This window comes from Cupressus sempervirens, chromosome 11 (genome assembly GCF_028749045.1).
Source record: "Cupressus sempervirens isolate cs-2001-9-10 chromosome 11, ASM2874904v1, whole genome shotgun sequence".
Lineage (NCBI taxonomy): Eukaryota > Viridiplantae > Streptophyta > Pinopsida > Cupressales > Cupressaceae > Cupressus > Cupressus sempervirens.
In genome coordinates, this window is record NC_143128.1 from 14,312,960 (window position 1) to 14,385,048 (window position 72,089).

At 36.5% G+C, this 72,089-nt stretch overlaps 1 protein-coding gene across 5 annotated transcripts; it reads left to right on the forward strand.

Annotated features, from left to right (window-relative positions):
* Window positions 1-25,529: 25,529 nt before the first annotated feature.
* On the forward strand, window positions 25,530-59,580 carry LOC149527995 (uncharacterized). Of its 5 annotated transcripts, XM_089810894.1 has the most exons (12): window positions 25,530-26,155; window positions 26,399-26,534; window positions 26,787-26,854; window positions 57,030-57,104; window positions 57,198-57,290; window positions 57,371-57,412; window positions 57,510-57,626; window positions 57,769-57,867; window positions 58,016-58,063; window positions 58,139-58,231; window positions 58,649-58,910; window positions 59,016-59,580. In XM_089810894.1, the coding sequence occupies exons 2-12, from the start codon at window positions 26,525-26,527 to the stop codon at window positions 59,345-59,347; spliced, it is 1,239 nt and encodes a 412-aa protein (XP_089667020.1). In that variant the 5' UTR covers window positions 25,530-26,155; window positions 26,399-26,524; the 3' UTR covers window positions 59,348-59,580. The 5 variants fall into 5 exon arrangements, with proteins under 5 accessions (XP_089667020.1, XP_089667016.1, XP_089667018.1 ...); XM_089810890.1 differs by having other exon boundaries at window positions 58,649-59,580; XM_089810891.1 differs by having other exon boundaries at window positions 26,017-26,155; window positions 26,455-26,534; window positions 58,649-59,580.
* Window positions 59,581-72,089: the final 12,509 nt, after the last annotated feature.

Consider the following 72,089-nt stretch of genomic DNA (forward strand, 5'->3'; position numbering starts at 1 on the left):
CTCCAATGAAATATCCAAGACCAGTCTTATCATAGGAAGGTCTTTGATAATATAGTTGCTCATCAATTTTCTCACTACTCGAATATAACTTTTCTAATTGTTTCTTAGCCTGGGTTAACTCTCCTTTCACAATGGTATTGTACCTCTAAATTTCTCCATGCTCTATCTTGATGGATTCAAGTTTAGATGTCACTTTTATAAGATGGGATCTTAGATCTACATTTTCAAATTTTAGATCTAACTCAACCTTGCTATCATATTTCTTTAGACTTAGCTTTAGTTCAACAATCTTCAACTCATATTTCAAAATCTCATTTTCCTACTTTAATGTTGATACCTCATCACTATTTTTTATCTACTCTCTAGGTTCCTTTCTAAATTTGAGAATATCAATCTTATCCTTTAATTTCCCAATGTAGTCTTTTGCATCTTCATATCTTTCATTAAGGTTATCTCTTTCTTCAATAAGAAGATCAATCTACTCAAGGGCTTCTTCAAAACTCTTCTATAATTGTTCCATATTTATAGGGATCTTTCTCAATATGTTAAGACTCTTTAGAGTAACTATGCTTTGATACCAATTTTTAGAAATAGGGAATACTGAGAGGGGGGGTGAATCAATATTTTACAAACTTTAACCCAAAATTGAATATTGTTAATTACCTTATAACTTGCATACGAAAGTAAACTAACAATTTGAACAGTAAACATAACCATACACAAAGAGAACTCATAACACCATTTTTTGTTAACTAGAGAAAACCTGGCCAAGGGAAAACCCCAGTGGGGATGGTATCCACAAAATGATCCACTAAAAAAATGTATCATGTTAGGGATGTTGACCCTGTTAGGATCTATTACATACATATAGTGTCTTGGTCCTTGTTAGAGGAATATGCCCTATTAAATGCCTCAACCCTATTAGGAGTTGGTAGATACAATTACAAAATGTATGCAAGATGAGCCCACTTCCCAAACATGCAATTTAACAATATAGTTCCTTGATACAAAATAGATAGACACAAAAACCTCTTTACTATTGATATCTTCAATATATGATCTTTCCTTTGCTACTATTCACATACCTCTAATCATACATCAAAATTCACATCAATATAGTTCACATATCAATTTGTATATTATATACAACTTGCACATTACTTCACATAATACAATCTTTCCTTTATACCTTTACATTTTACAAAATCTGTCTAATTGGCTTCAAGCTTGTACATGCTTGGCAAAATACAAAACTAACTTTTGCCCTCTTAGGTTTTACATCTAGGATCTTGTCCCTAATTAGTCAAATAATTATTTCATAAGAAAATAATTACTTGACCCATAATTACCCAATTACTAATATGCTTTGTTAAGCTTTGTACACTGCCTTTATTGGTGTTTAATTCATAGCTCATTTTGTACTGCTCGTACGGACTTGCGCACTTACATGCATCATCCAAACATACTGTACAATCTATCCTAAACCACACAAATGCCAATTATTACTCTATCATCTATACACATCAAAACTATCTTCGTTCTTTTGGATAATAATCTGATACTTAAACAATTTTCCATTTCTAACAGTGGAATCTTCATTTGTACATAGTGCCTTCTTTATACAAGGTATATGTTGCATAAATGACACAACTGGTATTTTACCAACTTACTTAGCCATATTTCCAACATGCAATCCCTAATATGGTTGTCCCACTACATTTCTAGAAATAGTTTAGATTTTATAATGTTGTATAGTCATTCTATAGTTGCATTACCCCCAAAGAATCTAACCAAAACAAAGCTTGTTATCCATTACCTATGTTCCATGTTAATTTCTCAGTTGTTATATTTTTAGGGTCCATCACAAAGTTCCACATATGTAAATTCAAAGGAGGGGAAACCATCTTAAATATATTTGTTGAGTCATTTTTAGTAACATATCTAGGGCTTAATATTTTAACCTCATTTTAAATGAGGGTTTTTATACATTCTATGTACCAATTTGGCCCCTGAAGCTTTGTTTTCTTCCTTAATGATCTTTATCCAAACACCCCACTCATCCTTTTTTATATAAACCCTATCCCATGCTACTAACAAGATCTTTCACTTCTCTCTCAAGCCTTGCCAAAATAAAGTTCTTAATTGTTTATTTAGTTCTTCCTTCTTTACTATAGGAAGAGTTATGGAAGACAATTGATAAATTGACATTGCTAGTAGTACTAACCTTAACATAGTTTCTCTTCCTAAAAAGGAGAACCACTTTTATTTCCAAGATTCTATTTTATTCTTTATTCTATAATTTGAACTCGTAGTTTTGTGAAACTACAACCTTTATTAGGGGTAGTCTAAAATGTTTGTGTTGCAATTTTCCTTTTTGAAAGTTCTAAATACTACATATTGCATTTTCTATGTCAATTAGCATCAAAGAAAAACATTTGTAATTTTTCCTTACTAATTTCCTGAGGCCTCTATATAGGTCTCCAATATCTTTTTAGGTTATATGGCCTCTTGTTTCTCTCCTTGGCCATAAAACATGGTGTCATCAACATACTATTGATGTGTGGTAGGATCAATCTCTCTAGTGATTCTAATACCCTCAAGATTATTCATTTATCTAGTCAAGTACTTATTGTTCTTCCTAGAGATTCAACTATAATAATAAATAGGAAGGGGGATATAGGTTCCCCCTATCTTAGTCCTCTATATATAGTAAAAAAACCTTTCAGGGTACCATTTACCAAGATTGACATTCTTGGGCTAGAAATACACTCGAAGGTTAGGTTAATCCATCGTTTCAAAAAGCTAAAGACCTCAAGGAATTTTCACAAGAAACATTATTCTACCTTATCATATGCCTCCTTAATAACCAACATTATTAGCATACTCAAGTTGCTTCTCTACTGAATATCATGTATTGCTTCCTGAGAAATAGTTACACCATCATATATAGACCTACCAAGAACAAAGTTGGGTTTCTCTTTATTGATTATGGTAAGAAGAAGTTTTTGAATTCTATTGGTTATATTTTTTGTAATTATTTTATAAATAATATTGCATAATGTTATTGGCCTAAACTCCTCAAAACTTTCTACTTTTTATTTCTCGAGGATAATGGTTTAGAAAGTATTATTAATTTCCTTGATTATATTTCTTAGTTTTTAACCCCTTTGAGAGAATCTACCACCTCTTCGCCTATAAATTCCCAACAATTATAAAAAAAGAAGTTTGAGAATCCATCATCCCCTGGCACTTTGTTTGGATTTATTTGCATTATTTCTTCCTTAATTTATGCTTTAGAAAATTTAGCTATTACACTCCTATTTTGTTTAATCATTAGTCACTTTGTACCTTCAAATTAGAGCCTTAACAATTATTTAAAATGTTATCTTAATTCTTGATTGCTTCAACTACAATCTGATTAGGATCCTATATACTATTTTTGTTACTTCCTTCAATCTTAGTTATTAAGTTAATGGTGGCTCATTAATGGGCATAAGTGGGAAAATCCTTGTTATTTTGTAGAAGAGGTTGCATAGGCTTGTTGGGTTCCTCTAGATCTTTGATGTTTCAAAATCAATTTTGATAGAGCATCACAAGCGAACCCAAGCCCATTGGGAATTGAAATTGTAGTGAGGAATATAAAGGCTAATATTCTAGCCATTTGTGCAAAGTGTGTTTTAGATGAAAATAATAATTAGGATGAATGTCTTGCAATAGTTAAAGTAGCCCTGATGGTAATAAAGCTGGTGGCCCGACATATCCATCTCAAAGGTGATTCACAAATTCTAGTGAACGAGATTCTCAAAGGGAAAATAAACACATGATATTTAAACAAATACATTAAGAAAATCTATGTCCTTTTATATGATGTCGAGGCTTTTAGGATTAATCATGTTTTGAGAGAAGCCAACTCCTTGGATGACAAACTTTCCAAGGTTGGAGTTGTAGGGTCATTACATGACAATTTTAAGCTTTTTGAAGATTTTAGTTTAATCCCTCCAAAGGATTTAGATTTTGTGTAAAGGAAGAAAAATGATTTTGAATTGATCATATGATGGATATTCACAAGGTGGTGGCTATATTATTTATTATGTGGCATGTGTAAAGATCAACCCATATGATTTAGGTGAGCTTAGGTGAGCAAGGCGTAATTGGAATGATGGAACACTCATTTAAGTTCACTCTATTTTGGAGACTTCGATAATAATTTATATCGGCATTATTTTTTGTGTTTTGGAAAATAAATTTGAACCTTATGAGAAGTGTGTGAGGCCTGGTGAAGGTAGGAGATAGAAGAAAAATTTTCCTTGCACACTGTAAGTCAGATCCCATCATTCATAGGGTTGATCACAGTCAAAAGACTACAATATTTTCACAATTGATGAAGATGCTTTTTGGGAGGTTATTTTCATGATTTTTGGTGATGAATATTAATCCATTATTGGCACCCTTAGTCCAATATGGAAATTTTACCCCTATTTCTTGCATTTCAATTGATGATTGGTGACAAGAAATAGGGAATCCTTTGTATCACACAAACCTATCTTAAACCCAAATGGGTTGTGGGTTTGGAGGATGTGATGAACATAGTCAAGGTTGGTGTTGAGTTGCATATGGGTCAAGGCTCATGGTAGCTCATAGGTGGCAATGGTGGTGAACTCCAACCTCTACTAATATGGTCATCAAACAACCCAATAGAGGTGCATATGCTTGTTACAGAGAAGGGGTGGTTACTTCTCTTGGAATGTTTGCAAGCATGAGTGTGCACTCAGATGGTAGGTTTAGATGGTAATCGACGAAGGTAGGTCATTCCAATTCATTCACAAGCCCCAATTGATAAGGGTGGCCATTTGGTGGTCCGTCAACAACTTCCTCAGAAGAGAGGGTCATGATAAGTATGGTAAGGGTCCTCAGTCTAGTGGCAGGGGTGGTGTGGAAGAAGGGATTGTTGTTTCTTTATTTGATGGTCATGGGGGTGGTGCTAATTTAAGAGAAAGTCTCCAGTTCCATAGGTGGCTTCTTTGCATGGCAAGGAGGGGATCCCTAATTTTACCTAAGAATAGATCACGAGTTGGTTATGTTGATGATTGGGTTTTTTGGGTCATGGGCTCATTTTTGTTTAGGGCTTGTGTGCCATATTTTTTATCAATCCAATGTATATCAAAGTTTGTAATTTTTGGTTTGTGTGGGGATACAAGTTTATGGGGAGTCTATTTTGGATACCAAGTGACCCTCTCATCTATTTGTAACTTTTTTGAAGGTTAATCTAAAACTGATAAAAAAATAATTCTATTAATAGTACTTATTTTCTTGGTGTTATTATAGAAGAAATTTGTATAGTTATCCCCCACATTTAGCTAAGTTTCTGAAGCCAATAAATTCTTTATTGGCTAAGACATCCTCATATTCTGCTAATAGATTCTTTTCTCTAAGATAGATCTCCTCATCCATTTCCCTCTCAATTACTAAAACATTGATCTCTTCCATTTTACCTTCTATTCTTTCCTTTGCCTCAAAGGCATTGCCAATTTTTGAAGCCAATAAATTCTTTATTGGCTAAGACATCCTCATATTCTACTAATAGATTCTTTTCTCTAAGATAGATCTCCTCATCCATTTCCCTCTCAATTACTAAAACATTGATCTCTTCCATTTTACCTTCTATTCTTTCCTTTGCCTCAAAGGCATTGCCAATTTTATTTTTGTACCATTTCAAGAGTTTTTTTAATATTGTTTTTAATTTATTAACAACACAATATAACTTTAATCCCATTATATTTGTCCCCCTCCATGATTGCTCTATTGACTCAATCAACCTATCATCCCTTAGTTACATTTGTTCAAACATAAACAAACATCTTTTGGGGCCAAAGTCCTCTATGATCTAATCAAGACTGAGGGTAGAATTTTGTAGAAAAAGTATGAGTATAAGGAAAATCTATCAAGCTTCCTCCAAGAAAAAATATATCTAATATTTTTTCTATGTGGTTGTATCCACAGAATCTATTATTCCATGTAAGTGTCCCTTTAACAGTTTTGGTTACCAACAAATTATTTATATTGACCCACTCTCTAAAGTAAATTATAATTTGAGATTCTTACATCCCCTTTAGCCCCCCACCCATCCCCCACCCAAATTATAGCATTGAAGTTACCTCTTATAATACATATCTAGTTTGAGATTTCTTAAAAATACTACTCTAATTCACTCCATACTAGTTTTTTACCATGTTTTGTGTTGGGCCACAAGTTCTTATAAGTAAGAATTGCAAACTACTCTTCTAGCGATTTTGACCCATCCACTTAACTAGTTTACATGGCATCTATCTTTTGTAAATGAAATAGATCTAGGATCCCATATTATTGCTAGATCTCCCAAGGTTCTATTTGGAGGGGAGCATTAAATTTCCATAATGCATAATTTCTTCCTTATTATGGCTAAATATTCCACATTGATTTTAGTCTCTTATATCATTGCAAAATCCACTTTTGTTTTTGCAATGCAATATTTGATGATACTACCATTCTAAGTATTGATCCTCATGGCTCCTTCGGAAGGACCTTCTCCTTCCCAACATTAAGCACAATTTTGAGTTTGGTGTAATCCTCACCTAATCCACCACTTTTCTTAGTTCAAACAAGTATTTTCTTCCTCTCTTCTTATTATACTTGACACAATTAGGAATTTGATTTCCTGATTCAAATGTGTTATTCTAAGGGAAACTATTGCAAACTATGTTTCATTATTATTTAACCCAATCATCATCTTTGCTCCGTCTACCTTTTCCTTTTCTTCTTCCACCAATTCTAATTTTTTTCCTATTAGTAATAGTTCTTGTAGATCTACTTCTTCTTCACTATTTATCTCTTTAACAAACCATTCCATTAGGTCATTCAAGACTTCATTACATATATAGTTAATCACTAGATCCATATTATTATTCTCTGCATTACCACCAATCATATCTTTATCTTTAGTATCCCCCTCTTTAACTATTTCCCAATTAGCTACATATTTTTTCTCATTAGGGGGAATAACTATTTCCATCATAGCATTTTCTCCACCATTTTTCTTCCCATCCTCAATCTCATCAAGACTATGTTGCTTTCCCATTATTTTTGCTCCTCTAACACTAAACTATTTTCCTATGAAATGGTTGATATTGTGTTTATATTTCCTGTAGCATGGGATATATCCAAGTCATTCTTAATAGCATCATCCTTATGCAAGATCTCATCTGTGTCATTTACTTTATTTTCTTATGTGGATATCTTTACTAATAAAGGGTTGGTCTCCTTCCCATCTCCACAATCTCTCCTTCCTCCACTTTATTTTTTCTAGAGATATGGGGATTAGCTTCATTTTTCTCATTCCTAGGTTGATAATCTACTATAAAACCTCCTTTATCCTTTTTTGAGCCTAATATTAATTTCATTATCCAATTTGAAAGTAGATGTTGTGGATTTGTGATGCAGAAGCATCCCAGGGTAGTTGGCTATCCTGATGATTAAGGGATTTAGTAGGATTGAGTGGACCTATTTGGATCTTAGGTAATTAATTTTGATGTATTTAATAAGTATTGTAAGCCTTTAAAAGTATTTGGCATTTAATTTATGTTGGAGGCCGAGTTGTGGCTCTTCAAGTATTTAATGTTAGGTTTATTTAGTTTTTAGCATTATGGGCTGACTTGTGGCTTACATTGGTATAAGTAGGGGTTGTGGTGAAGTCTTTGTTATAATTCTTTAAAATAACTAAGAGGGGGGGTGAATCAGTTATCCAAGGTCCAATGCCACTTTTTCTCCAAATCCTTAATAGCACATAACTGAAACTATCATGCATTTAATTTGAACATTTAAACAACTATAAAAAGTAAACATGCATCACACCATAAAACTAAGAATTTGATAAGCCAGAAACCCTCTAGGAATAAGAAGGTAAAACTGGAGTGGGGATGATACCCACAAAATAACTGCGCAATTGAGTTCAACCACTTATGACGATCTACCCTGTTAAAAACTTGCCCTGTCAAAGGCTACAACACATTATTAAATGTGACCTTGTTAGAGGATTTCACCATAGTGTTAGGAATGGGCCTGGTTAAAGGACTTTGGAACATTCACTTGGAATGTCACCTAGTTAAAGGATTTACAACATGGCTATTAAACCAACCTAAGCCCATAGGATTTATCTTAACTGTTAACAATGGCTTTTGATCTGATACAACTTACAACATATCTTGCAGATTACAGATCACACTTTGGTTCAATCCTTTGCTTGGCTTTAATCACTGCAGCTCTGAAAGTTTGTCATCTCAAGCTTTGTCACCTTGATTCTTCTTACTCATCATACCAATGCAATCATATCTATGGTCACCTATCGAATCAGAGTATCTGTGCTCTCTTTCACCTTAGCACCTTCTTCAACACTTCATGCTTTCATGCTTGGCCTCCTCATTTTGCTTCATGACCTTATGACTCCTTAAATAGAAATCTGGAATGCCTTTCCTGCTTGATTCTCCCTTTCCAACTTTAGGGTTTCAAATAGGTTAGGTAAGATACAATGTGTCTATCCCTTATCTTGCTCTTATCTAGAAACTTCATCTAGAATCCAATTGTATTTGCCAAAAATGTTTTACATAGTGTTCTGTGCCACCATCTCATCATTCTTATCTTCTATCTGATTCACAAAATTCTAGATAACAACCATGTCGGCTCAGATCTGGCGAATCTTCGATTTTCAAAATAATGTAGCAACTCGGCATTATTGATTTACTGATGCTTGGCACCAGAAAAAATTCTATGAAACTCGGCTCTTGAAATTCACTTGGCACTTCAATGTCACTCGACACTTATATCTTGCTCGGTACTTGAAAACTTACTCGGCACCCATTTCTTTTCTACTACTTGGCACCTGATCTTCACTCGATACCTGAAGACTCCTCAGCACCTAAAGATCACTCAGCACACACTAAGTTGAACTTTGCTCGACTTCAACTGAGAATCTGTTCGGTACTAACTAGCTTGCTCAGTTCTTTCTAATGAACTTAGTTAGGCTTTACAAATGACTTAGCTAAACCTTACATCTTTGATATGTCTTGGTGTGTCCATCCTCTGTGTCTTAGAGTATGACATCAATACACTATTTTATCAATGGTTTAGCTAATCCTTATACTTCATTACAACATCATAACTTCAACCTTTGTCTAGGTACTCTAGTTACATCTTATTGATTGCAACCTCCTTGTCAATCAACCAACTTATAGTATTTGGATCACTAAAGCAATTGTCATTCCTACAAGTAGCAAGTTTGATATCAATGACAAAAAAATGATTGAAAACATTCTTTACCAGTTCCATTACTCTTCATTCATGAGCTTTTCAATCATTTCCAACAATCTCCCTCTTTGGCATTGATGGAAAACCAAACTGATCACTTGATCAACTTAGTTACCACCAAAATTATATACATTTTCTGCTACATTCTGCTTCCTTCTTGACTGCTGCATCCTTTATTACTGATCTCATATATCTCCATATCTTTACCTTTCAATCTCCCTCTTTCATATATATCTCCCTCTTACTTTGTAGTTGATCATTTCCAAAAATCTCCCTCTTTGACATAAATGCCAAAGATGTAACATTTTTAACATGCAAAATCCCTCTGTCACCACGCTTGCGACTGATTTGAAGTTTCTACTTCTGCTGTCATCCTCTGCATCATTCTTCTAATATGTCATTGATTTGGTCCTGTTGATGCAAGGTAGCTTCTTTGTTGCTTTTAAATTGCTTGAGTTAGGGGCATTACCCCCAACTTGTCTCTAAGACATTCATAAGCATCCTTGGGCAATGGTTTGGTGAATATATCCGCAGTTTGTTCCTTTGTGTGAATGTACTCCATCTTCACTTATTTGTCTTCTACCAATTCTCTGACATAGTGATACTTGATTGCAATATGCTTGGTTTTTGCATGCATTACTGGATTTTTGGATATGTTTAAAGCACTTGTATTATCACAATACAATATCATAGGTTTGGTTACCTCTTCTTTCATTCCTTTCAATAAATGTGTAAGCCACACAATATTTGTGCAATTGACTGCTGCTGCCACATATTCTAATTCTGCAGTGGACTAAAATGTGCATGTTTGCTTCTTGCTAGTCCAAGTACCTAGTCTTTTACCTAAAAATAGTGCTCCTCCACTTGTGCTCATTCTGTCATCAATGTTGCCTCCCCAATCTGCATTTGTGTATGCATTGAGCTCAAAATTTTCATTATTTTTATAATATAGGCCAAAGTCATCAGTTCCTTTGAGATACCTCATTATTCTTTTTACTGCTATGAGATGGTTCTCTTTAGGATTAGCAGAGAATCTAGCCACTATTTCAACTGTTAATGCTAGGTCTAGTCTGCTATGTACAACATATTGTAGTTTTTCAATCATGGATCTGTACATTTTTTGATTAACTTCAACTGATACATCATTTTTGGATAGCTTATGTCCTGTTGCCATTGGTGTGCTGACTAGTTTGGAGTCTTCTAATCCAAACGTTTTAAGTATCTCTTTGATGTACTTTGTTTGTGTCATAAATATACCCTATTTTAGTTGATGTACTTGCAAGCCAACAAAAAAATTGATTTCTCCAAACATAGACATCTCAAACTCATGTTTCATTTTGTCAGCAAAACCTTTGCAAAGCACTTCCTTTCCTCCAAACACTATGTCATCCACAAAGATTTTAGATACAATAATATCCTTACCTTCTTCTGATTTGATGTACATGTTGTTGTTATCATCAGTTCTTTTAAATCCTATTTGCACTAGATACTTGTGAAGTCTCTCATACCATGCTCTAGGTGCTTGTTTCTGACCATAGAGTGCTTTATGTAGTTTACAAACCATATCCCTATTGTTCTCATCAACAAATCCCTCCAGTTGTTCAATATAGATTTCCTCTTCCAATATACCATTCAGAAAAGCAAACTTTACATCCATCTGATAGACTTAAAAACCTTTATATGCAGCATATGCAAGTAAAGTTCTTACTCCTTCCATTCTTGCAATAGGGGCAAATGTTTCCCCATAGTCTAATCCTTCTTCTTGAGCATAACCCTTACATACTAGTCTGGCCTTGTTTCTAGTAATCTCACCATTCTCATCTAACTTGCTTCTGAATACCCACTTGGTGCGAATCACATTCTTGTCAACTAGTCTGGGAACCAAACTCCAGGTTTTGTTCTTCTTTATTTGATCAATCTCTTCTTCCATAGCTTTATACCAGTCACCATCTTGTAATGCATCATACACTATTTTAGGTTCAAATTTACTTAACAGACATGATTCATTTCTTAGTCTATTCCTTGTCATTGGTCTTGCATCTTTGTTACCAATTATCTGTTCAGCAGGGTGATGCTTCTTCACATATTTGGACAATCTTGGTTCTATCCTTGTTTCCATGTTTGATCTTTCAGATTCAGGATCACTATGCACTTCATTGTCAGGTAGTTCTACATTTCTATCATGTGTACTTATTTCAGAGTCAGAATGAGTATTTCCTTCATTCTGCAACTTGACTTCTGAATGCCGCTCGACATTCACTAGTTGTGACTTGGCTGAGACTGAAACTTGCTGTTGAATTCCAATTTGATTGATAGTATCCTCATCAATAGGCATTCCTTCATAAGAATACACAAAGGTTTTGTAGTCATCCATTCTCTTTGATTTTTCAACTTGGACATCTACATGCTCATCAAAGTTTACATTTGCACTTTTCACAATTTTGTCAGTGTTAGTATTTAAACACTTGTACGCTTTACTTCTAGTGGAGTAACCAAGGAATATGCCTTCATCACTTTTTGCATCAAATTTTCTATTTCTAGCATCTTTAAGGATAAAGCATTTGCAACCAAATACTTTGAAATGCTTTACATTGGGTGAGTGACCATACCATAATTCAAAAGGTGTTGCATTAGTAGCTTTCTTGACTTGTACTCGGTTCAGTGTATGAACAACCACACTTACTGCTTGTCTCCAATATTTTAGAGCAATAGTCTTTTCCATCATTAATGTTCTGGCACAGTCAATCACAGATCTATTTCTTCTCTCAGCAATTCCGTTTTGTGGGGGAGTTCTAGGAGTTGATGTTTGTCTCTTGATTCCTTTGTCTTTGCAAAATATCTCAAATTCGTTTGATATGAATTCACTACCTCTGTCTGATCTCGGGCATTTCAAACTCTTTCCTGTTTCTTTTTCAACTCTAGCCACATACCACTTAAACATTTGAAAAGCATCAAATTTTTGCTTTAAGAACATAACAGTCATCATCTTGGAATAATCATCAACAAACAACATTATATATTTATCTCCTTTGTAGCTTTGTATTTCTATTGGTCCACATAAGTCAGTATGAACTAACTCAAGTACTTCTTTAGATGTATAGTTTTTACTCTTGAAACTTAACTTGGTCATCTTTCCTAGCTGACATTTTTTGCACATGATATTGTCAAGCTTTTTCAGTTTAGGTAAACCTCTGACTTTCTTCATTTTGCTGATATTGACCAGATTATCAAAGTTGACATGACATAGCCTTCTATGCCATAACCGCACATCATCAAATTTTGCAAGAAGACAAGAAGTATTTTTCAGATCAAGATAAAACAGATTACTTCTTGTTTGATCTCCTTTTCCTATCAATCTACCATCAATATCATAGATTTTTGCAGTTTTATTTCCAAATTCTACTTTGCACCCTACATTGCCTAATTGTGAGACACTTAGCAAATTTTAGTTTAGTCCTTCAACATAATATGCATTATCACATGAAATTTTCTCTGTAAGCTTAATGGAACCTTTTCCTTTGATTTGACATGGAGCATCATTACCAAATCTAACACTATTTCCATCATACTGAGTAAAGTTAACAAACTTACTTTTGTCTCATGTCATGTGATGTGAGAATCCGCTATCTATGATCCATCTGTCATTCTTGTTCATACATGTTACCAGTGTTGTAGGCTCTTCTTCATTAGATTGGTCCTTCATGGCCACATAAACAACTTCATCATCATTATCATCAGAATCTTCTTCAACAATATAGCACTTCTTGCTTTTGTCTTTGTGATCTCTCTTATCATCTTCTCTTCTATTTTTGTATTGGTTGCCTTCCTTGTATTCCTTTTTCTATGTACACCTTGCAGCAATATGTCCTACTTCATTGCAATTGAAACAAATGATAGACATCTTACCTTTGAATTTTCCTTTGCCTCTGTGAAATCTTCTAGCTAGTAATGCTTCTAATTGTTCCACGTCTTCCTCATCAGTACTACTGTCACTGGATACATATTTCATCTTTCTTCCCTTCTTTGATTTCACCTGATCAACATCTTTTAATGATAGCTTGGCTATGAAAGCAGATTCAACATTCTCAGGTCTGTAGTTGTTAAAGTTAGATAATTCAAATGTAGTGAGTCTACCCACTATACCTTCAAAACTTAGATTGTTTCCTGGCACACATCTTAGCTCTTGTATAGCTGATACTCTAATAGCATAGATAGGGAGCAAGGTTCTTAAAAACTTACTATTAACAGTATCATCATCTAATTGACCATTCAAACATCTTACTGCTCTTACCACTTCCTTTATTCTAGAGGCATACTGAACAACATTCTCACTTTCTTCCATTTTCATATCATCAAACTTTCCTCTAAGGCTTTCTCTTTTTGCTCTTTGGACATTCTGATCTCCTCCATAAATGTCTGATAGGGCTTTCCACATCTTGAATGCAGTGTCACATCCTTTGATATCATCGAATTCAACATAGTTGAGCGCAAAAGCAATTTCCAGCATTATCTGATTGTGTTCTTATTTGTTTTTCAAATCTTCTGCGGTAAGAGTACCAGTTGGATCAACATGTTCAGTAACAATTGAATTTTGGGCATAATCTCCTATGGATCCAAGATGTAGCTTCATCAAGCTTTTCCATGCAACAAAGTTGTCTTTGTTGAGCTTGGGAACTTCTCTCTTGGGCATTTTGATCTTTTCTGCTTCTAGTCCCTTTAAACTAAGTTAGCAACAAGGCTCTGATACCAATTGTTATAATTATTTAGAATAACTGACAGGGGGGGTGAATCAGTTATCCAAGGTCCAATGCCACTTTTTCTCCAAAATTCTTAATAGCACATAACTAAAACTATCATGCATTGAACATTTAAACAACTATGAAAAGTAAACATGCATCACACCATAACACTAAGAATTTGATAACCCAGAAACCCTCCAAGAATAAGAAGGTAAAACTGGAGTGGGGATGATACCCACAAAATAACTGCGCAATTGATTTCAACCACTTCTGATGGTCTGCCCTGTTAAGAGCCTGCCCTTAGATGTCTTAAAATTTAATTACTGTTGTCACTTGGTAGCCACAAAAATATGTTGTAACTCGGTAGATTAACTTGTTACTGATCTTTAAGCATTCACAATTATTAACATGCATGTAAAAGAAAATAACATGAACACAAGAGATACTAGATTTAACGTGGAAATCCAAAATGGGAAAAACCACCAAGTAACTAGCTACCAATTTTCACTCTTCTGAAGTGAGCCCTGTTAGGAGCCAACCTTGTTAAAGGTTACAAAACACACTGTTAGGTGTGTTGGTTAGAGGATTTAATCACCATGTTAGGAGTGGCTTTCTTAGAGATCTTTAGAACAATTTAGTTGAATTGTCCACCTTGTTAGCGGATTTACAAATTGGTTGTTAGACCAAGTCTGTTAAGAGATTTAGGAATTACTGCTACAATGGTGAGAAAGTAACAATAAATGACCTGAATGAGATGCAATTGAACTTTGTTGATATAGATCTCTTTTGTGCTTCAATAGATCCTCACTAATCAAATACAACTCTGCTGCTCCTCAAGGATATCTGATCCTTTTTCAAAATTTGCTCACACTTATTCTTCACAATCAACATATTTACATACTTGCTTATTCGTACATCCATTCATGCATTTGAAAACACAAATTGACCTTTTATTTATATATTACAGATTTTCAAGTCGGCTCATTTACAAGTTACATTTACCAATTAACCATACATCAGTCGGCTACAAACATTACATTAAACAAATAAACTTTATTCCCAAAATAATGAAATCTTTCATTGGCCGACCCAGCTCGATAAACACTGCTCCAAAAATGATTTCTAGTGTTAACTAAGTGAAGCTCAATAAACACCGCAAACTCTACAAAATCCTTTGGAGACTGAGTGAACTTGGTAAGAACTGATTTCCCTTTGTTGACCTTGTGAGCTCGGTAGAAATTGATTTTTTCCACAGAAGCCTTCAGCACCCGAGTGAGCTCGGTAGAGACTAGCTTCATAGTGTAACCTCCAGAAACACTCTAGACTCTATAATTCTCTTTGCTAACCTTCTGAGCTCTGTAGACTCTGACTAATAACTAATATGACATTTGTGTAACATCAAAGACAACACACAATTGAATAATTGTATCCAACAATCTCCCTCTTTGGCATTGATGGCAACACAATATGTCATAGTAGAATAAAATTTGAAAAAAAGTTTTTTCTGATAGAATGTTTCTCCCTCTTACATTTCATTCCTTAAACTCCTCAAATACAGTAATCTCCCTCTATGAAGAAATTACATAGCTTCTTTACAAAACATCAAATTTCAGAAAGATATGATAGTATACTCTCCCTCTTTGACAACACTTGCCAAAGACAACACAAACTAAATGAATAGTAGTTCACCTTATGTACTAATTCATATGTAATATTTCCATGATTATTCTGCATCAACTGAAAGATCTTCAACTCGATACATGTTGATGCATCGCTAAAACTTCATTTTAGTGAGCTTCAGATAGGGGAATGACCCCTAACTTACCTCTTAGATACAAAAATGCATCCTTAGGTAAAGGCTTTGTGAATATGTTAGCAATTTATCCCTTTGTATGGACAAATTTCAATCTGATCTCCTTATCCTACACCAATTCTCTGACAAATTGATACTTTATTGCAATGTGTTTTGTTTTTGAATGCATCACTGGATCTTTGGATGTGTTAATTGCACTTGTATTATCACAAAACATAACAACATGTTCTTTGATTTCTTCCTTCATACCTTCCAATAACTGTTTGAACTAAACAATATTAGAATAGTTTACTGCTACTGCAACATACTCTGCTTCTACTATGGATTGGGATGTACAATTTTGCTTTTCACTTGTCCAAGAAAACAACCCCTTTCCAAGAAAGAAAGCTCCTCCACTTGTACTTTTTATGTCATCAACATTTCCTACCCAATCTACATTAGTAAACACTTTTAAATCCAGATTACCTCCAAATTTGTACCATAATCCATAATTTTCGGTTCCTTTCAGATATCTCATGATCCTTTTGTTTGCCATCATGTGATTTTCTCTTGATTTTGTTGAAAATCTTGCTACAATACCAACTGCAAGGGCAATATCTGGCCTTGTATGCACTACATATTGCAACTTTCCAATCATAGATCTATATAATGTCTGATCCACTTCCTTTGATTCATCATCCTTGTTAAGTTTTAATCTAGTACACATAAGAGTCCCAACTAGTTTATAGTCTTCCATACCAAAAATTTTCAATATCTCCTTGATGTATTTAGATTGAGTGATATAGATGCCATTCTTACTTTTTTGAATTTGAAGACCAACAAAGAATTTGATTTCACCAAACATTGACATTTCAAATTCCTTGTTCGTTTGCTCTAAAAATTCTTTGCAAAGATAATCATTTCTTGTGACCAAAGTATCATCCATAAATATTTTTGCCAAAACAATCTTATTGTCTGGTCCTTCCTTGATATACAAGCTACTAGTGTCATTAGTTCTCTAAAAACTAATATGAATAAGATAGTTATTCAGTCTTTCATACCATGCTCTAGGGGCTTGTTTCAGACCATACAATGCTTTGTGTAATTTGCAGACCATGTCCTTCTTGTCTGGATCAACAAAACCTTCAGGTTGCTCAATGTACACCTCCTCATCTAGTATACCATTAAGAAATCCTGACTTGACATCCATCTGATAAAATTTAAATCCTTTGTATGCAGCATATGCATGTAAGGTCCTTACACCTTCCAATCTTGCAATAAGAGCAAAAGTCTCTCCATAGTCTATTCCTTCTTCTTGAGAGTATCCTTTGCATACCAGTATAGCTTTGTTCCTTGACACCTTACCATCTTCATTCGACTTATTTTTGAATACCCACTTAGTTCCAATCACATTTTTGTCTTTAGGCTTGGGTATAAGAGTCCATGTTTTTTTTTTCTCTATCTGCTCTATCTCTTCATTCATAGCCTCAATCCAACTTTCATTTTCTAATACATCTTTGACACTTCTAGGTTCAAAATCAGCAAGTAAACAAGTACCTTTCAACTTACTTCTTGTCATAGTACTTTCATATTTGTCTCCAATGATCTGATCTGGTGCATGATGTTTCCTGACATACTTAGCTAATACAGGTTCCTTGCCTTTTGAACGCTTTGCATTCTTATCCTCTTGTATTTTAGCTTTAGGTTTTGGCTATTCTATCTGTTGCTTGGGTCCTTTAGACTCGATAGGCATTGGATCGGTAGCATCAGAATGTGACTCGGGTTCCTGTAACTCAGTTTGAACTTCCTGTAACTCAGTTACTAAAGACTCCAGAATAGAAGATTTCTGACTGATAGGTGTATCTGGAATCGTATCAGGTTCAATGAAAACAAATCTCCTGTAGTCTTCTAGTTCCCTTTTGATTTCTTCTTCAGTTCTTTCTACAAACTCATCAACTTTCACATTTGCACTTTCTATGACTTTGTGAGTAGACAAGTTCAAACATCTATATGCTTTACTTTTGCAAGAATATCCCAAAAATATTCCTTCATCACCTTTCACATCAAATTTACCTTTCTAGATTCTTTTAGAATGTAGCATTTTCTTCCAAGTACTTTTAGGTAACTTACATTGGGTTTATAGCCATACCATAATTCATAGGGGGTTTTGAATGAATCCTTCTTTAGATGTACTCAGTTCAAGTTATGAACTATAGTGTTGATAGCAATAAAACATGAACAGTCACCAAGTTCAAGATAGAACAAATTACCTTTTGTTTGAGTGCCTGATCCAATCAGCTTTCCTTTGTCATCCAACAGTCTTGCTTTTCCATGCATGAATTCCACTTTGAATCCATTATTGAGTAGTTGTGCCACACTCAACAGATTGTGTTTTAGTCCTTCTACCCAATATGCATTATCACATACAAGCTCTTGGTTAGTGAGATTCTTTCTCTTCCTTTTATGCAACAAGGTTCATTATTACCAAACCTCATACTACCACCATCATAGTCTTCAAAATGTTCAAACTTAGTTTTATCACCAGTCATATGATGAGAACAACCACTATCTATAATCCATGTATCATTTTTGCTCAAATGAGAAATAAGTGCCATTTCCTCATCATTGTCAAATTCATCTTTCATAGCAATGTAAACAATTTCATCTTCTTCATCATCAGAATCATTAGAATCCTTAGCCATGAAACATGTTTTCTTACCTTTGTCCTTGAATGATTTAAAGTCTTTCTTGCCATTGCACTTGTGACCTTTCTTATCATCCTTGTTTTGCTTATTTGGGCACCTAGCAGCAATATGTCCAATTTTCTCACATGAAAAACAGATTAGAGAAACCTTACCTTTGTATTTTCCTTTGCCTCTTGAGTATTTCCTTGCTAGTAGAGCTTCAACCACCTCAAGATCACTGTCAAAACTTTGTTCGGATTCTTATTCACTTTCTAATTGAGAATCCTTTATCTTCTTGCCTTTCTCCTTGAGTGAAAGCTTGGCTTCAAATGTTGATTCAATGTTTTTGGTAGTTGGAACATAGTTATCATAGTTGTCTAGCTCAAATGCAGTCAATCTTCCAACTATGGCCTCTAAATTTATCTTATGATTTGCTTCACATCTTCTTTCTTGAATTGCAAAAACTCTAATTGCATAAATGGGAAGCAATGTTCTAAGAACTTTACTTATAACTGTTTCCTCCTTGATATCTCCTCCAGAAGCTTTGATTGTACTAACACTTGCTTTGACTATTTCAACATATTTTGCTATGTTTTCATCCTCTCTCATCCTCATCTGATCAAATTTTCCTCTTAAATTTTTTGCTTTGGCTCTTCTCACATTATCATCTCCTCCATAGATTTCTTTTAGCTTGTTCCACATTTCAAAGGTAGTTTTGTAGTCCTTGACATCATCAAATTCTTCATAGCTTAGGGCATATGCAAAGTCTATCATCATGATGTTACGAGTCTTCTTCTCAGCAATGTCATTTGTAGAAAATGTACCAGAAGGAGTTACATATGCTTCATCCAGATATTTCAATCCTATGTCTCCAATAGAAGTTAGATGGAGTCTCATGAGACCTTGCCATACTGAAAAGTTATCCCTGTTAAGCCTTGGAATTTCCCTCTTGTAAGACATCCTGATCTTTAGCTTAGATCCTTGAAATCCTTCCTGCAAGCACCAAAAGCTCTGATACCAATTGTTAGAATTATAAATGGAGTAACTGAGAAGGGGGGTGAATTAGTTACCACAAAAAAAAAAAAATTCACAGATCCCTTAGATGTCTTAAAACTTAATTACTATTGTCACCTGGTAGCCACAAAAATATGTTGTAACTTGGTAGATTAACTTGTTATTGATCTTTAAGCATTCACAATTATTAACATGCATGTAAAAGAAAATAACATGAACACAAGAGACACTAGATTTAACATGGAAACCCAATATGAAAAAAATCACCAAATAACTAGCTACCAATTTTCACTCTTTTGAAGTGAGCCCTGTTAGGAGCCAACCCTGTTAAAGGTTACAAAACACATGGTTAGGTGTGACCTAGTTAGAGGATTTAATCACCCTATTAGGAGTGGCCTTGCTAGAGGTCTTTAGAACAATTCAGTTGAACTGTCCACCTTGTTAGAGGATTTACAAAATGGTTGTTAGACCAACTCTGTTAAGAGATTTAGGAATTACTCCTACAATGGTGAGAAAGTAACAATAAGTGACCTGAATGAGATGCAACTAAACTTTGTTGATACAGATCTCTGCTATGCTTCAATAGATCCTCACTGATCAAATACAACTCTGCTACTCAAGGATATTTAATCTTTTTTCAAAATTTTCTCACACTTATTCTTCACAATCAACTCATTTACATGCTCGCTCATTCGTACATCCATTCATGCATTGAAAACACAACTTGACCTTTTATTTATACATTACAGATTGTCAAGTCGACTCATTTACAAGTTACATTTACCAATAAACCACACATCAGTCGATTACAAACATTACATTAAACAAATAAACTTTATTCCCCAAAATAATGAAATCCTTCATTGGCTGATCTAGCTCAGTATACATTGCTCCAAAAATGATTTCCAATGTTAACCAAGTGAAGCTTGGTAAACACTGTGAACTCTACAAAATCCTTTGGGGACTGAGTGAACTCTATAAGAACTGATTTCCCTTTGCTGACCTTGTGAGCTCGGTAGAAACTGATTTCCACCACAGAAGCCTTCAGCACTCGAGTGAGCTTGGTAGAGACTGACTTCACATTGTAACCTCCAAAAATGCTTGGTAGACTCTATAATTCTCTTTGCTAACTTTCTGAGCTCGGTAGACTCTGACTGATAACTGATATGACATTTTTGTAACATCAAAGACAACAAACAATTGAATAATTGAATCCAACAACTCTTTGGTGGAAAGAATTGCAAAGAGATAGAGAAGAGGAAGGTGAAATGAAGATCACTAGATGGAGATTGATGGTGACTAAGTTGAAGGTAAGTTCATTCCTGCTGATTATGAACTTGAGTTATTTAAGAGGTTACAAAATTTGAAGCAGTAGGATATGACTGTGAAAGATTACACTAAGGAGTTCTAGAAGTTGACTATGCGATCTAGGCATAGAGAATTGTCAAAAGAAAAGGTAGCTCGGTACATTAATGGTTTGAGATTCAATATTCAGGATGAGGTTGGTATGTTGAATATTTCTTCGATCGAGGATGGTTATCAATATGCTTTGAGATTAGAGGAGAAGCTAAAGAGGAAGAATTAGGGTAGTTCCCTAGGGAAGGAGAAGCATGACTACTTAGCAAAGGCTAAACCGAGTGTAGAAGATGAACGAAAACTTGTTGAGTAGAAGAGAAGGATAGGTAGAGGTGAGTTTAAGGGAAATTGTTTTAGATGTCATGAAGAAGGACATAGATCTTATGAGTGTCCCCAAAAGGCTGGTGACAGGAAAGATATTGTTGTAAATGAGGTTGAAGACCATGAACCTAAGGAAGGAGAAAGTTTATTGGCTTGGAAAGTATTGGTTGGTCAGAGGACATTGGATTCTTGTTAGAGGACTAGTTTGTTTATGATTCATTGTAAGTCTGGTCGTAAATTTTTCAATGTGATTGTGGATGGTGGTAATACTGATAACCTTGTTGCTGAAGATATGGTTTAGAAACTTGGTTTGAAGAGAGTAAGACATCCGTATCCTTATAAGATTGGCTAGTTGTGAGGTGAGCATGCTTTGGAAGTGAGTGATCAATGCCTTGTTGATTTCTAGATTGGGCAGTATAAGAATCAAGTTTTGTGTGATATTGTGGACATGAACAATTTTCATGTGTTGCTTGGTAGACCTTGGTAGTATGATTGCAAGGTTGTGCATGATCATGTCAAGAATGTGTTTACTATTGAGAAAGGTGGTAGAAAGAATTCTTTGATTCCTTTGTAGAATAAAGCAGTCGGTAGAAGAAACCTAAGTATTGGTAGCCGAGTTGTGTCGACAAATTTTGAAAGGGTTAGTGATCAGTGTGGACAAACACCCTATGGAACACCAAGGATGGAGCTGAATAAGTAGAAGAAGAGAAAGGGAAATAGTGTACAATTTGAAGCCTTCGAGGATATGTATGTGAAGAACCAGTTTGGGATTTATGTGTTGAATCTCGAAAGATGTTCTTCTAGCTATTGAGAACATCTTTTCACACTTGGGGAGTTTGATGCAGGAGCATCCCAAGGGAGTTGGCTATCCTGCATGATTAAGGGATTTAGTAGGATTGAGTGGACCTATTTGGGTCTTGGATAATTATTTTTGATGTATTTAATGAGTATTGTAAGCCTTTAAAGGCATTTGACATTTGATTTCTGTTGGAGGCCAACTTGTGGCTCTTCAAGTATTTAATGTTAGGTTTATTTAGTTTTTAGCATTATGGGCCGACTTGTGGCTTAGATTGGTATAAGTATGGGCTGTCATTATTCATCCATCTTGGAGAAGAGGAGGTGGTAGAGGAGCAAATTTTGAAGAGAGCTAGTAGTTGAGGCTTGGGAAATAAGGATATTGCGTGTTGGGCTTGTGAGTACCAGTTAGATCTTCCTTGGAGGTTTCTACACGAGTGTGGATCTGGACTAACTAGGGTTTGGATTGGATCTTGAGGGACCTTGCATAACTATTGCTTGCTTTTTATTTGGCAGTAATTAGGAAGGTTGTAGGCCTTACAACCTAACACGTTGCATGCAATTAGTTATATCTATGAATAAATTATTGTGACTTGGCTTCAAATCTTGCATTTTTGTTTATCTTCCGTTGCGTGGTTATTTGCTAGGGGCTAGGACATCTCCTTTGGGGATTCTCCTACCTTGCACTGCATCAATTTGTTCCTATTGGGAGATAAATTTCTTAGTCTAAATGCAACATTGTTTAAGACATGACCTAGATAAAACTCTATTTTGATGCGGTATGTATCATTTTAAATAATTAATTCTATGAATTTAATTGATTTAGGTTAATGTCCAAGTCAATTAACATTTTGAGATCTAATGAGAAACTCTATTTTCCTTTCAACTATAAAAATCCTCCCAATTGATCCCCTATTATAAATAAAATTTGGGAATGCATCAATTCAATAGGTAGGTTCTAAATTTAATCTGTTTTGCAATATTTGCGAACATGTGATGATTAGGGTTAAAATTAGGGTGCCAATCAATTAATTTGAAGTTATTACTTGAATATAAAACATTCTCACCAACTAACAAATTAGATTTTAGGGTTTCTTGTCTACATTCAATATATAGAAAATCATTAAGAAGAATGATGGCACTTACTTAGCTTGAATAAGCTTGTTCCCACAAGCAAGCAATTTTTTCAATGTGTTGTTATCTCCTTCACCATTTGGCAAAAAGTCCACATTTCCTACAATGATCTCTCAAACCCTTGGTATACTTATTTTCCATGATTACCACACTAGAATCCTTTCCATAGTATGTGATTTTAGGGTTTTCTTCCCCCGTCCTACTCTAATAACTGCATGCCCTAAGCATAGACTTCCCAATGCTTTTCTTTGATTGATCATTAAAAGCATACCAAGAATTATGGCTTTTTGTATTCCCATGAGATTTGGAAATTGCCTTGCCATTGACTTGAATCTTCTCTACAAAGGGAAATTTTATAGAACCCTTAACATATAATTGGAGTGGTAGAGATCTATTTTGAGCAGTTGGGCAAGGGAATCATGTCAAATATTATCCAAGGGGAAATTCCTTCTCCTTACTGCCACCCAATTGGCTCTTGAGGTGAAATCCAAGGTTTCAGAGGCAATTGGTATCACCCACATCCACACAACTCTTGTTGCCAAATTGATTATCATCCATTTTGCCCTCAAATTGATGTAGAGAACACGTCAAAAGTGTGCTTTATGGGCCTTCCACAAACTTTCAAAGTTATAGATCCAAATCTACTCCAACACTCCTTAATCCTTACTATGTTAAAAAACCTAATAGGCCTAATTAGGCTTGGATTACAAAGGAAGTACCAAGGTATGGGTGCATAAAATCAATCCAAAACTTCACATTATTATTCCACTCAATTATTAGGTAGGAATTCACATTTATAATCTTTTCCAACCATTCAAATGAATGCAAGAATATTGCAACTTTCAAGAACAATTTCTCAACAAGGGAAGAATTTAGAACTCATAATTAGTCATTCATAACTTTCACAAATGAAACAATTAAACCAATTCCTTTTGTGACATTCAAGAATAGTGAATTACCAACATTTTCACCAAGTTGTAGCCAAATCCAAGCAAGGAAATAAAAGTTATTGCAATTTCCTCAAAATAATTCATATTATGATAGAATTTGGCCAGTCTTCACCAAAATGCCCATAACTTCTTCTAAATGTAATGAAAATCATCCAAACCAAAACCAAATCAAAGCTAACTCATATACATTTCTAAAAATATAAGTCTCAGGTTTGTGTCATTCAAAATGAGTTTGCATTGATCAACTAAAACATTAGAGAAATTGTAGGAATAAATAAGTAGAAAATTGAAATATACAACATCAAAATAAGTTTTCTTCCATTCCAAATCCTTCCTCCAACTTCTCCAACTTACAATTTCGTGTTTTGGAGACCAAATATATATTATTTTGAATCACATTAAACTCTCCAACTAACCTACAACTACCCATTAACATCTTTAAACTAACTTTTAAAAAACTGTAACCAAGTTGTAAAAGTTGTCATTACAATTTTGACAACTTTTGAACAACTTTTACAATTATTGTCCAAATGATATCAAACTTTCCCTAAATCCTTGATATATGATTAAAATGACTTTAAGATTTAAATTATATCAGTTCCACTCTATTTTTATACATTTGAGTAGTTTTACCACGCTTGACATTTTTCAGGACCTTGTAAGTCACTATGCTTTTAATGACTTTTATAGCCTTACAAAATAATTTGAATGAACTCCAAATGGTATTTAGGTCCTTACATAATATTGAAACTATATTAAAGACAATGTAAAATATGAATTTATCCATGAGAAATCCAATGAATAGGTGCTCCTGCACCACAAATACGCCATGATTTCTTCATCCTCTTGGTTTTTTTATTTTTTACAATCTGCCATCCATAATCATGTGAAGGGAGAGCCCTTGCACCTCGAGAAAATCCTTTGTTTTAGTTCATTGTCACATTCACAATAGTAAGTAGAAGAAGTAGTGTATAATATTTTCGTTTACAGATAAATATTTTATCATATGAAAAATATCATAATAGTCTTACATATATGATAACATATTCAATATATATTTATAATATTTCTATTATTTAATTATTATTATATATGTTATGTATTTTTATTTAGATGCATATCATACATCTATCCTTTATTTATTAAATATTTAAATAACATGAATAATAAAATGTTATATTTCAAATATATTTAGAATTATTAAAATAGTGAAATTAAATTAAATTATTTTTCACCATGAATTGAGTAGGTAAAACGCTAATAATAATTAGGAGATAATTTCCACATCAAGTCAAATTGTGATATATCAGGGTTAGGATTTAATGTGTGATTTTGAGTCAAACTAATTGATCTATATTTCATAAATAGTGATTCAACATAAATTCATCTCTCATAAAGTAAAACATTCAAATTCGAACATCGCTACGATCTCAGCTTTCGTGAGAAAAGATGTGGCGGCGATTTTTGATCGAGTGCAACGCGAGCAGAAAAAATGTCGAGTGAGAAATACGAAAAAAACATTTGAAATATCTGAATCTGCCTACGTCGTGTCACACTTATTTGAAAGCTGGCCCTCGATAGAAGTAACAATAAATTGCGTATGAAGACTTTTTATACACCAATGAAGATTATTATGAAGTTGCAGGTGTCGGAACTCAAAATTCTTGTGAAGTTGCAGGTGTCGGAACTCAAAATTCTTGTTTATGATCTCTGTCTGTGCTCAAAGGATAAATTCCTGTTTATGATCTCGGTATATCCTAAGGATAAATTTTAGACAATATACATTACATAAAGGATAAATTCCTGTTTATTATCTCCGTGTAGCCAGAGGAAATTTTTTAAACCATTAAGGATAAATTTTCTGGAAGAAGTAAAAATTGTGCTTTATGAAGTAAATATGCATTGTAGTCTCTAGTTCTTGCAGCAGCATCAGGTGGCACCTTCATTATATCTTAAGCAAGGCCATGGATAACTAGGGTTTCTCAATCCCAGTAACATCAGCAAATGGAAATGCCACCATCATCATCATATACGGTACTCTTAATTTCATATGCTGCAATTGTTTTGTCATTTGTTCATAAGCTTGTTTTCATTGTAAAAAAATTCTGTTTTCTTTTGTCATTTGCTTATAAGCTTGCTTTTCATTGTAAAAAAAAGTCTATTTTAAGTATTTGGGCATAAATAATTGGTTTATGTCTGATATGCTACTGATTCTTCATTTTCCTTCCCCTTTTTCAATATTAGGGTATCTAATTAGGGTCTTGTTGTTACTGTCAGCTTACCACATCAACTGATGTTTTCATGCAATAAACATTTATTTCGAATTTCTTCAGGGAGCTCCTACACAACCATTAAATTCTAATTCACAAAGTTCTTCACAGAAGCAAGGACAGACCGCTAGGGATGGAAGGAGGTATTAAGTTGATACATGGCGGCTGCATTATAAGATTTATTTGTTTTAAAAAACAACATTTCCGATACAAGTTGGGTTTGATATGGTTTTGTAGAATGTTTTTTGATAACTGAAATGTTTTATTTGTTGCTATCCCTTCTTTGACATGGTTTATGTGCAGTTAGGATCAAGCTGAGTTGTGTTACAATGCAAAGACATTTTAAAGAAATATGTGGACCATAACACTGAACTTAGATTTCTGTTTATATGTAGATACATTTACTATAAAAGAACAAGGAAGTCTATTTGGGAGAAATCTGAAGAGTCAAAGACCATTTGAGGTGAGATATCCAAGATTCATTGATTTATGCTTTTGTCAAGTGCATATGTATACTGCTACTATAGTATGGTTCATTTATTTATATATTGTTGAATGTCCTTGGAAATCTATATACCATTACCTTTATGACAGATTTGCTCTTTTGTTCGAAATGACAAATATTGAATATTGTCATGACTTCTGAACCCTCTTCATACCGAAACAATGTAGTACATAGAATTTTAAATTTACAATAAAGGAGGAATTGCTACTCAGGTCTTGAAATAGATAGTTGTCGATGTGCAATGCCACTCCTGCACACTATCTCTAGAAAAACAATTTAGGAAAAAAAGAACTTTAGGCAATTATGAAATAAGCCGAGGAAGGAAAGAATGCTGTGAAGGACTACCAAGAAAGTACTAAATTTTCTTTTCCTTTTAGAGACATTAAGTCATTAGTCTGAAGAACAAGAGATACAGGGAAGAATTGGAAGGGGATAGTGACATCATATTTTTGGAAAGAGTGAGAAGAACCTTATTGAATTGATATGATTTTATTCTAGATCTGTGGGCAAATTCTTCCTTCCTATGTCGATGATAGGGACACTATAGCTTGAATAACAAATAGATTTGATGTTTATTATTGTTGTTAGTATGCTGTTAAAAGAAGTTGCCAAATCCAAGTGATGGTTGGCAGGAACGTGAATATCGTAACTTGTATACATCTTGAAGTTGAATGTTTCATATAATTTTTTATGACACCATTACTTTCATGTGCCAAATGTTGGTAGATGTCGTGATAGGTGAAGAAATGTGCATACAGACAAGGAAGCCTGATCTTTGATTAGACTTTGTTGGTATTAGTAGATGTCATTTCATTACTAATCTTCTGAGTGTGAGCTGTAGAAATAAATATCAAGGGCTTTGAAAGTCATGTGTGGCTGTTCTGATCTGATAACTACCAGATGGTCGTCTTACGAAGAAAAGTTGAACAGATAATAACTAATTGGAAACATCAATTCAAATCCATAAGATAGAGGATGTTAATAACAGATATGTTTTTTATCTGCCTAGTTTCTCAATCACTTCCCTTTGTGTATGTTGACATGTTAAGCTGTGGGATCATTTCTTGTTGCAGTTTTGTTCAACCTATTGATGTTGTAGCATGAAAGTTTCATTTTTTGGACATTCAAGTAAGTTAATATGAATGTAGTCCCTTTCATACTAGCCATGAAATGAACCTGAATTATACTAGCAACTGATAAATTTGAAATTAGATTGCAGTGGAACGTGGACCTTATTTACTTTTTCTAATAATGAAAACAGTACAATTGTTTTGAGATAAATTGAAACTATTTGCTCATTTGAAGACCTGACATTAGCAAATTGGTCTTTAAATAATACACAACACATAAGTAACATCAAAGTGCTCTCTTCAAATTCTGCCAGCAGCTGTGTTAACTTGTGACTCATCAGTGTATGCTGGAAGAGGGAAGAGTGTGTGGCTTTACTAGCTCAACATGCTGGCCAGTGCACAAACTGAAAGATTTATAACAGGCCTTCAAAAACTTGTGTGCCGTCAGTTGATCTCTCTTTATCTGAACTCCATTTTTTGTTTTCCTCCAAGAATCTTGCTTTACTAAAAAGAGTACCACCCCTTCATGTTCTGTAATGTCCCTTACCCAATATGTCCTAGAAGTTTCCCTTAATCATAATCACAACAGATTAGGGTTAGGGTTTACAAAACAAATGCTTTCTTTAATTACGTGAATGTCCCCATATTATTAGTGTGCAAATTTGGCCTAGGTTACATCTCCTATCTAAAGAAAGTAGGTTTAGAGATACCTTTCAACCCGATTGAAGCCTTGTAGCACAAAATTATGGTTTATTTATAATCATAGCTCATAGTTAGATTACTTTAATTTGAAATACCATATAGATCAAATCGATAGATTGCAACAATTAATTTTTAAGGTGACCTAATCATAGAAGTGATAAGGGTAGGTAACTTGATGAGGAGCCTCAAGAAACCTCTTACCCTATGACCAAGAATGGATAGATCACCTCCCACGGCCTCAAGTGGCCCATGCCATACATATGAGGTGATGTGTCTAGTTTGGGGTCCTATCACTCTTCTCCTTCATCTTGCCATGAAGGACCTAGTGTGGGGTCCTATTATCGTTCTCCTTAATCATATAAGTGATAAGGGTAGGTAACTTGATGAGATGCCCCAAGAAACCTCCTACCCTAGGTCCAAGAGTGGAAATATCATCTCCCTTGGCCTCATGTGGCCCTTTCCATACATATGAGGTGGCATACCTAGTGTAGGGTCATAAACACCTGTTTACCATGGTAGGGATGTGAGGATCATTCACTACAGGGTGCCTTGACAATCTATCCTTCCTAAGCCTAAAGGCAGTCCACTTGTTCCCCATTTGGCCCCATGGGGACTCCTTGTTCACAACCATGAGGTGACGTTCTTGGAAAGTTGACCTCATCACCATTCTTCCAATAGTAATTACCTCGCTATTCTTATTATGGTCGATTTCAAATGTCTAGAACATAGCATCCTTTATTCACATATATTTCTTTTATATTAAGCCCTTATACCATCAATGTATCTATCACTACTAAATTAGATAATTACAAAATGCATATTAGATAATGATATACAAGTGCATGTAAGTCTGTAGGGAACTCAATGTATAATATCAATCAGCACAGTTGTATTTCTATAGTATACACAAAGGCCAAGCAAGACTAATCATGAAGAACATTGAATAATCTATGTATCTATCTAAATATTAAATAATACCCAAACTCAAACTAATAGTCTAAAGATATTGGGTCTTCTTTCTTATTGCTGATGTTTTTGAAATATTCAGTCTTCCTTATCATCTCCGTTGTTAATGCTTTTCCTTGAATGAACTTCCAGCTATTTATATCTTAATGCATCTTTATGAAAGGGTGTATCTCTTTTGAAAAGTGTGGTTCATTTGAAAGGACACGTCCTTTTGTTAATTCACTTCTTTATGTTTAATCAATGCTATTATTTTACTTTGATTAACTATTCTTCCCAACTATCTAATAAAAAACTATTCTTCCCAACTATTGTATTAAGTGTCTTACTTGCTACTTTTTGTTATTTAACCTTTGTTTTCATATGTTATCTTAGTTGATATTACCTCCCATGTTAGCTGCCTAACTCTAAATGAATTGTCTCTTACAATGCAATAGTAATCATTCAAGCAACTATGAATAAATATAGATCATAAATGACATAACATGAATAGCCAGAGATATCATAGAACAACATAGTACAACAGATGAAGAATGATATATCTTTCATAGCATAGTATTCTCGTGCAATTGATGACAATCGTTAACTTGTTCCAGTCTGAATATAAATAGACTTCACACTTGGTTAAGTCTGCCAACCGTCAACAACTGACACCCCTTTGGAAGGAGGTTTTATTATACTTCCAATTTAAACTGATAAAAGGATATCTAATTGCTATTGGCATTATTGCCGTCTACATCACCCCACTGTCAAAATTTGTTGTCTTCTAGATTACACAAACCAAAAAGGGTAATGATTGTAAAAGAAATTACTAAGAGGAATGAGGAGACGTCCCTGGAACTAGAGAAACCGCTGAGGTTGACTCTTGTTGTAGGCGACAAAGACGTTGATTGGCTGCCATCTCCAACTGCCTTGCTGCACAAACCATATTAGCCGCTTTCATCAGTGATTTTTTGACCTTTTCTACCTCCGTTTCTTTCTCCATCATTCCTTTCTTGAGGCTTTCCATCTCCATTGATTTTCCTGCGAGCTGTGAATCCTTCTGTCCTAGTTGCTCACAAACTTGGGCTATCACTTCGCGTAAGGCAACTACCTTGGAGTGTTCTTGTGCCAATTGTACACAACTTTTCTTTGCTAGTTCTGAATAGGCCTTCCTGTGTTGTTCCATTTGCTGTGTGGCCTTCCCTTTTGTCATGTTTGCTTCCTCCATTGCTATTGTGACTTGATTATGGTGAAGCACTAATTCCTAGAAGCAAATTTGTATGCCATGGAGTGCATGAGGAACTCAGTCATGGCAATTGCTGACTTGCAGCCATGGAGGTCGTTAGGCGGTTGACATCTCATTTGTCTACACTTGTGGCCATCCTTTAACTATGGAACATTAGGCAAACTCCTTTTAGCATTCACCTTGCATATAAGGAATTTCCTTGTTGCATTGACAACTAATGGGTGGTAGTTCAGTTTGTGCAGTTGTAGTACCGTATCCTAGTCCCCAAATGATCACCTTTTGGTTTTTGAAAGGAGCCCAAGAGACTCAACTGACGGTTATGGGGCCCTTGGTGGAATTCACAACACTCACGAGTTAATGTTGGCATGGATCTCACCCTTGACATCCTCAATTCACACTGTCTCAGCCACAACACCCTCGACTCGCAATTGCTCACTCTTAGCACACTTGGGTGGCAATGACTCGTCCTTCGTTATTTGCCCCATGTCCAACTCTCTCACTTGGTTTCCCATATTCTTGTAGTTGTTTCCATGGCCTCCAGTTCTACTAAGAATCACTGTGTTGAGTCTTCAAATCTTGGGATGGAACACCTGCTCCGCCACCTTCCATGGCTCCAACCTTTGGTTCTTCCATATGTTGGCTTCCTCCTTCCTCCATGACTTCTAGTTGAGCCTGGGTGACTGATGGCACCCCTCTACTTTCTTCCTCTACATGGGGTCCCATCATCATGGGTGAGGGTGGTGGTATGTCATGCACTTCCATTTAGAATTTCGCTAATGGGTTATCTGCTACTACATCCATGTTTGTGGTAGTTGACACTCCCAACTCCACAGCTGTTACTGCCACTTCCATTGTTGACATTGACATTGTGACTATAGTGGTTGACATTGGTGTATGACTGTATCGAGTGTGGTTCTCATACGATGTATGCGTGCAATATCTCTTGAATCCACACTGCATACAGTTAAAACTTCTCTGAATGTTGTATATGAGTGGTGACAACAACAGTGGCAGTCTATGTTCGTACAACAATGACGACCTAATCTGTATGAATGACTATCCTAATTTTTGTGCGTACAATAATGACAATCTGATCTATACGGAGTCAATGACAATCTACATCTATAAAACAATGACAGTCTAATCCGTACAGGTGGCAATGGAAATCTATGTGCGTACGATGATGATAGTTTGATCCGTATTGATAGTAATGACAATTTGATCTATACAGATGGTAATGATAGTCAGCTCCATATTGATGGCAACCTTCTGTGATACCCATACGGGGAACAAACAACAAGCCTCTTCGATGCTATTCCAACCTTTCCATATGACATATGACGACTTCGTGCAGTGTCTGCCTATCTCATACGCCTCCCATACAAATTGTGTAATGCTGCCTTCCTTCTTGTGTTTCATTTTCTTGTTTTTACTGCCCTTTCTTGCTCCCAATCACCTGTGTTTTGTTTACACCCTTGACTCTTCGCAACTACTTTATAGACTTTGCCTCTAAACCACTCCAACATCTTGATAGTATATACATAAAATATAGCTTAAAGTATAATTCATGACTAAAAGTTATATTTTATCTTCTGCCTTGCTTCTTGGCCCTCTCATTTTTTACCAAATCTCAGTTAGTTACATGAAAGCACACAAATGATCTGCAAGGTGACTTTGTCTTTGTTAATATACCAATTACATGTCGAAGATCATTTGGACATGAATTTGAGGTTTTGAAACCCGAATTAGAACTCAATCTAGACTTAGTCACTTTTGATCATCCCTTTTCATTTTTCGTGTTGTCTTTACATGCTTCTTGACATGGATTTGTTTGAAATCTTGGAATCTTCTGAAACTATTGTTGCAGCTCCATTCTTGATGCTATCTTCCACATTTTGGGAGCAATAGACTTTGTAGTACGAGTTACCAAGTGAAGATATGGAGACACCATTGGTGAAAAGTGTTCACAACAAAGTCGTATATCTAGACATTTAGTATATTTTCAGTCATGCATTATGTAATTTTGTTTTGATACATTGTGAAATGAAAAACGTAATCACATGTGATCACATTACAAGTCAAAATAGATTAGGATTGTAATGTGGAATAGGTCAAAGTTAGTTGTATCTTCCCTCCTTTTCCTCATAGTGTCCCCTATATAAATATGAGAGGGCTCATAATGCAACAAAACGTTTCCAGTTTGGGAAACACGCTAGAACTTTGATTTCAGATGTAAATTAAATTGTTATCAATAAAAGAGTCAAAGTTGTTTTCAATCTTTGTGTTGGAACAAGTTGTAATGTGATGACATTATCTAAAGTTGATTGTGAGTAGTAGTGTTACCTAAAAATGAATTCAAACCTGATCTTGTAGCCTTTGAGCTGCTTATTGAGTTTTGAACTAGTGTTATATTTCAAACTAAGAGATAATTTGGGTTTTTTGAGCTGCTTTCATCTTCTACTTTTTTGTGTTTAAGGTGTAGTGTATGTTGGAGCCTTTGAGTTGCATGTGTTACAAGCTAGGGTTGTCGTTGCACCAACAAATCAACCTATCAATGCTTGATACAACCACTAGACTTATAGAACGCAAGAGGCGGTTAAGCCATGTCACGAATTCCGAAAGGGAACATTGGTGGTTAGTCCAACAATCCCCCCTTAGCATTACCATGTTGCCAAGTTTTAGTTTTACCCTTAATGCTTGAAGTCTTTTAGTATGAAAGTGAGTATGATGTCTAAGTGTCCATAGGTAACTTACTTCTCATCTTTCTCGAAGTACTCTACTTTATTTGTTTTCTGGGTCTCCCTTTGCATTACCTTTATCTAATCTTTCTAAGTGGGTTTCCTGTTTTTTTGGTGCGCAGGGGGTCTAGGTGATCTAGGCATGGTTGGGATGTGTTTTGGCGTCCTCCCGATGAGAAGTAAGTTTTTCCGCACCTCATTATCTGTTATCTTGCCCTAACATTCCATGTCCCATGGATTCTGAGCTTTTGAGCTGATTTTCCCCTTGAGCGAACTACATCAAGTGCGAATCCCAAGGATGAAGCCGTGACAATGATTAATAGGCTGTGAATATGATTATGTCATGCCCATAGGCCTACGAAGCTATGGATAGAAGCTAGAGTGAATCCCATTCAAATTCATGGAGGTAAAATCAAGTGCTACGAGGGAACATGAGTCTATGGGTTTTCTGTTGCATACTCATGGAAGCGAAGTTGTTTTGTTTTGCTTACGATGCTGTATAAATTTGGGCCAAATCTCAGTCCCAATGATCAAGTAGTGTGGGCACGATGGTGAATGAGGCTCATGACCAGTAAGGCATGCTCGATATCTAGCTTCAAGGTCATCAGATTGAGATGAAAGAATAAAGTGCTGTTTGTTGTGCTCCAGTCCAGGAAATTTTGTTGAGAAAGGAGTTTTCAGTCCCAAGACAATGAAGAAGGCCACTTCTCCGAAGGACTTGAAAATAGAAAGTCAAGTTACTCTAAAATGCAAATATCCTTCGGAGATGCTCAGAAGATACTTTCGGAGAAGATAGTGATGGAAATGCAACCCCGATATAATGGAAATGCAATGTTAAAAGCCTTAGGCTGAAAGTGGAAGAATGAAGTGTGCAAGCCAGCAAAAGGATTGCTCCTTGTGTTGCGATTCCGAATAGAAGGAAAATGGGTTTGCGGAAAAGCTAAGTGTCTTTCTCTCTCCCACATGTGTTAATATTATTAAGTATATTTGCATTCCGGATTTTGAAGCAAAGTAAGGCACTTCCCATAAAGCTAAAGCATTTGTGTCGTTAAGTGATTCTTACTCATATCACTTTACTTTAAGTAAAGTAAGAGAGCTTTCGGGAACTTAGTATTTTCTATGCAAATGAACGAAAACTTTAAATAACCATTACTCATGGAATTAAATGCAAATCCTGCTGTTATAATCGTTGGTCGAACTTAATTTTGTTAGTGTGGCGCCAACATTCAAACTCCTAAAGCTATTTCATTGGAATTGCATGCAATTGGTTTCTTCAAGTATATTTAAACAACTATTTATCGAGAACTGCATACTGTGCAATCATAGCTAATGGCAATCGGAGCTGCTGGTTACGGCAAGTTAATTGGCTTGGAGAGGGAGTTAAAAAAGCTTACAAACACATCCTTAAAATTCTACGATTTTGGTGATCTTCATAGAAGATTTAATTCTCAACCTGTTCACCCAATCACTCAGAAACTTAAAGAGAGCGGATTGGGTGAAGCAACTGATTTTCCTATGGTAGTGCATGCACCTGAGCTTGTAAGGGAATGCATCGAAAGATATAACCCGAAAACAAAGCAAATTTTGTTTCGTGACCAGTCTATTCTCATATCAATCAACAAGGCATTGATGTAGTCTGCATTTGGCATTCCCGTGAAGGAGAAGTATTGTGATGTTGATTTCGGGTCTTCTGTGTCCATGTTCAACGAGAAGAAGACTCTTAGACGAGAAGACATGCAGAGGACATGGTTCCAGATTGCTCGCTCAAAGAAGAGCAAAATGCCAAAGACCCTTTTTGGCACAAATCTGAAAAGAGAAATTGTGGATATCCTCGCACTCCTCAGATTGAAAGGAAAAGAGGAGATTTTAGAGTCCATCGAGCACCATTTCTTCCTAGTACAAGCAATATGTGCTGAGGATATGCAGATCGACTGGGCATAGATAATCTGTGATGAGCTTGCCTCGTGGTTGAATTTGGTTGCAGGATTCAAGCAATTCTACATGTCCTCTTCTTTGATCTATGCATTGGCAACTCACCACTTGTGGCCCGACCTCCCTAGCATCTTAAATTATGATGAGCGCACCAAAGTTTATGAATTTTACCCACATCTGCAACTGTAAAGAAGCTATGAGGAGTACGTAGCTGTCAATGATGCCTTCACAATGAGGCTATGTCGAGAATTGCAAGGATGCCCTGAAAGGAGATTTTCGCTAGAGGCAATTTCAGACATAAACCAATTTGGATGGTCATTCATCAAGTTTTCGAGTTTCTCCTGTTTGCAAATAGGAGCTTATGACAGATTTCCTAAGAGGTTGCCAAGATATCCGAAGGACAAGGTGGTTCTAGTTGAACTGTGTCGAAAAATCCTTGAAGTGAACACCCTGTGTTCTAATGTGAAGAAGATTGCCGGAATTCCCTTCCCTATAGTGGTTCGCCCATATTCATGTGCCTCCAGATTAGCTGCTCAAAATTTGGTAAAGAGCTTTTAGAGAAAAATGAAGTTGTTAGACTATGAGGTGCTCAGGCCTCAATATGATCCAATTAACTTTGTAAGGGATCATTTGAAGTTGGGATATGCCTATAGGCATGTTCCCGATATTGAAGATTTTTGGTCAGGGTGTCTCAACAAGTACCAACCACAAGAGAGATTTTGGTCACGGCTAACCATTGATGAGATTAAATTTAACGATTCTGTTGACATTTCTGACCTTGCAGATGATGGAGCCTACATGCACCCCACATCTTACGAGAAGATCAAAGGCACACCAATTTTGTCTACCCCACTTGTAGATCCATTCATTGACACAATGGAGGTTCTTATGCAGGGGATGATCAAGAGAATAGACAAATGGGTGGAGTGGACTCGAGCAAGAAAGAAAAGGACTGGAAGTACTAGTTCTACGGGTGGAGTATCAGTTGGAGCCACCCGATCAACCGTAGCAACAACTAGTACGACCACTACATCAATATCTGTAGGGCCATCACAGTCCATTAGCCAAGGTGGAGACCAACTTCTAGAAAAGAATGTGCCACTTACTCCTACATGTGGAGATGGCTCTCTTCCGAACATCGGAAAAGTTGGGGAGGAGGAGGATGACAAGGATAAGGGGAAGGAACAAGAAAAATCAGTGGCCAAGCCATCTTCCCTTGTTCAAGTCATCAATTTGGATGGCGATACTAACCCCATGGATGGCCAGGAACAGGATGCATCTCAGCAAGGGGATACATTAGCCCTTTCGGTAACTAAGGTCACTGCCTTCCCTGTTGCTTCTTAGAGCAAGCCAACTCCATTAACCCCGAGGAAGCTGTTTGATCCCATTGCATTGCAATCAGCTATCAATGTGCTCTCTACAGAGTCATGGCTCGAAGAGACCATTGATAGGAAGAAAAGGAGATATGAGGATGTAGCCCCATCAAAGGACTTGATCACACAAGTCACCTCCTCTCAGCCGTCCAAGAAGACAAAGAAGTAGAAGACGATTGCTGCACTGTCTACAGATTCAACAACTAGCCATATGCTACTTGAGATTGCTGAGCCATAGAAAGAAGGTAGATTTCATGAGCTCTCAAAGGATGATTTCCAGATCAGAATAGTGGACCTTGGCATCCCAGTTCACGACTCCATGGTGAACATGTGGAAGTCTACTAATGAGAAAATCGAGGACAAACTGGAAGAGCTTAGAGCAAAGAAGGAGATATTGAAGGCCTCGAACAAAGAGTTGGTGGAATACATAAGGTCTGCACTCAAGAGCACTATGAGTCAATTTGACCCAAATGCAAAGAAGGACAAGAACTGACTCCTAAAGCTGCAACAATAAAGGCAGTTCGGGCTGGTAGGCCAAGCATGGGTAGATCAGATGAAGGCTCAAGGGCCCCCATTGGTTGAAAATTTGGGAAGCCTAGTATCGGATGCTCACAGGCTCAGGGAAGCAGCTTCAAATCACTAGACAACCATACAAAAGGCAACATACAAGCTGATAGAGCAAATTGCCCTTCTACAGGAAGTAATAGACGTGAAGACAAATGTGGCCATTGCTCATAGGATTTTGAAGACTGGCAAGGAGTCACTATTTCAGTGGAAAAAATCCTTGGAGTTTGTTATAGAAAGCTCCATGAGATCTACAAATGAGCTCAAGGATGTGCACGACCTAGTGCAAAAAGGTCATTGAAAAGTTGTTTCAATATTTGAAGACCTTGCACACAGAGTCCTTTGTGTCCACTAATGGAAAGCTCGTGGACATTAAGAGAATGAAATCAAAGTTCTTGGCATTTGTTGATGAAGCTGTTGACCCACTCAACTTCCAAGTGGCCAAGATCTAGGAACTCTCAGCAGTAAATGCAATCATAAGGAGAGAAATGAAGACATTCTAGTCAAGAGTGGCCAGAATAGATGAACTAACAGAGATGCATGATTATTGGATGGTCCGAGCCAACAATATCATCATTCCAAATGTCGAAGAGCTAGACAAAGTAACTAAAGCCATGAAAGCTTATAGAGCCAAATCAGTTACTTCTAAAAAGGCATGATGATTTTGATGCGTTTCTAGATCTTTGCCATTCTCCTTCTCTTTCCTAATTTTAGCCATTCTTGGCATTTTGTCAGTCTTTGTAATGGATAATGATTCAAGCTTGCCCTATTTATAGTCTTTCTGTTTAGAGATGTTCTGCGAAGTAATCATCCATGTAACCAGTCATTTTGAGAAGGCCTATAAATGTAACCTTTCATGAAGTTAACAAGATCGACAAAATTTACTTTGGGCAAACCCTTGTAGCTAGGACTACTGTGTGCGACTCTAAGTTCATTTTAAGTTTTGTTGTTCAATTAGTTTAAAGTAGAGTATATGAAATGAATGTGCTAATGTTGAGAATTGAATGAATGTGAATGAACTAGGTTTTGTTTCCTTCGTTCAGAAGATTGTGTGTCTTACTTTCCTTAGCATAAGCATGTCTTCTGTTCTCTCTGCCGTATGCTGTGGTCTGTGTGTTTAGTATATTTTGTTGCATAAGGAAGCCGGAAACTAGTGTGTGCAGTAGTTGAGGGATAGATAATACGGTATTGTTGAAATATCAGCTAATTGTGTAATCCGGGAGTTACCTATTACGCCATCTCTTCCTTTCTTCCTACTGTCTTAGTTATGCATGTTTCCATTCCTTGCATCTAGGTTGTAATAGATTGCATGTAGTGAGTTAATCCCCCTTTCGATTGCCTAGGTTGTTTAATGTGTTGAACAACTTGGTTTTTGCCTCTTCTGCTCTCTGGTTAAGAGCATACCCCCAAAACGCAAAAAACAAAATTCATTGCATATCTTACATTCAAAAGGGAGTTGTACCTTTCAATTCAAGGGTCTTTGATAGATTACCACACTGACCAATTCTATTGTTAACTTCTTTGTTTTCCACAAGCCATTGGGCAGTTTAAGAGTCAAGGTATAAACCAAAATATCAAGAAAGACAAACTGTTAACCAACATACTCGAGGAGATTCGAACCTGTGATCAAGCTCTGATACAACTTGTTATAGGCTAGGGTTGTCGTTACACCAACAGACTGACCTATCAATGCTCAATACAACCACTAGACCTATGTAACATAGGAGACAGTTAAGCCATGTCCAAAATCCCGAAGGGGAACATTGGCAGTTAGTCCAATAGTACGTATTTCATCTTTGTTTCTAGCAGTTATAAGAAGTCGTGGAAAGTCTTTGAGCTTTGGTGAGCTTCTTGGTTACTAGTTTTTGTAGATTGTATTTGAGAGATTGTTGTAGAAAGGATCTTTTATTCTTCAGAAAGAGAATATAATGAAGAAAAGAACACCTTTTCTAAAAGAAGATTATATGGTGAAGGGAACACCCTATTGCTATCATAGTGTAAATAGTATTAGTTAGGTGTTAGCTCTTTTTAGTGGCAATAAACAGGGGGAGCCAATTGATACAAAGAGGGGAGACTGTGTCTCACATGCAATGGTTGAAACTACTAGTTTGTAATCGGTTGAATCAAGTCAGTTGCAAAATATTCACCCGACACATATCATGTTGAATATTTGTTTTTCCATATTCTTCTCTTTTGATGTATCAACTTGGCTAGATTGCTTGGATTAAGATATCTTTTATAGTTGCCTTTGTAACCTTCCATACCTTTGTTGGAGATGCAAATTTATGGAGCTTTGAAGAATTGATGTTTTTCAAATAATCTTTAAATATGGTTACCATTGGTTGAATGATTTGTTAAAAATTAATGTTTTCCTTGTTTAGAATTGTTGTGAGGTTTTCACACCATTGCCCCATTGCAAATGGAGACCCCCTTCTTTTTTTCTTTTCCAGTAAGAGTTGTTGCTCTTAGTCGGTCTATAGGGTCCTAGCTAGCAACAAGTTCAAGTCTCTAGGCCTTAGTAGGAATTTGATGAAGTCAAAGAGGAGGGTGAATGATCACCCAAGCCCTTGGATTTAACCCAAGCATAAATGCAGGAAGAGGACAAGGAGGTGAATATGCTAAAACCCAACTCAACCAAGTGTAATCAATCGACTAGCACCACTTGCATGATCATTTGAATATAGGAGAATGACAAAATCTACTAAGTTTGGACAAACTTTGGTGTTGGTGAAATATAAGAAAGCATGAGAAAAATTGCTTTGAGGGTGGCGGTTTTTGCTACCCCCAAGGGATCCCTTATATCCTCTAATAGGGTGAAATTCTGCCCCTCTAAGGTATGAGAGTTTGGAAAATTGCACAAAACAAAAGGAGTGAAGCAAGGAAGTCATTAAGGGAGGTAGATATTGATAATTGGCTTAGTCAGAAGAAAGTGGAAAATGGGCATCTTTGAATAAAATTCCTCAAGGGGTGGCGAGTTCCACCCCCCAAAAGGAATTTATCCTCTCAAACATGTAAATTCCTCCCTTGGCGTGGAGAACAAACACTAAACACTCGCCAAACCTTAATCTCAGCCAAACATGAGTAAAATCCTCAACCCCTTTAAGTTTTCGCCCTAAGATAGTAATGTTGCAATTTATTTCCAAGACATCAAAGAGAATGGGTGAAGGGGGAGATAACATGCATTTGCAAGATGAAATCCTCATATATATCAGATTTACACCCAGATTGAGCATTCTCTCCTCTAAAACCATGTAACTTCAACTAGAACCTTAAATTGAATACTTGGATATTGCTAAGTTCTGCCATGCATATGGACATATTATGATTGTGTTTTGAAGGCCTTAGTGAGGAAAACTATGCCAACCTATTCAAATCAACTTTAGGCAGTGATCTGAGTAGGAGACAAATGACAAAGTAGTTGGAAGAAAGGTTTTTATTGTCAAGGGAGGTGGAATCAGCTCTCCCTTGAAGATTTTGTCCTCTTACATGTCATAATTCCACCCAAGTAAACAATCCTCAGCTCCTTCATGTCCCCATTTTCACCAATACTGCTCTAATTTGATGGAATCGAGCTATGCATTTATTAGATATAAGGTGGCGATCATGATTTGATGACACAGGGAGGGTGCATGGAGAGTCCTACAACATGTGGAATAAACTCAACTTGCAACCTTCTACCCCTTGCTCATAGTTACACATGGAAGCTACACAATTGATAAATGAACCACAAAGTACACAAGGCCAGATGCAACTTATTTTAGGTGTAGTTATTTGATTTCACATATACAATAACCACAACATACCTAACTGTGAGGCCTTCTGGGTTGTGGCTTAGCTTGCATCTTCTATCTTCGCCTATCTTTTAATCCATTCTGATCTTCTTGCTGATCTTCTTGCTGCCTCTGCCTATCTACTCTCCTACATCTAACTGGGCTTCTTTTATAGCTAGCTAAGCCACAAGTCGACTACTCAAGCATTAATTACAATTTAGGACCATACTTGGAAGAGTAAACAAAAATCCACGCAAATGGTCATATAAAGCCATGCACGCTTGAAGGTAGGTCCACACGTGTGTTAGGAGTCGGCCCCTAACTACACAAGATGTCACGTAAATAATCAAAATCGCACCAATCAAATCAACGTGTTACACAAGGTGGAAACAACAAGGAAATAGGTACACATAGTTTGGCACAAGACTTGAGAAAAAGGACCTGGGATAGGTCCTCAACATGATGACAACTGCACGTAACATAAAAACAAAAGCAACAACAGCTACTTTGCAAACATCAAACTGGAAATATTTTTTTGGTTGATGCAAGATTGCTCAAAGACCCAATATGCTCCTGCATCATTTGATCAAGCTATTGTCCTTAAGGTTGGGGCCCTCCCCCAAGAATTCTATCCTCTATATTATCAAGTTTTCGCTCCATGTATAAGAGTTGACTATCACATGAGCCCATTGGAGATTCTTGAAAAGGAAAAGGCAAGCAGTTGAAACATCCAACCTCCTGTCCAAGTCGGCTCAAAAGGGGCCTCAAAACAATTAAATGAATGAATCCTATTGGCTGAATAAAGGCCAGGTCAGTCTAGTTAGGAGGATGTGCCTCCTCCCATTTCATCACCTATATACAAGAGGCGCTTCAAATCATATGAACCCCTAATCAAACATGTTTTTTTCCCTCTGCAATAAATCTGCGAATTCCTGTTAGGCCAGCAACAAATCATTAGCAAAGCCAGCAAATTATCTATATGGTCAGCAATTTGCATCATTGGTAGGCAGCGAGCCTCATTAGCAAGATTTTAGAGGTGGTGAGAATCAAGGATATTATAATGTCGCAGCCACTTCATTTATTTCAGAATTTGATTGTTCTCTGTAATTGAAAGTAGAATCAAATAGCTAAATAGTGTGGTATGAGGAAATATCAAAACAAAGAGGATTAAGATAAACTAAGTCAAGGTTGGATGATAACAGTTAAAATGTCATTAAAATGAAATTGAGCTTAATTCATTGGGAACTTTATTGAAATTAATCGGAACCTTATTTTCTCTAATGATAATGTCTTAATTAAGTAAAAGGGAATTCAAATCTAAAGAAATTGTATTTCATGAAAATTTTAAGTTTTTAATTGTCTCTTCTCATCATTTCATAATCTTAATGCATATTCCTCCCTTTGTTTTGCAAGATTGTTTTAGTTGAAGGAGCAGGTTAGAGGACTCAGGTGGGATCAAGTACAAAGGCTTCAAGACTCTAAATGAGAAGGGAGTTTAGCTCGGATTGAAATCAAGGCGACTAAGAGGACTGAGGTTCTAGAGATAATTCAATCACATGAAGATATCATCAAGCTCAACCAAGTTCAAGTCAAGAAATGATAAAATTCAAGAAGATGAAGAAGATTTAAAAGATGAAGCAATTGGAGAACATAAGCCATCAAAATCATTCACAAGAGATTGATAGTTTCAGAAGAGTTAATCAAAGTTAGAAATGTGAATGCTTTCTAACAATCGAGCAAGAAGTATCTGCAGTTTTAACAGACATTCTACAAGCCAAGATTCAAAGATCATGTTTTTGAATAAATCTACAGGATAAGGGGGATGAGGTGCACCTAGTTGTCTTCTCCTATCAGAAAATTCCAGTTTCAAGAACATTCAATCTGATAAATTGCGGAGTTCCTATATTTGTATCTCAAAAAATCTGTTCTTTGGAGGACTCAATCTTCCTATGTGGGTAGTGCCCCGTCACCAAGGGACATTGCCTTTTCATAATAATATATATAATTATCATATAATAATTAATTATATATAATATAATATAATATAATAATTATATTTTCAATTCAATGTATACAATAATTATATTGTCACAATTTCTATGTTGGCTTGGAGGAATCAAACCATAGCTACAATAACATCAACACTCCCTCTTAGCTAGTGAGGAATCCTTCTTGATATCTTCTAGTTCATTGTCCTTTTTTATATCTTAAATGATTTACTTATGATGATGATATATAAGTATATATTTAAATAAGTCATAATAAAATTAATTAATTAATGTCTCAAATAATACTTCATATTTCTTGAGACATCATTGTGAATCAGATATGTAAGCTTTCTTGAAGCTAACTTCAACACTTCCTCTTAGCTAGGGAGGCTTCCATATTAAATCTCAATAAATTTTGGACATCTTTATATGACATCATTGGATATCACTACATGTCATACCTACCATAAAAAGTTTCAAGGTATCTACCATTATGTCCTTGGATAGCACTATATGCGCTTGTCCTCCATCATGGATCTATGATATCTCCTTGGGTAGCATTGTATGTGCTTCCCACCTTCATGGCATGTCCACGGACATCATTGTGTGTGTTGCCCACTATGAAGGATTTTAAAGTATCTACCATTATGTCCTTAGATAGCATTATATGTGCTTATCCTCCATAATGGATTTACGATATCTCCTTGGGTAGCACCGTATGGGCTTCCCACCTTTATGTCATGTTTACGGATATCACCGGATGTGTTATCCACCTAAGAGGATTTTAAGATATCTACCATTATGTCCTTGGATGACATCGTATGCGCTATCCTCCATTAATGGATTTATGATATCTACCATTATGGCGTGTTCTCAAGTACCGCCACATGCGCTACGCACCATAATGGATTTCTCTACCATCATAATGAGATCATCACCTCACAATGAAGGCAAAAATGTACAAGTGTCTTATCATTGTGAGATCATCACCTCAAAAGGATATTCATATCACGGGTACAAGAGAATCACTAGATTCTCCCATATGGTGTTGTTGATGCAGGAGCATCTTGGGTTTGCTCGGTGCCTACTTTGGAATTTGGAGTTTATGGGAGGAGGCTTGGTAGTTCCTTTGGAGGGTGTTTGGAGTTTGGACTAATACTTGGTTGAAGAAGAGGTGCTCGGTATTGGTTACTTGGTCATCTCTTGGCAGTTCATGGACTTGTCGATCCTAGAGGTGCTCGGCATAACTTAGGGCACTTGGTCGTCGAAGGTGCTTGATGATGCTTGCGGGAACTCGGCACATGCTGGGAGCTCGGTAAAGCTTGGCTGTAGTGTTACTTGAGTTGTTGGGTTAGTGAAGGGACTCGTTCTGTGAAGGAGGAACTCAGCGTATACTGGGGAGCTCGATTGGTTTGGTTTCTATGTTGATAGAGTGGCTTGGTCAATGAAGGGGCTCGATTATGCTTTGTGGATTTGTTGATGCTTGGTGGTGGTTTTTGACACTTGGTCTTGTCATGTTTTCTGTGTTTCCCAAGTTGTGGGTGAGCCAACCTTGGCATTTAATTTTGTTATTTGGTATTTAATATCTGTTGGAGGCCGACTTGTGGCTCAACATGTATTTAATGTTAAGGGTTTATTTTAATTTGTAATGGGCTAGGCCGACTTGTGGCTTAGTTGGCTATAAGTGGGGGTTTGTGGAGTCTTTAGTGATTCATTTAGTTCAGAGGGGAACTGGAGAGTAGCTACAGGGCAAGTTTTCTTGAGTGTATGGACAGAGTGCCGAATGTGAGGTAGTTTACACCTGGATTGCGCTGGAGTTGCGAGCTTGTGAAAGGCTAGTAGTTGCGGCTTGGGAAACAAGGAGATTGCTTGGTGGGCTTGCGAGCTCAAGTTGAGATCTTCCTTGGAAGTTTCTACCAGAGTGTGGATCTCGACTAGCTGGAGTTGGGATTGGATCTTGAGAGATCTTGCAAAACTATTATTGTAATTGCTATTGTATTTGGCCGTAACCGGGAAGGCCTTACAACCTGGCACATTGCATGTAAACAGTTATATTTTTATGAATAAAGAGTTGCATTTGGTATCAGGTTGTTTATCTTGTGTTGTGTTTCCACTGTGTGGTTATTTGCTGGGGGCTAGGACATCTCCTTTGGGGATTCTCTTGCCTTGCATGACGTCAGTTGTCATAGCATTACACACATGACAACCACTGTGAACAATAACTGATGTTGGAATAAGGACTTTCACTTCATAATTCTCTCTCACAGAGTTGAAATCATTAACAAGGGATTGCACCTCAAACTTCTTCATAGAGAAAAACTCATTAAGAAGGTATCATACTTTTGACCTTCTCTTCCAAGGTTGCTTCTGTTGAAAAGTCCTTTTGAATCTGATATCAACCTTCTAACTTCCTCGTACAAGGTTGCCTTTGATGAACTGTCAAATTCCCTCTGAATCTGATATCAACCTTCTAACCTAATGACAAAAATTCATGTCTTCATTCTTTACCTTGCATCAAGGTCTTTTCTTGAATGCTACTGATCCAACTAGTATCCATCTATCTAGGAATATCATGACCAAGATATCTACATAAAGGCCATCTAACCTAAACACATGGAACTTCATTATATAAATCATAGTCCTCTAGGTGCTACAGTTTCCTAGTCACTAGAGAAATCATCTTGACATGGTTCACTCCCTCTAAACTAACATGACCAAGATCCTCAACAGTTAATTGAAAATGTATCCTCAAGTTGCTCCCTCTATCACGGATGAATACCCTACTCACATATTCCCAAACATGGAAGATATTTTGCTCCAAGAGACTCTTGTCGTCTGACATGATCCACATATGACTAGAAGTGCTAGACCCAACGTAACCCAATGTAATCCTTTTGCACCATCTTCGGAGACTGAATGCATTGGTTTTTTTGCAGCTATTTGAGCTTCTGCTGACCCAGACTTGAGAAGTCCAAGCAAAGGTGGGATGCATCCTCCAAGAAATACTTGACTCACAATTTCTCCCTCTGCAAAGAGATCCTAAAACTATAGCTACTTGAATTTTCACTTCAAGAGATCCTAATTAGAGTACAAAGAATCAATAACATATATCTACAATCTCCTTACTGGAGATAAACTCAAATACTTTGTCACTTGTAATAATGAAGAAAGTGTGACCAGTATCACAAGAACCTCTAGAACTGTATTGACAACAATATTTTTGGCAAGTACTTACATCCCCAGTATGTTACTTTCTGGATCGCTGCAAATGTAATGGCACTGCCTCTTCGCTATTTGTTTTTAAGGGCAGCAAATCCTTGAATATATATATTGAGAATAAGCCAGAAGAGACATGTCCCTTGTCCCTTCATGGGACATGTCTATTCGCTATTAGGTGATTAATATAATAATAAGTTATAATTAAAGTTTATATATATATCAAAAGAAGTATTGTCTCAAGGTTTATTTGACCGAAGCTATCAAACATTAACACAGTACTCCTCGTAAATGCAGTATCAGGGTACATTGCATTTGGAACCTAGATGTGTGGAGGATCCATGCCATCCTCTTCCCCTCCACATTAAACATTTGAGTTCTTCAATCCTTCAATCTGATTAAAGACCACAATCCTCGCCCCACAACACTTCACATGAGAGCATTCATCTTCTCTAAAGGAGCCTGATTATTGAAAAGGTCCACTGCGATAATCTCATTCCTAGAATCTCCCACAGTAGCAACAGAGTCTATTTTCTCTCACAAGCATTTTATTCCAGTCATTGAATCATTGATTTCGCTCTTATGCGACTGAGCATTTGTAACTGTGAAGGAAAAATGGTATGTTTGTACTCCATTTGTTTTAAAATTGGATCCCTGAGAAAGTTCTTGCATCATTGTCTCTTTAGTCTTTGCTGATCACTATCAGAGTTGCTTTAGTTTGATTTTTTGTTTGTGCAATTGGTAATCCCTGATCTATATCGTTTGGTGGTTTGAATAATTTGGATTCTAAATTACTAATTGCTGATCGATGCTGATCGATGAGGACTGATCTTCATTCTGTATTTTCTTTAGTCTGATTATTAATTTTCTTTAGTCTGATTATTAATTGAGACAAATCGACTCACTATCTCTATTTTGATTCTTATGATTCTTTATTCAATTCTTTAAACTCTAAAGCCATTCAGACTAAACTTCCTACAGCGATAATCTTCTATTAAATCTTTCCCATGGTAGGGATTAACGACTAATTGAAATAATACCATTAGCTCCGTTTCTCCATCACATGAGACATTCAATCTCTTTTCTCATGATTCTTAAGTAGAAATTTTATTCTTCCTTTGGAGTTGATGTTTGTACTTATAATTCTTCAATTTCTTTGGATAAATCTGTATTCTTCCATCAAAATGATTCACAACATAGATGGCTCTATTTTTCTTAATCATGCCAAGTATTGACCATATTTGACTGATAATTTCTCGATAGTCAATGATTCACACACTAGTCTCTGTCATCAAATATCAAATGCAATAGATCTTTGTCTATATAAACACTGGATAGATGTGATGTCAAATCGAGGTCCAAACATATGATATGTATTGATCCATCAAATAGTCAGATGTAATGAACTCCTTGTCTATAATATAGGCTATGCAAGATTTGAGCATCAACATTGGCAAAGATGATAAAAATTTCTGTGAAGAACTCCCCACAACTTCTTAGTTCAGCGATGGTTCCCTTGTTGATGAGGAGGATGATGTCCACGTTCAGACACAGCTGTGCACTTACATGGCCCCATCATTGGTCACCAAGGCATGGTGGTCAGATTATATGTATGATTCCTCTTGCCAATGTGGAACTCGAATGCTGTCTATGCCCATATTAAAACTCTGAATGGCCTTTACCGCTATCGAATTCAATGTATTGACCACCTATGAGAAAATGGCTTGTCCTATCCTTCTTACTGATTGTTTCCTTCAGTTAGCATTCAAGGATACAGAGTATGGTTTAGATTGCCAATTATATTCTGTCTAGTTGATTTTATGCATTTGTTCTGTGATAGTCTCAACATCGGGGATTAATCGCATACTCTTAGCACTATATAATTTGCCACTCATATACACTCAACACTATCTCATAGTACGAGATTTATAATTGCTCTGTCTTCGATTATGCTTTGTCGGTCTTGAGTTCTTATGAATGATCTGACTTATGATTGCTCTTTGATTTGCAGTGATTGTCGACTTGCTTCCACATTGTTTTGGACTCCCGTAATAGGTATTACATGTGCCCATAATATCCAATAAACATGCAAATGCTTGCAGAGAAAATATCTATTATATTCATTTGTTTCGATCTCTTCAGGTTGTGTCTGATTCCTTGAGGCCATGTCTGTTCCTGAGATTGCTCCCACTCAAGCTGATGCAAGCACCACTTTGAAACCATAGTTTTATCTGCACTATGCTTTAGTATATTAAATTGTAGCTCATCTTTATAACCATTTCATCATATGCGATGTCGTGTTAGGCCATTCTAACTAAATAGGAATTGTGCTATGATTTTAGTATCTCACAGATATTAAATATTCTTCTTCCAATGCATGTCGTCTTCAATCTTTATAGGAACGTTGTTAATGAAGTTGCTTCGTGTATTATCACCAGACACAAAGCACTTGGTACTGATTAAATGATAATGTCTAAGTCAAGCCTTTCGAGAGCACCGAAGTAGATCCTGCTTTCAACACTGATTATCCTAAATATGGTAGTAACAATAGTGTAAAAATAAGGGATGACATGAAAGCAATGTTTCGATGGAGATACTCAACGCTAAACCATGGAAGCCAAATTGAACAGGTGGTGCGCTCCAAAATTTGCAATTTCCCTCATTGTTGAAATCTCACAAGCTGGTACCAATCTTCCTCCGATACCATGATAACTTTTGGAGTTTCTATATTTCTATCTCAAAAAATCATTCCTTTAGAGGACTCAATCCTCCTTAATATTTGTGGGTAGTGCCCCATCACCAAGGGATGCCACATTTTCATGATAATATATATAATTATAATTAATTATATAATTCTCTAACATAATATAAGAATAATTATATTTTTATCATTGTAATAATTATATTTTCACTTCAATACAATATATAATACAATTATTGTCAATGCAATAATTATATAATCACATCTATCTCAGTTTGAAGGAATCTGACCATAGCTACACTAACATCATATTTTTCTTATTGGCCATGAATTGGTGTCCTCATGTAATTGGTTGACAATTTGGAAACCCTAATTAGGGTTTGTAGGATTAATCTTAGCCCTTGATCTAGAATATATCTTGGCCCTTCATTATAGTTGAACAATTATAAAAGGCCAAGGCCTTCTCATTTGCAATTCATTAGAATAGGAGATCAGAGTAGGCTAGCTAAGGGAGAGACTTGATCAAATTGTTGCTATGATTCTATTAAAGTAATGGATAACTCATTGTTGGTTCTTCATGGTGGATTCGTTATTGTTGCTTTGAAGTTTTGCATGGTTTCCTCAACCTTTCACTTGGAGTAGATTTTTGTCATGTTGAAGTAGTTTAGTTGAATGGAAGTTGTTGTGGATATTCTCTTGCTTGACTCGAACAAATCTAGACCACTAGCCTCTTGCTGATGGTAGGAGTTACTTGTGTAGTAAGCTAATGAGTGAAAACAGTTAACCTCTATTGATATTAACTTTTTAATTTGTATCCATTTGATGATACTGGAGTGGAGATATTGATTTGAGAACCATTTGAGTGTTCCTTAAAAGCTTTCATTAGGTGGGTGGAGTCGTTGATTAAGTTGCATCTAGAAGAGTCCAAGTCCATCCATGATTCCTTGCATTAATAATTAGGAGTAAAAGTAGCTAAAGTTAGTTAAGTTTAAGTTCAAGTTGAATTGGAAGTTGGAAAATCAAAATTATATTTTTATTACACATTGTGAAAGCCAAACCTTTAGAAGTGCAAATAGTTGATGTCCATTGAATGAAGAGTGTAAGTTGCCTAAGTGATTGCCAACAAATCACATCATTTCACTGAGAAAATATCCAAAATTGAAGGGAACCTTGAAGTCATTTCATGATCTTTAGTTTGCAAGCCTAGCATGAGAGATGACCTTATATCAAGAGAGGATTGAATGTTTAGTGTTTCACTATGAAACATTGGGTGTTTGATTCTGTATGTTGTAGTGGAACAAAATTCACATCAACAAGAGATTTCTTCATTGATGGTGGGATAGGCTTATTTATCATTTTTCTTGTATGTCCTATTAGAAAACAAGATGTGTTAGAGGAACAAAATCATCGACTGGGAACTTGATTTGAGTTGCAATTGTAGGTTTTCAAATTGTTTATATTATTATGTCTTTTGAACTATGGTATTTAATTTTTTGTGTTCTTCATTCTTTTAGAATAATTAGTTATTCTTCGACTCTATGTAGCAGTGGGTAGTCTGCAGAGAACTCATAATTCTAGAAGGACAAGGTTGGGAATCTTTTCCCCAAATAAAATGCTTCCTATTTTTGGATGATTTTGATTGCCTTGAGATCCCCTAGAATTGTAACTGTAACTATTTGGATCTCTATTAAGTTTATTGTCTATAGATGCAGTTAGACAATTCAGTTTCTTACCACAGTGTTATTGAAGATTTGGTTAGAGGCCGCAAGTTGTGGCCAAAAACAATGTACACCATAATGTTATTCAAAATGGAATGGACATTTTAGATTTATATTTTATTATTTTTATTTTGGGCAGTTAACATTTTAAAGTAGCGCAGATGCCAATTCATAGCATGTAGGCCTATGAAGACGATTGAAGGGTGGCAAGGATAAATTTTGGCACTTGGTTTGTCTAACTTTTGTACGAAACCTTTTGTGTTACCTGTGTAAATATACAGTTTCAATTTTGTGCCTCCTTTGGTTTTGAAGTTGTGGCAAAGCTTAGGATTGAATTAGGTCCAACCAATTGGATTACACCTTCAATTATCTCATGTCAAAGCTATTCATTTAGGTGCTTAGTACAGGAAGATGACCCAATTAACTAAAGGAATCATGGGCCAAAATATGTTCCTTTAGAATTCCCAATAGTAGCTAATTGCTTCCTCTTGTGTGGTTTTCACACCATCGCCCCATTGCAAATGGGGATCCCCTCCTTTTGCTTTAGCAAATAGGAGTTGTTGTCTTAGGTGGCTTGATTTGGCAACATTTTCAATTCTCCAGTTCCGAGGGTTTTGGGGCAATTTTGGCTCACTGAGAAGTTATGTGTGTCTAGGGTTTTGGTGTCCTTTCTTGATGTTTTCTGAGCCCAAGTCCAAGTGGGAGGGTAGATTCTTGGTCTCTAAGTGAGAAAGGTTTACATACTTGGGAGATAGGAGAAGAATTGTGAGCAAAGTGAATTTGTTGGAAATCCTTAACACTATAAGGATTCCCACCAGCTATCATTTCTCCCCAAAATCTCAAGATTTCCCCTTTGGAAAAGGTGGCGTGCAAATGTTGCAATGGATTCTTATTACAATGGCAAACTAATCAATGCAATGTTAAAATGATGAAGAGAAGGAAGAACGGTAAATTTCTTAACTGTCGAAGTCATGTTTAGTGGAAATCCTTAGTGCTAAGGATTTCCACCAGTTTACTCTTCTCCTCATAAACGAAAAATTAGTGAGAGAATTAGCATAAGGGTGTGAAATTGCAAGTCTTAGGAGTCTTAAGTGGCAAAAAAGAATTTTGTGGAAATCCTTAACTTTAGGAGTCTTAAGTCCCGTGGAAGTCCTTAACTTTAAGGATTTCCACAAAATTCTTTTTTGCCACTTAAGATTCCTAAGACTTTCCATTTCACACCCTTATGCTAATTCTCTCACTAATTTTTCATTTTCTATGCCTTGGCATGATTTAGCATGAAATTGTGGAAATCCTTAGCGTTGAGGATTTCCACCACATTAATCCTCCCGTACCCAAAATCTCACCACCCTCTAAGGCATTCAAAATCTGGTTTATGTCATGAAGGTAACATCACGAGTAAAAGATAGAACAAGAAATTGCAAAGGAATGTTGAAATGGAGTAAGCTTTAAAAAAATGAATTTTGTGGAAATCCTTAAAGAATTTCCCTCGGGGGAAATCCTTAGTACTAAGGATTTCCACCACATCAATCTTCTCAAGCCAAAATTCCCCCCTTTTCACTTTGCACCAAAATCAATTCCAAGCAAGTGTTTGTGGTAAAAGGACGTGTCTTAAACCGATGGAAACAATGAAGTTTTGGAGGGAAGGAAATGAAATACCAAGTGAATTTGGCGGAAATCCTTGAAGTTTAGGATTTCCACCATATTAATCCTCACTTGGAATTTCCCCTTTTCCCTTTAACCTTATTTTCCTCATGTAAAATGAAAGACAAATCAAATGGGCAGATCCGGGAGTTGTGAGAGAGACAAATTTTAGTGCTAAGTGGGATGAATTTTGTTTTTTATTGATGTGATTTTATTTTCATTTTTTTTCCTTGCAAACTTAATGCTTTTCTCCTTTTTTTGCAAGGTAAATTAAAGGAGAAGTTAGAGGGCAAGGTGATGATCAAGGCCTCAAAACTTCAAGTAGATACTACAAGAAGATGGCTCGACCCCAAGGACTCAAGTGAGAAGGAAAGGTTCATGTCCAAGCTGTCAACCCACAAATTCAGATTGAAACCAAAAGGAAATTCGGGAAGGCACAAAGGATCCATCTACATGAGGACATGTTCAAAGAGAATCAAGAAAGATCAAGTTCATGAGTTCATGAAGATGCAAGTGATTCAAGTCAATTCCATGAGGAAATTTTGAAGGATGGAGAAAATCTCAAATGTTGGGAGATACTTTTACAATTTTAACAAACACCTTCTACAAGCCAAGACTCTAAGTACAGGATAAGGATGTTGAGGTGGTAATTGTTTTTCCCCACCAATTAGAAAATTTTAGTTAGGCACAGTTAATCAAATCATGCCAAGTGTCCTATTTTCTCATTGTCTATCAAAATCATTGTAATTTTCTTATTGGACCATGATGTGGTGCCCTCTTGTAATTGGTTGCAAGTTTGGCAACCCTAATTAGGGTTTGGAAGAAGAAATTTTGACCCTTGATCTTGAATCAATCTTGGCCCTTCGTTGTAATGGAACTACTATAAAAGGCCAAGGCCTTCTCATTTGTAATTAATTAGTTTTAAGAGGTGAGATTAGAGAGCTAAAGTAGAGTAGTATAGCTAAGGGAGATACTTGATCAAATTGTTGTTCTGATGCTTTCAAAGTAATGGATAGTTCATTGTTGCTTCTTCATCTTGAATTACTTGTTATTGCTTTGGAGTGCTGCATGGTTTCCTCAGTCTTTCACTTGGAATAGATTTATTTTCATGTTAAATTAGTTTAGTTGAATGGAAGTCATTGTGGATGTTTACTTGTTTGACTTGAACAAATCCGGGCCACTAGCCTCTTGCTGATGGTAATGGTGCCTTGTGTGGTAAGCTGATGATTGAATGCACTTAACTTCAATGGATATTCAATCTTTAGTTTGCATCCATTTGATGGGATTGGAGAGGATATATTGAATTGCGAACCATTCGAGTGCTCCTTAGAAGCTTGCACTAGGTGGGTGGAGTCGCTAGCAAGATTACATCTAGTAGAGTCCAAGTCATCCATGATTCCTTGCATTCATAGTTAGGAATAAAAGTTAGTCAGTTTAAGTGTAAGTGTAAGTGAAAAGGTTTAAAGATTAAAGCTATGTTTTCATTGCACATTGTGAAGCAAAATCTTTAGAAGTGCAAGGCTTGATATCCATTGGATGAATAGCGCAAGTCCTTTTATTATAACCAAGATATTACACCATAAAACTGAGTGAAATCCACGATTAAGAAGGAACCTTGAAGTCATTTCATGATCTTACTTTGCAAGCTTAGCATGAGAAATGACCTTATATCAAGAGAGGATTGAGTGTTTGGTGTTTCTCCTTGAAACATTAAGTATTTGGTTCTGTTTGTTGTAGTGGAATAAAACTCACATCAATAGAAATTGGCACTAGGAGGGCTGAATTGAAATTCATTCTTGGAATATCTTTGAAAATTAGAGCATTGTTGGTGCACATACCCTCCATCATCATGCCAACTAAAATTGGCGCTAGAAGGAGGGCACATGAACAAAGTTTATTTGTGGAATTTTCAACAAGTGAGCTTTCAAGTTGTATTTGAGATAGGAGATCTCTTCAAAAGTGAAAAGCCAAAAAAGTAAAAAGTTGAAAAAATTCACAAAGGTGATAATCAAAAAATCCAAAAAGAAAAGGTTTCTCAATGGAAAGGCGAGTGGATGCTCTTCCAATTTGGTTTGATTTGAATAAGAGGTTGCATTCATATGATTTGACTCAACTTGTAGCAACAAGGCAGTGTAGGATACATGGCTCCATAGAGCATGAGGAAATGCATTGTTTGATTTTTATTTTGAGGGTGGTCTTGGCATTGAGGAAGACTTTCATTTTCACAAGTGTATGAGCCTATGGTGCTTGTCAATTCAGAAGCAGAGTTCCTTGAGTTCAAAGAAGATATCAATAGGAAACCAAGAAGTTGATATGGAGGGGATACTTGCTACAATGTGTAAAGCCTTTTACATTTAGAATCTACTTTCCCAACATGTCAAGATACCATTAACTTGATCAAATTTCAAATGGGTTGGTACGAGGAAATATGTGTGGGGGGTGGCAAGGATTTATCTCAACTCCCAAGTTGGATGTCAACTAAAGGTGGTAGTCATCACTCAAGTTGGGAACTAAAGGTTAAAGAAAGAAATTAGTTGCATTAAGGAAGCATGGTTGAGTATAATGGCAATGATAATTAAGAGGAAAAAATTTCATGCTTTTCGTCACAAGGTGTTGAAAAGAAAATCAAGAACACAATTAGTTTCATCCAAGGAATAGGAGACATAGAAGACAAAGACCAACATCATGAAGAACTAAAAGATCACCAAAAATCTGAAGAAGTAGTGCTTGATGAACTTTCCCTCATGCTACAAGGAAAAATTCTTGATGATGTCTAGCAAGAAATTTCATGTACCCTTGAAAAAGAAGTTGTTCAGGTGGACAAGTTGAACGAGGAATTACAAGACATCACATGTGAATCTAAACATGAAGAACAACTTGACAGATCATTTCAAGGTGTCGTCATGACCAATTTCTTTTGGGGTGTGCGAAACAATATTATGTAGGAAGTTGATTCATTGCCAAATGCATTTCAAGATCAAGTTATTGCAAGTGGCATGGTTCACCTTCAACTTCGACCTCCAAAGGCTGGCCACTTGAGATTGAATTTTGATGAGCTCATGAGGATGTTTGGTAATGAGCTTCCTTCCAGTTTTCAAGAGGATAAGATTGATGGGGTTCTACATGGAGAATTGCAAGTTGGTCCTAAAGAGAAATCTGCATGCAATTCAATGGGGGAAGATGATGAAGAACAGTTTGGGTTGATTTGATAGTTGGATATTGCATTTGAACAACTTGGGAAGATACTTGAAGAAGACCTCATCAAGAAATCCTTGATTTTTGAGGATGCACTTAGAAATGCACAGAAGGATGCATGGTTCATGCTATACAAGGACAAGCTACTTAAAGCAATATTCCAAGGGCTTGATCTGAAGAGAAATGTTGCCTTGACCACCCATGAGTTCGATGCTGATGCTAGAGAGGGAATCCACTACCAACTGCGACTTCCTGAACTGTGAATGATCACAAGCATGTGAACATGAATTAGCACTCGAGACATGCTAGGTTGTTTCTTTCCTTGCTTCTAATTGAATAATTTAAAGTTATCATTTTGATTATGGAGGCTTAGAAAAGAAAACTTGCATTTGGATTGACCATGGACCACAAGCTACCTCAATTGTTGATGTTGCATTATAATTTTTTTGAGTTTGAAAATTGGGTAAGAAATATTTTTCAAAGTACAAGGATAAAAATACCAAATTGAGGAACCTTACCCAAGCATTGCTACTCTTGAACATCTTGAGAAACCGTGTCAGAGCAAGTGTATACATTAGTTTTGTTTGTGTCATCCCTTCAGGGTTCTTATACATAGCTAGAGTAGGTTTGTCTTGAACCACTTTGTCCAAGAGGTTTAGGGTAGGTTTTCTTTCCATTGGTTAGAATAGTTGTTTTTTTGTCGAGCTAGGAGGCTAATTTTCCTTGATTCATTTGACTTGAGATTTTTTTTCTTGATTGGCTCGGTTAGTTGTTTGGTTTAGTTTTGCTTTAGAGAGTCAATCTAGAGGTTTTCCTTGAGTCATTTGACCCGAGTAGTTTAGTTGTTGTTTCCTATAGTTGTCTAGCCTCATGTAATTTAGTTGCTTTCTTGGTTAGTTTAGTTAGAGGGATCCAAATTTGTCAGAAAGGCGAGAGTTAGACAACACACACTGGTATTTCTCCCAGTGGATTTGTTTGGTATATTTTCTGGATATTTCTTTGTTTGGTTCCTTGTATTGGAGATTGGGTTCCCAGTGGATTTATCTCTCAAAAAGGATTTGTACAAAAGAGCATGTTCTTTAGCTCCTACATATGAAGGTTGTTTCTTCTTGTTGGCATTTTGTTCCCTTGGTTTATCTATATTGAAGAACATTATTGCCTTGTTGAAAGCTCTCTAATCTACAATATTAAAGAGATTGAAACACAGTATGATATTTTGTTGATTACTCTTAGGGTTTTCTCATGATATGGCCCCTCTATGAAGAGATTTTGATTTTAATGTATATATGGTCCCAATTATTATTGAAAATAACATTACACGAGGAATTCAGGAATGGAAGGCACAAGAGCTAAAAAGAAATATTGCTGAGTATAGAGCCTTTTTGGAGTCTTGTGATTTCATAAAGGTGCATACCTTAAACTTTGTCTCAATATGTTTATAGTTCTGTTAAATTATAAAATTTATTAAAATGATCGATGGTTTGATGTCTAATTTTTAGGCGAACACTCAGTGGAGGAAAGTTCAAGATAGGCTGGAGGATGATGAGAGATGCTTAAGATTAGATAAAAGAGATACGTTGGAGATTTTCCAGGTGATATTGAACTTCATGCTTCAATTTCTCTAGCAATTTCTTTTATTATCTTAGCCATTAATATGTGTTTGATATGGCAGGAGTATATATGTGAATTGGAGGACAACCAAAAGATTCAAAAGGTGTCTAGAATGAGAGTAGTTGTGCTTCCATAGTTTTTATTATTTACTCTCTTATTCTTGCACATTTAAATGACTTAAATATTTTATAAAAATGCAGGAACAATTACGCCAAAAGGAACGTAAAAATCGGGATGAATTTCGAATATTAATGGAGGATCATAAGACCACTGGTTTTATTACAGAAAATACATGCTGGCTTGATTACCTTGCCAAGGTATTAAATGTTTGGATTTTTCTTTGGATACTTGTATAAAAATTTTATGTTTTGTTTGTGCATTACTCCGACTAGATTTGTTTTCATGTTCATTCTAAGATTATATGCTTCTATGTAACTTTTTTTTTCTGTTTTATTGTAGGTCAAGGACCATCCTGCTTATCTAGCCATGGCTTCAAACACAACTGGTTCACCACCTAAAGATTTGTTCGAAGATGTTGTAGAAGAGATGAAAAAGCAGGTATTAAAATTAGAATTTGGTTAATTATTTAAATGCAGATGTTAAATTGCACTTTTGCTACCACGTGTGTAATCATTGTTACTTAATACAATGTATGTTTCGTTCCTTTTAATGAAATCTTATTTTGAATCTGATGTATGTTTGGCAGTACCAGAAGGTCAAAGCAAACATAACAGATGCTTTGAAGGCTGGAAAGGTGTGTCTTCGATGCTTTGAGGTTGACCATGGAATGTAAAATATATCGTAATTCCTTTGATGGTCATGACTGCAGCTTAGAGTAACATTGACATGGACTCTAGACACGTTCAAAGCCTCCATTGGTGAAGTATATGATTTGGCTGCTGCATCTAAAACAAATCTTAAGGTTTTTTCTAGTTGAATGTCCAGATTTTTTGGTCTTAGCTACACATATCTTTACAAAAAAAATATTTGGGATTTTTACTTGACCTTTGTGAGATTGGTGTTATGCAGTGTCACATATTGTTATGCTTATATCAAATTTTAATTACACAAGCATGGATCTTATCCTTTTTTGCCATATGACTGGTTTTAATTGATTAGATCATTGCACCAGCTGTATTATGTTTTGTCTGATTTGCACTGGCAAGTAGTTACCGAAAGTGAGTCACTATCACATAATCCACAACATTTTATTCTCATTTGTAGATAGTGAATTTTTATTACATTTAACTGAATGAAATGCAAATGTTGAAAATAATGCGAGTTGTCTTGGGATATACGTTATTTTTTGTCTTGTTGACATCTTGTTTTTTCATTGCAGCTTGTATTTGAAGAAGTACTTGAAAAAGAAAAGGAAAAGGAAGAGAAAGAAGCTCCTACAGATTGCCCCTCTGAAATACTGGCAGAGTTTGCTAAGGGTCCCTTTGATCCTAAGTCTCCTCTCAAACAGTTTACAACACAAATAGGAGGCAAACCAGAGACAGGGGGTGGCACAAGGAAATGGAGATGCAACATGTGTGGTGTAGAGCGGTCAGGCAGCCTTACTAGAATTAATGCACACTTCCTTTTTATTCGAGGAAAAGGTGTGGGTCCATGTGCCTTTTTGGAACAAGCTGCAAATGCCAAATATAGAATTGAGATCAACAAGCTTTGGGATTTTCCTAATGATAGTTTCTCCTGTAGGACAGAAGCTCAATTGAGCCAGCCACATGCTTCTAATCATACATTGCAGATGAGAGGAGTGATGTCAGGACCTTCATCCACTCAAAGTGTTGTGGCCCAATCACAAGAGGATAAGGGGAAACACAAGTTGCATAGCAACCCCATAGCTGAATTTTTTAATGTGAAGCTAAAGGATGAGATAGATGATGCCATTAGAAAATTCTTCAATGCCGATGGAATTCCATTTCATTTAGCTGAATCTCCTTATTTTAAGGAGATGATATCAATGGTGGGGAGGGGAGGACCATCATATGTGCCACCAGGTGAGAATCAATTGAAGACCATGTGTACAAAGTGAGTTCAACAACACAATGGGATGTAGAGCCATAGGAGACATCCTACATCGATGAGGATGCTACGACTTCAGATGCAAGTCTGGTTGGTGTTATTTTGACAGATCTTGATTGTGAAGAGTCTAGTAGATGCCTCTGTTCACTAAATTTTGACATTTTTTACTTATTTGATATCATGCAACTAATTGTAATCATCTTTATGATATTTTCAATATAATAGAAATCTCCAATTTGATAATTTCATGTCAAATTTTATTTAGTATTCAAGTATTTAAAATTAAAATGGAAGTCTCAGGTCTTAGTATTTAGTGTGTGCAATTTTTAATTTTTACTAGTTTTTCAAAGTTTCATTAGAAACATAATTCGTATACTTTTTTAATAATCTTTTCATAACTAGCTTTTTAAATAGTATATGTATATTGACAACACCCCCCTCCCAATGTTGCCAACCCCTCACTGGTTGTTGCTGAACATAGGCCCTTTGTCCTGAAAACTCTACCTCCCTATCCTAGAACTTGGCGCAACACTGCAAAAAGGAGGCAACAAAGGTTCACAGATTATTTCATGGATGTATTTTATTATGTGAAGGTAAATTCTACCTTTTGGAAAAAGATTCCTCTAATTAAGTCCCCTTCACTTCTCTTACATTTGGCATACATTTTCATATTGTGTTGTACATTAAAAAATCTTATTACGATTATTGTGTTGTACATTTTTTTTTTTTTATGAGTGAAATTCTATCTATTTCTTGATGGATTAATAATGTTGTTTCAACATATTTTATTTTAGGAAATTGTTACTTCGTTATGCCTTTGATTGATGATGCCTTAAAAGGTAAAAGCACCACTATTAAGAGTTAATCCATTAGAGGTGATAAAACGTAGTTGTTATCATTTCACTATTATAAATTAAAAACATATTTGGGATATGAATATTCAAGGCAATTAGTGATGAAAGCTTTTGTCGAGAGATATTTGATGAATACACTACTCATCTTCAAGAAAGGTTAAGGAAACATAATACAAGCAAGATAAAGAAAATGTAGACAATCTTAGTACTTTTCTTTCCTTTATTGGGCGTGTGCACAACGATGGGGGACCAAAGTGGCCACTCTTGTTGAGGTCAAAGAGGTAAGCATTTTTTGGTTTTTAAGTGTAACATTTAGATTAGTAGGTAGATTCAACTAGTTTTTCAAGTGGAATTTGTTTAATTTCTTGGAGTTGAGAATGCTTTCCCAAATGATCAAAAACTTGATTCACCTCATTAAAAAATGAAATCCCATTGAGAATCACAACAAATCCATCTTTCAATGCCTCAACATCCTCCAAGAACATATGAAACTATATTAGGTCAAATAAAAATAAATAAAAGAGAACTCGAATAGTTATTTGCAAGTTTGAAAGATTTAGTAGCAACAAACTCCCATAGGTGCACCCTTTTTGAATCACTACAGTCCATTGTCTAACATAGTATTGTTGAGTGGGAAAGTCAATAGTTGGTTCAATAAGAGGGAAGAACTGAGACAATTTTATAGAGACAAACAATCTTGTAAGTTCAACAAAAAATAAAATGTACTCGTGTGCACTATTTGCCGACCCAAGAACCAATCAACATATACATGACACTTCTAGAAGGTTCCCTTTATATTGTTGCTGCCATCAAGGGATCGGAAATAGTTTTTGGGATAGGTGGTGGATGGTTTTTCACTACCCTCCATGCAATAGCGATGAGGGCCCACAATTCTATTTGAGGAAACTCTATTGCGAGTTTTTCCTTAATGAGATCCCTAATAACTTTGGCATACGAGAGTGCCAAGGTACAGGTGGGGTCTCTTCACAAAATAGAGTGGGGACACAATATGCTCAAAACTAGACATCGACACCCCTAGATAGAGTTTGGACATCACTATCCCTTCCATTGTGAAGGGGGGCATTGAGGTGGAGGCCTTAGAGAATATTAGCTTGTTGACTTAGAGCCTTGTATATCACACTATACCTCTAGCCTAGGGTGATGTAAGGGAGTGCTCTAGGTGTCAAGTTCCACCTCACTTATGTCAAAATTGTGGGTCTTATTGTGTTTATCGCCTTTAAGATGATTGAGATGCACATGGCCAAGGCACGTGTATAGTCGATTGAATTGTCATGAAAAACAATCTATTTAATCAAACATTTGGTATTGATAGTCAAGTAAAGTTCAATAAGTTCAAATTAAATATAAAATTTAATCAGAAACATAATTTTAACTAAATTGCTAGAATGATTATTGTTAGTAAACAAATTCGTCCTCTTGAAAACACCTATGCAAATGACTCTTGAATGCCCAAATGAGAAGACGACCGTAACTAACAGTTGAGTCACTTGCAATTGTATGTGCAAGTGCTCTCTGAGTTTTGTTATGAAGGCTCAACTCCCTTCTTCAAATTTACAATGAATGAAAGAACTTGGTATGTCTTTAACCAGAAGACATGAAGGCATACTAACATTCATCCATTAATGAGGAATGAATGCAGTTATCAAGTTTACAATGAGATAATGAGATAAGATAAGATAATATCATTAATGTCCAGCAAAAGACCACAACAAGGGTTTGTTGGACTGGAAGCTTACATCAAGAAAATAGCAGACAAATGGAGCACCAAATGGTGACCACAAAAGAACAAGTACAACAAACGAAGAAGAAGAAAGCAGAAGACATCACAGAAAAGATTAGGTATCCATCCTCACAGGGAAAAAGTCCAACGATGACTAATCAGTGCGGCTACCAGAGGCACTGTAATGAAGTTGAGTGCTACGAGAGGAGTGTCACTGGCAAAGAGGTCCCCTACGGGGTCTCATAAATTTGGAATGGCCCATATTAGGGAGACTATACAGACGCTTCACACTCCGAACTAGAGTTAAGGGTGAGAAGAAGGTTGTAATAAGCTGTGTCTAGCCTTGACTCCTGGAAAATGAACGGTGCAAAGTATGATCACAAAGTTGCAAGGACTCACTGAGATAGAGCGCAATGCAACGCTAATCAGTGTTCCTGAAACAATCTGAAAGGGATTTACAATCTCTAAATAGATAGTAAAATTTCCCTCTAATCTCGTAGTATATGGGGCATTTGAAAATAAAATGAGTCTTAGATTCTGCCTCAGCTAAGGTACGAAGTGTGCACATGCGATCCTCTCTAGCAATATGGTGATCGACTTGGATCTGGAGTCTATGTGAGCCCACCCTGAAGGAGCCAAGGGAGATACGCAAGGTGTTTGTCCAGTGTCTGTGTAAGTACTTAGGGCGAACAATAATCCCATTTTGAATATCTAAGAAGTGCTTGGTGTAGAAAGCCATCCTTGGATGTAGTCCCCCTGGAGGATCCACCCAGGTCCGTATGATATACTGCTTATAGATGTTGAGTTTGACATGCCTGTTCAACTCCTACCAAGAGGGGAGTAGATGAGAAGGAGCGTCTAATGAGAACTAGTATGGAGGAAGATAGTCAATGTTGATCCCAATTGAACTCAGCAGGATAGTAGCCTGAGCATACCAACAATAGGCTCTAGTAGTTGGATCAGAGTCTGCAATAGCAACTGAGGAGCATTAGGCCAAGTAAGGGTATTTGTGTTGGCCTTCAACTGAGTCTGCAAAACCACGAAGATGGTGGAGAAACCATATCAGGTCAAAATGGTTGCAAGCCTGAATGGGTGAGCTCCAAACTCAACCAAAATAATATTGTGGGGGGTAGATCTATGACATCCGATAATTCGACGGAGGAGTAGAGTTTGGGTATGCTCGATCATGGCCCAATCCAAGTCTAAAAGGGAAGGACCCCAAATCACCGCACCCTAGAGCACTGTGGGTCTTAGTAAGGAATCCAGGAGGGATAGCTTAGATGATGTGCCCTGAAAGTGGTGTCTGAAGCATTGTCTCTCGAGCATGGCAAGGGAACCCAACCCTTTACTGATCTGAGGCTAAATGGCTGATCTCAAGCTGAAATAAGATCCAAGAAACTTAACCCCAAGGTATGTGTAAGATGATGTAATCTCAACTTCTCGACCCTGGAAGTGAAAATGGAGATGTGAGGTCTTTTCAAACCATTGAAGACCATAACACGAGTCTTCTCAAGGTTCACGACCAACTGTCTCATGTCACAAAAAGATGCAAGTCTATCCAAAATCCTTTGAAGCCACTAAGGAGAAGAAGCAAGAAGAACCGCATCATCAACAAAGAGAAGGATGGAGATCAATACCTAGTGTAGATGACAACCATCGCCTGGAAACGAGGATTCACTGAGAAAAGCCTCGAGCTTATCAATGTAGATCCCGAACAAGGTGGGCAAGAGAGGGCAGCCCTGCTTCGCCCCAGTGGTGCTCTGGATCAGGTTTGAGAAGCCCTTTGTGGTCCTGAGTCTACCAATCACTATCTCATATAACCTCATGATAGCCATCAGTAAGATCTCAGAAATACCAATATCTCTCAGTCTCTGAAAAAGGGCCGCTTTGGGGATGGAATCAAAAGCCTTACGAAAATCCACAAAACAACAGTAGACTTTCTTTGAGTGGTGCCAAGCCTCCTCAATAATAGTCCATAGTGTAAAGATATGATCCATGGTTTGGTAGTTTGCTTTGAATCCTGCTTGACCCTTAGCCTTGCAATTCCTCCTGTCTAGCTCACTGGATAAAATAGTATTCAATGCTGTAGCAAAAAGTATGGCAAATCTATGCCCAACCATGATGGTTCTATAGTTTTTGGGATTAAAGGTCAGACCAGACTTATGGATCAGGTGAATAACATGTCTTGACCAAGAGTCTAGAAAACCAAAACAAACCACTCTATTAAAGAGTGTAGAGAGATAAGGGCCCAGGATCGTGGTGCCGAGCTTGAAGAGCTTAGCCTGAAAACCCTCCTCATCAACCACCTTGCTGCATCTCATAAGTCTGATGGCCTCATAAATGCTGGAGGTGGAGAATAAGTGACAATGGGGAGTGAGTTGGGAAGGGGAGCGAGCTAACCCGAGATATCATACAATGTGGAGACATGAGAGGCAAGGAGGCGAAGGTTGCGGGTGGACTGGGGTTGGCTATGCTGGGGGAACATGATGCGCCAAAACAATTTGTGATATTGAATAAGTGTGTCATGGAGGGATCTGCCTTGTGAAGCAATAAATAATCGCTTCTTATGGCGAAGAAAGCATTTGTAGGAGAGTCGTAAATTGGTGAAAGCGGGGGAATGAGTATCAAAAGCCAAGCATAAAGAGCATTGGAAGGTTTTATAGGCCTCATCAAACCACTGGTTCATGGGACAAGTATTTCGTTGAACAAATCTGGGAGTGCTGGGAATGGAGTGGTGAGAGATAAAGAGGAGAGTTGACTCCCAAATTGCGGTAGCTAGTGAGTGAAACATGGTAGACACCTGAATGTGATTAGTGAAGCTAGCAAGGCAGAGGAATCTTCTCAAATGGAGAATGAAGAGGTCTTGATCACTATCCTCAAAATAGAAACAGGTAAGGGGGTGGTTCTGGGTAGGATGACTAGAGATGGGTGGTAGAGGGTGGGAAGAAATGTGAAATGAAAGGCTAAGGAGGGTATGATCCACCAGGGGAAGACGGGAGATAGTAAATTTTTGGATGGAGGGGAGGAAATAAGCAATAATGAGGATATAATCAACCATGCTCGCACTCCCACTATGAGGCAACACGTAAAAAGCTCAGAACTCGGGAAGCAAGAGAGGCCATTTAGAATCACCGGATCGGAGGACTCACAGAGTTGGAGGTGGTGGCGGCCATAGCAAGTTAGAGGTCCATTGTGATCCTCAGACAAACGCTGAAGCCCCATACTAGTAGGATCCCTCTAAATAGTAAAAATCAAGTCGAACCCACGGTTATACTAGGGGGTCTGGAGATCTTTAGTCCGTACATTAATGTCTCCTAAGATGATGATGTCACCCATACCCCCAAACTTGGAGATGCTCTCGAATAGGTTTGTAAAAGGGTTCCCATCCTCAACACTATGAATCGCATAAGGTGAGGAAGTCAACAGAAAGTAACAAACGACAATGAATATATCTCTCTCCCAGCAACTAGTGCCACCAACCCAGATCCACATAAATCTGGCCTGAGAGTCGGAAAGAACCAATGTGCTAGTACTGAATAGATCATCTCTAAACAAACAAGCAACCCCACCAGAACCACGTACCCCACTCGAAGCGCGGACCTCCTCTTTGCAAATTGAAAGCCACTGATATCTTGTGTAACTTGGAAGGAGCCGAGCAGGACTCTCATGAGTCTCGGTAAAAACCAACAAATCAGCATACCCAACTGCATCATAAAGTAAGCCTAGAAAAGACCACAGGGAGCCATTGCCATTCCAACAGTTGACAAGCAAAGAGCCAATGGAGGGCTTAGACTTGCCCAACTGTTGGTGCTCAAACCGTCATTTGGCTTGGGTATGTCTTGCATCCCAACCCTTGGGAGGTGAGTCACGAATAACTACTTTTAAATTCCTTATTACTACCCATTTCCTGTTACTCCTTGCTTCTACCACGAGGCTCCTAGAGTGCTTTAGTTCAGCTACCTATGATTTTGTGAGGTCCTCATCAAGAAATATCTTTGTGGGAAGAAGGAAGAGCTTCTTTGCCCTGAGAGCTTGTAGTCAATCAGCTGGTGAGAGAAACCCAATAAAAAGGGTGCCATCATGTCCAAACCATGCTCTGTCTAATGTAATATCGGAAATACCCAGTTGCTCACTGAGAAATGAGTAGCCTATGGGGAGAGGATCAATGGAGGATGAAGGAAGACCTCTAACTCGAAGGTTGAGTTCCTTGAAGCGCCTAAGCCGATCCTCTGTCAACTTCTCTTGGACAATGTTTTCGACCTCAGGCAGAGGCGTAGTGCTGGAGTTTTTGCAAGTGGAGGCCCAAGTTTTAATTTGCTGCTCTGTTTCAGTCAAAAGAGATGTTTGTATATTAACAAAGAGAAAGATCAATAAATGGCCATAGGACCACTTATTGAGTCTTTCACAATACAAAAGGGAATATAAAGAATCAAACATATTATCTCAAAAGAAAAAAAAAACACGGGACTGCATTCAAAATAGGATAGAAAAAAACCATAAGATCTTGCTCAATCAGGAAAATAAATATTCAGACCCTAGGATCTGGCATACAAATATTCATTTCCATTTCAAAAACATAACAAAATAACCATAAGATTATTCTGTCCCTACCATTACAATCAAATGCAGAAAATATAAAATAAACTCTTCTATATTTCCCTATTACAATTAGAAAAGTATTCTCCCTCCTTCACAAGCTTCAGGACTTGCCGAAAAAGAACCCTTGGCTTCACTTTTGGTTGCATATTAATCTTCTTATTTCTTGATAATTGCTTTCATTTTGAATAATTGATTCTTTATTATCTTTTCCAGATTCTCCCTTAAGCGATATAAGACTTCACCTTTTATAAACACTAAAACCATCTTTTGATAATAAAATGACAATTTTGGACAGGCGGTATAGCTAATTGACAAGTGACTTTTGGAGAAGGAACACTAATTGCCGCCCCAATCTTTGCTTGAGCACTCCTAAAGTGCACTTGGCCACATAGAAAATGAACTTCATGTTTATGTCATTACCTCTACCAGAGAAACAATTGACAATGATCCATGTGCGCTCATATATGTTCTTTTCATCTTCGAAGGATGGTTGACTGCATCATGAATCATCAATTTAAAGAAGAGCACCGGGAACCCAATGTATATGAAGCTACATTCAACATCCTCATTTGTTTGGGCATTTTGTTAAACGTTTCACATGCTTTGTCGGCAGTTCCATGTATGTATGCATATATTGGCTTAAGAGGGTGATTTTGGATAATGCTTCCACACTATTTGTGTGAAATTCTTTGAGAAACTAAACTGAGTTTAATTCCAATTGAGTACCATGCACCTTTCTCCTTTATGACTGCGGCTTCTATATGTGCAATTGCTAAGCATGTCCAAAATATCAAGACTTGTGAAACTTGGCACAATTCATCCTTTAATGGTGACCACAAAGACTATCGATCGAGTGTGATATGTACCTGACTCATGATCAACCCTATTCGATGCCTTTGAGCCTTTCTCTTTGGCATTGTTTTGCTATATGATGAAGCTTCAAGCTTCTTCTTTCTCCATTGTGAGTTAATCCTAATCATCCATGTAAGCTGAGTCTCTTTATCCAGCCTGTAGGATGTAGCTTTTTAGTTTTAGCATGGTAGGGTACTGTCTTGATGTGGTGACCATATAGATCCCATTGTATAAACTCAATCAACTCTATTTTGAGTCATTGGAATCACAACATGCCTGCACATTTGAAAATCATTCCTTATAATAGGGCCTGCTGCAAAAGTTTACCAACATGATTGCATATCCCCATAATTATAGGTGCTCTAAATACAAAAAAAAGTCAAACATGATTCTTTTTCAGATTCACAAAAATACAGCGAAATTTTATCAAAAAAATTGTTGTTTTCGATCACAAATATACAAATCATGATGATCAAATGCTGAAGATTTCAAAAAAATTCATTATGTTTTTGTTTTTTTTGAAATTTAGTCAATGGTACAATTTGTATGGAGGATAGCCATGTTCATAATTATAAGACTCATTGGTTTTAATTCTGCATCATTACGAACTAAAATGACCGAGCTATCTTATCATGAATGACTCGACATTTAGACAAACAACTACATGCTTCTTCTTGTCTTTCCATTCATAGCCTTTTGAGCAAGATATTTTGCAAACATAACATTTGTTGTAAATAATTAACATTAATGTCTCCTAATATATGTCATCACACCTCAGCTTTGAATGAGCTAGAACAAAGAACATGGAGATAATTGCCTCTTCTACATGAGCTCTTTGTTTTCATAATTTAACATTTTTAGTCATCATAACAATAATCCTCCTTTGCACAATGCACCTAACAACATGTTTTATCGTTTGACATCTAATCATTTGAATCTTCAAGTCTGATCCTGAGTGGATTCCTTTAGACCTTTGGTACTCGGGAGCCAACGCCAATGAACCTGAACCTCATTCTTGAGAGCCTTGCATCTGAACTTTCAAAGTTTGACCTTCAAACCAAAGGGCCCGTGCTTTAGAAACTTGGACTTGAACTCTGAGTCTAAACTTAAAAACTGGTGAATTTGGAACTTTGAACTCGGAACCTTGGACTTCAAACCATGTACCTTGAACCTGGACTTCAAGCTTGAATTTGGAGCCCGGATCATAAAACTAACTTTAGATGAACATGGAATTTGAAGCTTCAAACTTGAACTCTCGAATAATGAATATACATTTCAAACTTTGAACTTTGAACTTTAAGGTTCAAGTTCAAGTTCAACACGGGCATAAAACACTGCCTCTTCACAACTCGAACTTAACCAAGGCATCATTAGTAACAAAAACCAACAAGAAACTTAAACAACTTCTCCATAGGACCAATTTGCAAAATTTTAAAACATGGGTGCTAAAAACATGCTTACAATTATAATAAAATTTCAGTTAGAGTATTCAATTTGTGTCTACTAGCCCTCTACCTATCAATTATATGATAATGTCAAGTCCACATGTATGTAACTAAGAAAAAAATTATGTAGATAATACATATAAATAGTTTAATCTTACATGAATTATTATCTTATAACTCACAAAACATGTTAATTAGGTTAATATTGGGCTTTTGATATCAATACTTGCCAGTCAAGGTGGTCGTCAATCAAACTTTCACTAATGTAAACTTGTCCATTTTTCTCATTAATGTTTTGAGAACTAGAGTTAACTAGATTTTTTTAATTGAATACCATTCTTTCATTTTCATATGCTTAATCAAATACACTTGGTATCTATACTACAATAGAGCATTGTGTTGTTTCAGCAGTAGCACACTCCATGCGTTCGACTAATGTATGAGCCAGACAAATAAATCTTACCCTATAGCTATTGCTTTTATCTGTCCATTGTAAAAAAGATGAATAATATTCATTCGTAGTTTAATTTCTATTTTGACATTTTCTATAGGGCATTGCAACTTTAGGTTGGGGTACAAAAGAGTGTGCAGAGAATTTACAATCCATGTTGATACTATTTGATGTTGCTGTTGGCTACTACTACCTAGCTATGAAAAGCTAGCAACATTCTATACCAGTTTACCAGAGAGAGACATCTTGCAAACTACCATCTATCGAGATACTTATAAACTCACAACTAACATAGCATCACAACTACCAAACCAGAGAAAGGAACCATGACTATCATGGAAGGGTTATGCAAAACTTCCCTACTTCTTTTCGTAAATACCATGCCTCCTGCCTCTCTTCCTAGACCTAGAGGGAACCCTTCTAGAGGACGAAGCACTACCATGTACAACCATACTCATATGCTTTGCATATGCAACCCTGGTGATGATAGGACAATAGTTTCCACAATTTTGTTGTGCCACTCCCAAAGCATTGTCCTCTACGTTGGCTTATCAAATACAAACTATTCCTCCATGGAATTAGGAAAAGAAGTTATTCTAGGTTAGCAATGCTCATCTTCGTCATCCAACACCCAAAACCCTTCATGATCATTGTAAGTTTTGAACCACTCAACCATGGGGGGAGCTTGATAGTCACTTCCATTTGTAAAAAGGACAAATGCTTGTCAATATCGTCCAATCAGCTCGTTAGGCTCCACTGTGGTGATAAGGGGAAAATGCTTTGTGGTTTCTTTTGCAGTCCAAGGTAGTATTGTTGTGGTACAAGAATGCAGATTTGGCCATTGATGTTATCCAAGACTGCATCAATCTTGCCCAAAAACTTATGCTTGAAGACGTACTAGCATAGATTCTTAGCTTTTACCCTTGAAATGCCCCTAGATAGAGAAAAGGCTGGAGATATGGCCGAGATATTAGTGTTCACCCGATACCAACACTAATATCTTGACCATGTTTATGTCCTGTGTTCTATCTAGGGGCATTTAATTATGGCAATAGTCTTCAAGCATAAGTTTTTGGGTGAGATTGATGCAGTCTTAGATAACATCAATGCCCAAATCTACATTCTTGTACCACAACAATTGTATCGCCCCACCAAAGATCCTTGGAACACAAGGATAAAACATGAATTGAATAATTTTTTTCTTAAGATAAGTTACTTAACAACAACATAAAGGTACCAAGTGCAAGAGTGAAGCATCAGACAAGGTGATAAGAATAGGGAACATGGAAAGACTCACATGTTCACCTACACCAACAGAAGTCTTACAACTATTTCCAAAGATCTCCAAGCTCAAAACCGCAACTCACAAACCAAAGATCACATGAATCATGAGAATGTACTAAGGGGATGTTCTCTTTCAAACCCAAAGTAAAAGCTCCTAGCATGGTTAGAGATACAAGTCCATATCCACTAAACATATCATAACCATGAATCTCAAGTAGAGACCAACAACAGTCATGCAGAAGGCGAGGGCTCAAAGTTACCACCACTCATCTGCTAAACACCATGCTAAAAGTTAAATGTTGACTCCTAAAATTTGGCTATCTGAAATCTTGAAGCCCTGAAATTTGGCTAAGTTAGAATTTCTGAAGCCTTGAAATTTTCTAGAATCTTTATCTTAACTCAAAGAGGTCAGGAACCTATCTCAAATGAATCGTTGCATATATCAAAATATATCTTAAGTATAAGTTGAATACTTAAATGATATATTTTAAACCCCACAGAAAAACTATTGAACTAGGAAGGTGTGCAAACCTAAAGGGTACCCAAAACACTCTTCAACTGTCAACCGAAAAGTCCAAAGATACCTGTTGTTTTATTGAGTAGGTATTTGCAAGAAATTAGGTGATACTTTGCTACAACCAAGCGATATTTTCTATCTAGGCAATAATTCTTACTATGGCCAGGTGATATTCCTGACTATGGCTAGGTGATACTTCTTACTATGGCCAGGTTATACTTCACTAGTATCATACGATATTTCTCACTACTATGTTGTGATACTTTTTTTTTGTATCGCCCAATGTTGAACAAATATTGCCTAGGTTCAAAACCAAAAGGCAAAATGCTAAGTTTAGAAGGAAAACAAGGTAAGAAACTCCACACTGGGGAGTGTCGGAACCACTGTAGTTAAGGAAACATCACTCAAAATCATGAAATACAAGACAAAAATACAAATATCCATCTAAACCATAATATCATATGAAGGAACATGTGGAAAGCAACATCACACTATACATACATGGTTCATAAACCAAACATCATATGAAGGAAAACATAAACATCTAAGCATCAACACAACTAAAACTTGTGTGTGGTTCCTCCCAACCATAATAGCATCATGAGACCTCAAAGGCCCTAGCCATCCCCTGTGCGTAACATCTCAAACTGCCAAATAGATAGTCGAAGTTGTCTTATGAGGGTGTTACTACTACAAACATAAATAACATCATAAGAACAAGAAGATCTAACGTGCTAATCCATCAAAGCATAGATACTCCAACTAGTAGTGAATCACTTAATCTAACCATATGCTATAACATCATAATAAAGGAATACATCAATGAAACTAACATTATCTAAACATGATATTCATACATTCCAATGAAAGCATAAATCACAAGGAAACATACTCTAGGAAACTTGAAATACCAAGTGAAACATCAAGCATTGATCACAACTAGAAATATACTGTCTCTGTACACCGGTCTCCAACAATGGTATAGGTAGCTACACCTCCCATCCACGTG

Coding starts and splice junctions, on each gene's coding strand:
- LOC149527995 (XM_089810890.1), top strand. Junction 57,627..57,768: donor GGCTTGATTACCTTGCCAAG/GTATTAAATGTT, acceptor GTTTTATTGTAG/GTCAAGGACCATCCTGCTTA. Junction 58,064..58,138: donor ATGCTTTGAAGGCTGGAAAG/GTGTGTCTTCGA, acceptor TCATGACTGCAG/CTTAGAGTAACATTGACATG.